Consider the following 60,948-nt stretch of genomic DNA (forward strand, 5'->3'; position numbering starts at 1 on the left):
ATGACTATTCAGATAATTTTAAGATCCATTATACTCCAGAGCTGCATTCATAATCCTGTAGTTTTAAGTTGGAAATTTGGCTACAATAAATCACATTACTGCCCCCTACTGGTACTAAAGTATTCAGTGTCCAGGTATTGGGTTACTCCCTGTACAAGTCTGAATGCTGCACTTGTGTGACTGGAGTATTCTATAATAGACAAATCCGGATGACCTTCTGGGTGTAAGAGGGTCCTGTATCCCTTTAACTAGAGCATCAGTCCAGAGGATACAATAGTCTTCCTCCTCCAGAAGAGTAAGGGCCCCAGCAGTCAAAACTATTTAAAAGGGTTAATTTAGACCAGACCACAAGTCTTCAGTCACTCAGTGCGACATGCGAGAATTCATGTGGGATTTCCATACTTCCGGCCACATTCCAACTAGACCTCGCTCAATACACTTGCATTGTGAGGCCGCACAGGCTAGTTGGCACAGGACTGCATATATGCAAATCACATGCGCAGTTTAGATACAGGTAACGGGGGGGGGGGGGGGGGGAACCTTAGTCATCTTCTAGAAGAAAGCCCATTTATGAAACAATGGCAGGTCCTGTAAAAGACCCTGCTTCTTGTACCTAGTGAGTAGCCATCACCGTCCTTGTTCTTCTGGGGCTTGAAGAAGGTCAGCAGGTTCTCGTAGTAGCTGGGAAGCCGCACGCTGGTCATGGGGACCCCGATCTCACGGAAATATTCCTCAATTTCACCTTTCCCATCAAAGTGCAGCACCTCCAGCTTTCCCTCCGTCAGTTTCTTCACATTCTCCAGGCCGCTGAAGACCACGATCTCCAGGGCGAGACGCTTGGAGATATCTGCAATAAGTTTACCCTGGAGAAAAAGATAATATACATAACAGCCCTTACATGAACCAGGAGGCTCAGGATGATCACCACATCATTCTATCCATCCATGGGGTCGTTACCTGTGTGACCTCTTTCTCTTTGCTGAAATGCTCCCAGAAGTTGGTGACCAGGAACGCCCCATACGCTCCGCTCAGTGCGGCCTCCAGGCTCTTCTCATCGTCCAGATCCGCGGACACGACCTCCGCTCCGGCCTCCTTTAGCTTCGCAGCTGCCGGTTTGCTGGGGTCTCGAGTCACTGCCCTGACCTCAAAGCTGCCATCATCCAGGAGAGCGGCAGCGACCGACCCACCCTGAGCTCCTGGAGAGAGAAAGGACAAGACATGGCGGACATCAGCACCGCAGCCAAACTCCCCACCCAGGAGTCCGGGAAAGCTGAGCGACAACCCGCAAATATTCCCCAGCAGCCCCGATCTAGTGGAGACAACACAGACCACCAAAACACCACCAGAGGGCGCTCCAAGGGATAATGGTTCTAACAGAGACTTTATTATTTGTGACTCATGAATTATTTTGCTTATTAAGTAAGGCCCTGTGCACACTGAGCTTTTGGGTGCAGATTTGGTGCAGTTTTTGTTCATAACCTTCATGCAGTCTTTCCCCAGAAAAATCTGAGAAATCTGAAGTGCTGTGCGCACATTGCTTCTTTTTTCCTTACAGATTTTGCTGCAGATTTTCTGTAGCAGAAACAAGTGTGTGACTTTTCTGCAGATCCCTGCGTTTTACCATTGATAGTTTAAAAAAGTAAAATTAAAAAAAATGCAGGGACAAATGCACCAAAACCGAAATTACATGCATTTTTATTTCTGCGTTATTTCAGCCAGAGGTGAGTTTCTGCTTAAACAAATCCGCAGTGTGCACAGGGCCTGAAGACTTTTAGCCAATTCATGACTTACACATTTTCAAAATGTTATTTGTGCCATAATACTGCAGGATCAGAGCGGAGAGAAGAAAGGTTTTGGCTAGAAGATTTACAATGTCTCTTTTTGGAGGGAGTGGAGGACTGACACTCACACTATATGCAAAACAGCTTTGAGGATTTTTTTTTTTGGGGGGGGGGGGTTTAACCATTCAAGTGCTGCACAGGAATTAACACAACATGGAGTGGGATAGAATGAACACCAACCATCAAGATGTTACTAACATCTAAGACCACCATAGCTGGCAGACCACAAAGAAAGCTCATCACAACCAGCGGGGTTAAAGAGTGCGCTGCCTTTTATAACCATCCAGATGCTACAGTCATTAATCCTGCAACATCTAAGGGGGTTAATCAGCTACAACCCATGCTGCTATGGCTGATCAGCTGTAGTCCACGCCTGCTTTACCAGTCAGGGGTTATATATGGGGAAGGGGGGGTCACTAAATTATACAACTAACGTGGTTTCTAACTTAAATTGCCTTGACAATCAAAATATCATGACCTGTCAACAGGTTTTTGCTATGTTGTTATCTGAAGACATACTGCAAGGGTTAAAACTGTCCAGGGATGCCTGTATTGTCAAGGGCCAATTTATTTAAGCAGTAAGACCCTTATTGCAGGACTGCAAAAAGCAAATCCAGCATGCCCCCTGCCCTGACACCTCACTGTCAATGCACTCTATGGAGAACCTGGTGTGGGCAGCTCTGCTACATCTAAAAAGTCAGAACAGTTGCACCCAGTAATCTCAGTGATACCTCATTGGATTCAGGGTCTCTGCCTACATCATGCTCTTTTGAGATAAGGCTAGTTTCACACTTGCGCTATTTTGACGCAAACGGAATCCGTCACTAATGTAGTACAGTTCATTTATTTACAGTGGAAGCGCATTACTATGGCTATCCCTTTAAGTGGTTAAACAGCAGGGGTCCTCCCGTATGTTATATAAGCCACAAGTTGCAGACTCCCTGCCCCATTTAGAGGATCAGGGGTAATTTCTGCAGATATTTCCATTATGAAATTCCACCAGGATACACACATTGCCTCCAGCATTAAACCTGTGGGACGGCTGCCATATAATGACAAACCCAGACCTGGCCCCACAGCGGAGCAGAGAAACTGGGGAAAGCATCCGGAAAAGAATGCAACTGCTTGTAGTTTACACATAAAAGGACTAGATATAGATGGGGGTTGTAGTGCAGCAGAGCCTTACTGCATGTATATAGGGGATATATGAGGGAGTATACAGCAGGTGCACCTCTACAGTCAGATGAGGGGGACAGGCACAGAATCCCCCCCACATCCAGACACCCCCAAACTTCAGCCCTTCCCCTCCCTGCACTCACCTGTGGCTCCAAACACTACAATCACTTTCCTGTCAGCCATGGCCACTGCTGTAGACTGGAGGGTTCCTGCAGGTATACAGCCCGGCCCAGTGTAGAGAGGGTTATATACTGACGCCCCGGACCCTCCCCGCCCCTGGGCTGCGGCCAAGTGTCATTATGACTCAGCACTACTCACAATAGGCAACCAGGAGGCCGGGGACCCTCAGAAAGTCAGCCCCTTATCCCAAGACCCTATAACGCCCCCGCCATGTCCGCCGGGCAGTCAGCAGACAGGCATGAAGTCTCTGCGGCTTCTGTCATAACTCAGATTATCAGCCAAAAAGGAAATTCCATCACCCAACTGTTCATCCTGAGCCTCCTGATTCATGAATAGAAGAGACGGGCAGCAGGGAGCAGTCCACTATGTAATGAATAAAGATTTGCAACTGGAATATTTCATTCATTGAGATCTAGGATGTGGTGATTTACTATTCCCTTTATTTTTTTTGAGCAGTGTATATACGGTATATATATATATATATATATATATATATATATATATATATATATATCTATATATATATCTCTCTATATATATATAGATATATATAGATGCAAACATGAATAGCTAGATAGATGCAAACATGGATTAGCAATGAAGAGTCTTTCAGTCACTGACAGCAAGCAGACGTGTTGAGACGATGAGATTGAAAAACAAAGCAGTGACAATTGCAGAGCATTTTATTTTATACATTTAAAGGGGAACTCCAGCTCCTTTTTCTAGGACTCTCTCCAGTGGATGCTGATTGGCTGCCATAATCATTCAACCAATAAGCGCTCGTCTTGCAGGCGGCCATTGTGAATGTGGCTCGGGATCCGGCTTTAGTTTTTCCTACATCACATGATTATGTAACGACAACATCTGGATATGAAGGGCATGCTGGGAGATTTCAGCTCTGAAGTCTGCAGAATTATGAATGCAGCTCTGAAGTATAAGCCCTGCAGAACATTACCCATTTCCTTTTTGAAGCCCTTTGTTCGCGATATACGGCAGATCATGTGTTTTGTTTTGGGTTTTTTTTCCCCTCATTCATTTTTTGGAAGTCTTTGGACCTGACATATCAAGTTTAGAGCAGTTTTCAAGAGGAGTTTATGAGAAGTTTTCTGTCGGACGACATCGTCTGGTGTAAAGATGACACTTTCTAGAAAGCAAAACACTGAACCAGCTGCGAATGTTGGGAGATCTGGGATTTCTGATCTGAAGCCTGCAGAATTATGATTTAAGCTCTGAAGTATAAACTAACTGCCCAGTCACACTTTCTCCGTCCATATATGACTTGCATCATATATGACTACTCACATCGCTGGAGGAATGCTCTGCAGTGTCGGTGTAGTACCTAAGCAGAACATGTCTGCTATGAGGACGGACAGGAAAAACCGGCTTCATTGTGTGAAATGTTGTTTGGAGAACTCTGCCGACCCGAAGAAGAGGGTGAAGGGTGAAGGGTGTCTGTCCAAATCCTGGGGCGATCGACAGGATCTCAGAGCACAGCTGAAAACCCTGGTAGAGCAGAGAGCCATCTTTGCCCACCACTTACTCTGCAATCCGCAGCCCACCTTATGCCTGGGGACTCGCAAGGCGACAGTATGACATCACGATGACATCACTTCATAGTGTCACCTGTGGTCAAAAGCTGGAGGACCCAAAAGACTCCCTGTAGGGGGAGCTCTCTGTACAGAGATACATGATAAGATCCTGTCTGCAGCCACCACTAGGGGGAGCTCCCTGTATACAGAGATACATGATAAGATCCTGTCTGTAGCCACCACTAGGGGGAGCTCCCTGTATACAGAGATACATGATAAGATCCTGTCTGCAGCCACCACTAGGGGGAGCTCCCTGTATACAGATACATGATAAGATCCTGTCTGTAGCCACCACTAGGGGGAGCTCCCTGTATACAGAGATACATGATAAGATCCTGTCTGCAGCCACCACTAGGGGGAGCTCCCTGTATACAGAGATACATGATAAGATTCTGTCTGCAGCCACCACTAGGGGGAGCTCCCTGTATACAGAGATACATGATAAGATCCTGTCTGCAGCCACCACTAGGGGGAGCTCCCTGTATACAGAGATACATGATAAGAACCTGTCTGCAGCCACCACTAGGGGGAGCTCCCTGTATACAGAGATACATGATAACATCCTGTCTGAAGCCACCACTAGGGGGAGCTCCCTGTATACAGAGATACATGATAAGATCCTGTCTGCAGCCACCACTAGGGGGAGCACACTCTCATTAATAGCACAGAATGATAGAGCTCCCTCTAGTGGTAGGTGTATGTAGCTGGTATGTTACATTTTAAATCTATACCCATGCAGGGAATTTGGAGCTGTGTTGCAGAAAAGTGGAGATCAAACATATTATCTATTTTAACATAGAATTACTGACCTTATACCAAATAAAGTGGGGATAACCTTCAAATTCTACCTTGTTTTAGGTTAGTTTTCTTTAATAAATGATTTTGAGCTGCTCCCTAATATTGTAGCTCAGGCTTCAGTTCTCTATTCCAGCGGTGCACAGCTCCTCCTATACTGACTTGTATAGTGTCACCTGTCAGCCACTAGGTGGCGCTGTGCTTTTTAGATAAGTAGGTGTTGATGTTAAGGTTTACAGATTGCCACCTAGCGGGAAAAGCAAGCTACTGCAATCTTTTCTTTTTTCCATTTATTTTACTCACTAATATAGCCACATCATATTTCACAGCACTTTACTGACATCATCATCACTGTCCCCATTGGGGTACAAAGTGTTAATTTCCCCCGATTATGTCGTAGTGTAAGAGGAGACTGGAGAAAACCCACGAAAACCCTGTGACAACTGAAAAAGTCCTTGTAGATCCACGGGGATGCAAAACTATGTGTGAGTGGCTTTGGGTCTCATTCAGTGTGTGTGGATGGGGGGGTATTATAATGTGTGTGGATGGGGGGGAGCATCATAATGTGTGTGGATATCATAATGTGTGTGGATGGGGGGGCCATCATAATGTGTGGGGGGGCTGTGAGGGCATCGTACTGTGTGCAGGAGCCTGTGAGGGTGTGACACCCCTGGACTATCGGGTCGTCACAGAGTACTGCACAAGCTGCCCTTCCGAGCAGTTTTCCACCTCCCTCATGGATCTGGGTCCCTATCTAAATGGTGTTGCCTCCAACAGCAAATCAAATCCTAGATACACCCTGCACCACACCCACCGGACACCCCAGTGGACGGCTTGAGTGGAATAGAGTCGCCCACTTGGGGGGTCAGGAGGGGCAAGTGAGGAGTGTAGTCAGTCAGTCTGTGAGTAGAGAGAGAGTTGGAAAGTAGCCCTCAAGCTGTGAGGAGCTCAGAGGAAGTCGGGAGTGGTAACTCCTGAAGTAACTGCCTAGGTTGCATATGGTGGTCTGGGCCTAGAGGAGTCTGACCCCTGGTCGCAGGGGATTGTGGCCTGGACCTGTCGATGAGGATAGCCGGCAGCCTAGCACTGTCACCGATCCGGGACCAAAGGCACGACTGGGTACACGGACCCTAGGTCGGGGAGTAGCTTCAGGCAACCCGATAATTCACCTGAGAAGAACGGAGCCTTCATGATCTGTTCCCACCCGCTCCAGAATCGGGGCATTAGCGCAACGAGAGGGATAGAACTTTCCAAAACGGTCCAGAAAATCCCAAGCGTGAACCCTGAGAGCAAGCTCCCACATTTAGCCATAGTAGGGAGCGGGGCCCGGCTAGTTCCATGCTACTGGGACCACCAAATTGAAGTCAAACTAAGTGCCAGGAGGCAGGTCACGGATCACTAGGTAGTACCATTGGGGACGGGACCCGGACAAGCTCCCCTGAGCGGCAGAGGTATTCAGAGACTTGGTTTACCCGGTTGTCAGCGTCTGCTTATGAACTGAATGAGTAAGAGTGTGTCCCCTGCACCCCACGGCACCCCCTCACCGTGTCCAGAGGCATCCCGCTACCAATGGAGGGCTACGACACCTTGCTGCCTCACTTCATCACCCCGGGTACTCCCCAAATTACCGTACACCACAGGTAGCGTCACAAACTACATATTAACTCCCCTGTAAATATCCCCTTTTATTTGAGTGGCCGCACGACCCCCGGGTCCGGAGACCCTCAAGCCACAGTGAACCAGGATCCGAGCAGCTCGGCTGCTTCCACGGGGGCGGCACAAGGGCACCATACCGTGTGCGGGAGCCTGTGAGGGCATCATACCGTGTGCGGGAGCCTGTGAGGGCATCATACCGTGTGCGGGAGCCTGTGAGGGCATCATACCGTGTGCGGGAGCCTAAGGGGGGGAGGGCATCACACTGTGTACGGGAGACTGAGGGGGGGCATCACACTGTATGCGGGAGGCTGTGGCAACATTTTACTCTGTCTGCAGCGTTACAGGGGGCATTATACTGTCTATTGGTTTGATAGCATCATACTGTGTGTGGGGGAGGGGGTACGGAAGCAATCATGTGTACCGCCCTGAGAGGGGCCCGGCCGCTTACTCCGCTTGCTCGGGCCGAGCCGCTCGAGGTCCGGGCTCAGGTTGTCGGTGGCATGAGCGCCTCCGGACCGGGGGCCACGTCGCTCTGTTAGAAGGGAGAGGTAGCGGGGTGGGACGAGGCGCGCAGCCGGGGAGGGCTGCGCTGTCGTCTAACGGGTCGTGACGCCACCCACAGGTCACGGTGACGGGATGCACCACCGCTGCGGCTGGAGTGAAGGCGGCCTGGTCCTGGATTGGTGTTGTGGCCGCAGCCTAGGCGTTAGCCCCTCCGTGGGTAGGGGCGGTGTGTCCCGGGGCCCCGATGCGGTCGGGGACTGGAGCGCTGATGTTGTTGTCGGGGTGCAGGGTGCTGTGCCGCGGTGTAGTGTCGTGCCCGGATGGCACTGGTGTACTCACGATTGATTCACACTCAGTCACTGGTAAACCAAAGTTCGGTAGTGGTCGGTTCCCGTGGCCGGCTGCTGATGTCCCCTGTGGGGTTGATGGTGGCCCCTTTTCCCTTGCACCTCTGGTTGTTGTTTTTCGGCTCCCCTGCCTGGACAGTGGTAGCCCGCTCCCCGGCGTTGAGCTGCCGGAGGAGTCCTCTGTTGCCCGCAGGCGCTGGCCCGTCGGGTGTTTGGCCCTTGGCGGTGGTGCTCACCCGGTCTCGGTGGGCTTTTGCCTTCTTTTGAGACTTTGGGTGTGGATGAACCCATGAGGTCCAGCCAGCAATCAGTCAATTTGCCTATACTCAGTTGCTTCTAAGCTAGGACGGGTTCTGAGTACCCGGTTTCTGGTGCTCCGGTACACGGTTGACTCCCCGGTTCAGGACCGGCGGGCTCCAACCCAGGCCCGGTCCGTACGGTTCTGCCGGTTGCTGTACCGGTACTCCTGCAGACGGCCACCACCGTCTGCCTGCCTGACGTTTACAAGGGGCACAGGCTCCTACCCGGGTCCCTGACAGCTGCTCCACTACCACTCACTGTCAACTCAAAACTTGTCTGTTTGAACTTCCTGCCCCAGGACAGTAGTCTCCTCGGTGGGCGTGTCTTTCTGCCTGACTCCGCCCACCTGGTGTGCTCTACTCGCCCTGAGGGAGGCATCAGGTCTCCCTTTCAGGTGACATGTGTGTGACCTCACAGGGGTGGGGGTGTGTGTGTATATGGCTGATGTAATTACCTGTGACCCCTGGGGTCCAGGGCGTCACACATACAGTTGAGGGGCGCTCATAGAGGATCCGCAGACTTAAATTTATTTTTTTTTATTAAACAGTTCAGTGTTTCATAGTAATAATCCAGAGAACCACCAAAGGTAGAGAAACAGAAGAAGTCTATAGCAGCGAATCAGGTTACAGCTTTCTTTTTCCACAGGCCATCTAAGAGATGATACCTGGATTCTGATTGGTTGCTATGGTCACAATACTTTTCTTGTCTCCGTGCACACGTTTTTATAAAGCAGCCGCCATGTTTTTCAATATTTCATAGTCTTTTCTCCACCACACGTCTTAAATGACTTCACAAGTCCTTAAACGCCTCCTTGTTCTCCTCCATCCATGACTCAAAGCTCTTGGCCTTGGGGTTGAGCTTTAAGGTGGTCTCCACGTCCCTGTCGGGCCTCATCATGTAAAAGCGGAACATGTTGGCGAGTTCTGCCGCTCCGGGGACGTCGAGCTTGCCAAACGCTTCAGGGGTGATCTGTGGGTAAAATGCACAGTTCAAGGACATTACATCATAGGCTTCAATATTATCTATTGTTCTCTGGTATCAGCCATGTTAAGCAGCAGAGATCTGGCTACAGCCCAAATAGCCAATGAAGTCAGCAGAATTGTAACCGTAGCTCTGGTTGTGAGGCGGTGTATGCCATCCTGTGTATAGCGAGTAACAGGCACAAGATGGCTGACTTGGAAATTAGTGCCCAATCTGCACTGTGGCGGCCATTATGGGGGGAGGGAGGTGTCATTTGAGGGCAGAGTTTAAACGTAAAAGTCTCCAGAGAGGCCTCTGATCTCACCTTGGCGTCTTTGATGTCCTTGCCGGTGACTCTGGACATTATGGCCGCATACTGCTCCACCGTCAGCTTCTCTCTGCTCAGTCCAATATCCTTGCCCACGTATTCTGATGGAGACTTCAGGATGGTGACCACCACGCCGCCAAAATCTTTGACAGACATCTTATCCAGGGGCACATCACCCATCGGGAGAGCTGGAAAGAGGGGGGAAGGTTCCCATAAAATATCTCTTCAAATGTCAGATTGGTGGGGTTCTGTCTGTTGGGACCCCCATTTGATCCAGTGCTGACCCTGCTGCTGCCTCGACTATGTTGACAGCACTGCAGCCAATCACTGACTTCAGCGGTTCCTACTACAGTTAGGTCCAGAAATATTTGGACAGTGACACAAGTTTTGTTATTTTAACTGTTTATAAAAACATGTTCAGAGATACAATTATATATATATATATAATATGGGCTGAAAGTGCACACTCCCAGCTGCAATATGAGAGTTTTCACATCCAAATCGGAGAAAGGGTTTAGGAATCATAGCTCTGTAATGCATAGCCTCCTCTTTTTCAAGGGACCAAAAGTAATTGGACAAGGGACTCTAAGGGCTGCAATTAACTCTGAAGGCGTCTCCCTCGTTAACCTGTAATCAATGAAGTAGTTAAAAGGTCTGGGGTTGATTACAGGTGTGTGGTTTTGCATTTGGAAGCTGTTGCTGTGACCAGACAACATGCGGTCTAAGGAGCTCTCAATTGAGGTGAAGCAGAACATCATGAGGCTGAAAAAAAAAAGAAAAAATCCATCAGAGAGATAGCAGACATGCTTGGAGTAGCAAAATCAACAGTCGGGTACATTCTGAGAAAAAAGGAATTGACTGGTGAGCTTGGGAACTCAAAAAGGCCTGGGCGTCCACGGATGACAACAGTGGTGGATGATCGCCGCATACTTTCTTTGGTGAAGAAGAACCTGTTCACAACATCAACTGAAGTCCAGAACACTCTCAGTGAAGTAGGTGCATCTGTCTCTAAGTCAACAGTAAAGAGAAGACTCCATGAAAGTAAATACAAAGGGTTCACATCTAGATGCAAACCATTCATCAATTCCAAAAATAGACAGGCCAGAGTTACATTTGCTGAAAAACACCTCATGAAGCCAGCTCAGTTCTGGAAAAGTATTCTATGGACAGATGAGACAAAGATCAACCTGTACCAGAATGATGGGAAGAAAAAAGTTTGCAGAAGAAAGGGAACGGCACATGATCCAAGGCACACCACATCCTCTGTAAAACATGGTGGAGGCAACGTGATGGCATGGGCATGCATGGCTTTCAATGGCACTGGGTCACTTGTGTTTATTGATGACATAACAGCAGACAAGAGTAGCCGGATGAATTCTGAAGTGTACCGGGATATACTTTCAGCCCAGATTCAGCCAAATGCCGCAAAGTTGATCGGACGGCGCTTCATAGTACAGATGGACAATGACCCCAAGCATACAGCGAAAGCTACCCAGGAGTTCATGAGTGCTAAAAAGTGGAACATTCTGCAATGGCCAAGTCAATCACCAGATCTTAACCCAATTGAGCATGCATTTCACTTGCTCAAATCCAGACTTAAGACGGAAAGACCCACAAACAAGCAAGACCTGAAGGCTGCGGCTGTAAAGGCCTGGCAAAGCATTAAGAAGGAGGAAACCCAGCGTTTGGTGATGTCCATGGGTTCCAGACTTAAGGCAGTGATTGCCTCCAAAGGATTCGCAACAAAATATTGAAAATAAAAATATTTTGTTTGGGTTTGGTTTATTTGTCCAATTACTTTTGACCTCCTAAAATGTGGAGTGTTTGTAAAGAAATGTGACAATTCCTACAATTTCTATCAGATATTTTTGTTCAAACCTTCAAATTAAACATTACAATCTGCACTTGAATTCTGTTGTAGAGGTTTCATTTCAGATCCAATGTGGTGGCATGCAGAGCCCAACTCGCCAAAATTGTGTCACTGTCCAAATATTTCTGGACCTAACTGTATCTACATTCGGTAAGTTCAACGATTGGCTGCAGTGCCGACGATGTGACACTGGACCCGGAGGACGGAGAGGAAAGGGGGCTTTACACGCTACGATATCGTTAATATTTGGTCGCAGGGGTCAAGTTGTTAGTGATGCACATCCGGCGTCATTAACAATATCGCAGCGTGTAATACTTACCAGCGACCTTAAAAATGGTGAAAATCGTTCACCATGGAGAGGTCGTCCCAAATTCAAAAATCGGTAAGGGTTGTTTATCCAGGTGGTTCATCGCTCATGCGGCAGCACACATCGCTATGTGCGACACCGCATGAGCGAGGAACGTCTCCTTACCTGCCGCCGGCCGCAATGAGGAAGGAAGGAGGTGGGCGGGATGTTACGTCCTGCTCATCTCCGCCCCTCTGCTTTGATTGGCCGGCCGCTGTGTGACGTTGCGGTGACGTCGCTGTGATGCCGAACGTCCCTCCCCCTTGAAGGAGGGATTGTTCGGCAGTCACAGCGACGCTGCCGACCAGGTAAGTATGTGTGATGCTGCGTAGCGCTAATGTTCGCTACAGCAGCGATCACAAACAATCGCATGCGCGACGGGGGCGGGTACTTACACGCTCGCTATCGCTAGAAATTGCTAGCGATATCGCTAACGTGTAAAGCCCCCTGAAGACTCAGTTTGACATTTTACATATCAGAGTTTATAGTAAAAATGGCTCAAAAAGGGGAATGGGGGGACCCCTCTAAATCCATTCTGTATAATTAGTGCCCTATGAAGCAGCCATTTTGGGTGTCACCTAGATAAAGCTTTGAAGACAACCCGTGCCATATTTATGACAAGTGACAGAACGTTTCTTGTACCTAATGAGTAGCCATCACCGTTCTTGTTCTTCTGGGGTTTGAAGAAGGTCAGCAGATTCTCGTAGTAGCTGGGAAGCCGCACGCTGGTCATGGGGACCCCGATCTCACGGAAATATTCCTCAACTTCTCCTTTCCCATCAAAATTCTGCACCTCCAGCTTTCCCTTCGTCAGTTTCTTGACGTTCTCCAGGCCACCAAAGACCACGATCTCCAGGGCGAGACGCTTGGAGATATCTGCAATCAGTTTACCCTGGAGAAATTGAAAAACTGATTAAAGTCTATTATCAGAATCCAGAGAAGTGCTCCTTACAATCGACACATGAACCAGGAGGCTAAGGATGAACACATCATTACATCTATCCATGGGGTGGTTACCTGTGTGACCTCTTTCTCTTTGCTGAAATGCTCCAAGAAGTTGGTGACCAGGAACGCCCCATACGCTCCGCTCAGTGCGGCCTCCAGGCTCTTCTCATCGTCCAGATCCGCGGACACGACCTCCGCTCCGGCCTCCTTTAGCTTCACAGCTGTCGGTTTGCTGGTGTCTCGGGTCACTGCCCTGACCGTAAAGGTGCCATCTTCCAGGAGAGCGGCAGCGACCGACCCACCTTGAGCTCCTGGAGAGAGAGGACAAGACATGGCGGATAGTGGCAGAACTGGCCCCAAAGCAGAAGCCCCAACGGGCTCCCCTCACCCCTATTATTTCAAGCTCTTAATACCAATAGTATTTTCATGTACACCAAAATCACTTTTGGGGCCCCCCTAGTTTGCAGGGCCCGGGGTCAACTGCAGCCTTTGCACCTTCCGTAGTTGTGCCTGTGATGGCAGAGTACACATGTATAGCGGCCTACGGGGCAGGTAGTTGACCCGAAACGGCCTGGCAACGAGTAGGTTGAGTCAGGCGATGTCAAGGGTGACCTTGCCCGGTTCCATTGCCCCGAGGCATACAGTAAATGGTGGAGGAGGGAAGCGGGGTATTTGGGAAAGTTTGTCGTGATGCCCCCTGTGGTATGCAGCCAGGGAGTAGTCACCGCTGCAGGGTTCCTCGTCGGGGCAGGTGTCGTTCCCCACAGGTGGAGTGGGCCTCGGGTGGATGGTGAGGGTTGGTAAAGGCCATTGGCGCCTCAGCGCTGGGCGGCGATACCGGTAAGGACGAGCCAACACAGTCTCTGCAAGTTCAAGGTGTAGTTTACTCACAAGTTCACCTGCCAACCCGGTCACACTGGTCACCGCCGTTATGGGCTCCGGTGAATCCCAGGCAGGTAAGAGGCCAACAACGGTGTTTTGAGAGAGAAGGAGAGAGCATGAGAGAGAGAGTCCTAATTCTAGGGTGTCCCCCTCCGCAGTTAGGTTCCCTGGCTGAGTTCCTGCTCCAAGCCCCGGGCCTAGTAAAGGCCAAGTTTTCCAGAGATGTCTTGTCAGATCTATGGTCCCGATCGGTCTGTTTTTGATGTATGTTGCGCCTATTTCTACCCCCAGGTGGAACCCGCTCCCAAGGTGGCTGGCTTCAGTGACCGGGGAAGTCCCATGATCGTGATGGCTACTCCCCAGCCTACCCTGAGCCATCCCATCCTGTGTGAAGGCTCCTAAACTGTGTGTAGTGTGTGAATGTGGAACACTAGTGATTAACACCCCCCCCCCCCCCCTTACCTGAGATAGATACCGCACCTTAATTGAGGTGCAGTACCCTGTGGCGACCAGAGCCTCGGGGGCGCCACACATGTGCCACCCAGAATTTTGGGAAAGCAGAGTGACAACCCTGTAAATAGTCAACAACAATCCTCATTTTTCTGGTACAACTGTAGCACCCACAGGGCAAGAGTTAAATTACTCGACGCTGGGCCTGGTGATGTCGGGTCTGGGGATGTCACGGGTGGCCCTTTCGCCCGGTTTTGTGGCCCCATGGTGTACAAAAAAGAAGGTGGGGGGGGCAAGGATGATGATGATTATGAAGGTTGTTTTTGTGATGCCACCTGCGGTATGTGGGCAGGGAATTAGCCACTGCTGTGGTCGCTGTCCTCCGGGGCGGATGGTAGTAGCAGCTAAGGTGTTTCTGCTCCCCACAGGTGGAGCGGGCCCCGAGGAGGATAATGAGGGGAGTAGTAATGGCGGGCACCGAAGCGCAGGGTGGCAGCAAGGACAAGTGGACACAGTCTCTGTGGGTTCAAGTTTCTCTTCACATACAGTACACGTTTTACCCGGAAAATGCCAGTCACCGCAGTGATGGGCCCAGTCGATCTTCCGCTCCTGCTGGAGACTAACTCTCGTGTTGCTCCTAAATCCCCCTGGTGACTGTCCCTTCCCCGGTTCCCTGTTGCTTGTGGGTGTCAACCCCCATGTTTAGTGACTGCCTTAAGACCCAACCCTAGCTGGTCCCCAGTAGAGAAGCCAACCTGGTTGTGTGTATGAGATGGTGTGTGTGGTGGAACCGGTAACAACCTCCTCTGGATCCAGGATAAGTACTGCACCTTAAGTGAGGTGCAGTACCCTGTGGTGACTGAGGCCTCAGGGGCACCACACAGCCCCGCTTTCCAAAATGCGCACCCTGGGGGCTGTTACTTGTTGTTTAAGCCCTATTTTTTCTGGATTAAAAATGGTTTAAATAGCTACTTTTGTTATTTGCATGACAGTTTTTCTTTCCCATAGCTGGTAGACCCTAAAAAGACCAATAGAGTTAAATAGGGCGCTCCCTTCTGCTGTTAACCATCTAGATGCTGCTGTCATTATTGACTGCAGCATCTCGAGGGGTTACGCAGCCACAGTTGATGGTAATCGTATCGTTACAGTAGGTTATCTGTAGTATACAGGGCGCCATTCTCTTATTCCTCAGGTTCTTAACAAGGCATCATAAAAGGGTTAACAGCAGGTTTTTATTGTGCTTTTCCCCAGGTTATATAGCACAGGTACGAGTCGTGGATTCCCTGCCGCCCACACAGTACACAAGGTAAATTTCCGGATCAGATGATATTTCCGCTATGAAATTACACAACAAGGAAAGTCGCTGTAATGAGATGAACATTGCCCCCGGCACCTGCCATAGTGGCGGTGGAGCGGAGCCAGGTGACTCCTGATCCGCGTGCAGAGACCGCGAAGAATACGGGGGAACGTTTCGGGACAGAAAATAATAAGGTTTTGTGACAAAGCTGAGCAGAAAAAGAAAAAATATGCAACAAAACCACTGCAAATCTGCAATGTGTGCACAAGCCCCAAACTTCAGAACTCCCCCCCCCCCATACCCTAACCCCCCCTGCACTCACCTGTGGCTCCAAAGACTACGAAGACTTTCTTTCCAGCCATGGCTGCTGGGAGTGAAGTGATTCCTGCAGGTATACAGCCCACAGCAGCGCAGAGAGGATTATATACAAGAGCCCCGGACCCCTCCCCTGTGTCTCAGCGCTGCACACAAGGCTCATGTGAGGGGTGATGTCACAGGAAGCATCATGGCTGCCTCCCTCCAGTGTGACCTGACACCAGTGTGCAGCATTGTGCTAGGGCTGATGGGATGGGGTTAATGGAGAGATTACACACTGGGGGGGGGGCTGCATAATGGAGCCATGATCTTTATACATAGGACTAAAGTGTGAGTAATCTGAGGAGAGGCTTTGGGGGCACAGATAAGTGGATGTTCCTCCAAGGAGGCTGCATGATGGGGGGCTGAACAGAGAAGGGGGTGATGTTACGTGTGTGGGGCTGTGTGGTGGTGGTTGTGCAGGAAAGGAGGTGATGTTACGTGTGTGGGGCTGCGTACTGGGGGGCTGTTAAGGAAAGGGGGTGATGTTACGTGTGTGGGGCTGTGTGGTGGGGGCTGTGCAGGAAAGGGGGTGATGTTACGTGTGTGGGGCTGTGTGGTGGGGGCTGTGCAGGAAAGGGGGTGATGTTACGTGTGTGGGGCTGCGTACTGGGGGGCTGTTAAGGAAAGGGGGTGATGTTACGTGTGTGGGGCTGTGTGGTGGTGGTTGTGCAGGAAAGGGGGTGATGTAACGTGTGTGGGGCTGCGTACTGGGGGGCTGTTAAGGAAAGGGGGTGATGTTACGTGTGTGGGGCTGTGTGGTGGGGGCTGTGCAGGAAAGGGGCTGATGTTACGTGTGTGGGGCTGTGTGGTGGGGGCTGTGCAGGAAAGGAGGTGATGTTACGTGTGTGGGGCTGCGTACTGGGGGGCTGTTAAGGAAAGGGGGTGATGTTACGTGTGTGGGGCTGTGTGGTGGTGGTTGTGCAGGAAAGGGGGTGATGTAACGTGTGTGGGGCTGCGTACTGGGGGGCTGTTAAGGAAAGGGGGTGATGTTACGTGTGTGGGGCTGCGTGGTGGGGGCTGTGCAGGAAAGGGGGTGATGTTACGTGTGTGGGGCTGCGTACTGGGGGGCTGTTAAGGAAAGGGGGTGATGTTAGGTGTGTGGGGCTGCGTACTGGAGGGCTGTTAAGGAAAGGGGGTGATGTTACGTGTGTGGGGCTGCGTGGTGGGGGCTGTGCAGGAAAGGGGGTAATGTTACGTGTGTGGGGCTGCGTACTGGGGGGCTGTTAAGGAAAGGGGGTGATGTTAGGTGTGATAATGTGTGGTAATATATCAGGAAAAACAGTCATATTCCAAGAATGTGAATAAAAATTATCTTTATTGAACAATCATTAAAAGTCCAAAATCTAAATATAAAGGTAACGACAACATAGAAAGGGGAAGATAAAGTGCAGGGAAAAGGGCAAGTATGTACCACGGGATACAAAGGTAAGTCAGGGAGCACAGATCAATAAATTAGTAACATTGCACTATGCCACATATATCAGGAGGAAGCCATGTCAATAAATGACCAAACCATGTATATAATCCTACATAGCCACATATCCTAACAGAGGTCAAAATATAATGTGGTATCCAGTGTGCAATACATGAGTAAATGTGTGAGGTAATATAATACCAACCACTAGAGGGCAAATTAAATGCAGTAGCGTAGAGGTAAATCTCGCTCACACATGATAAAGATACCAGCTGGTAGATGCTGTCCAGGGGCCCCGACGCGCGTTTCGCGCGTCGGGGCCCTTGGACAGCATGTGAAGGAAAGGGGGTGATGTTATGTGTGTGGGGTTGCGTACTGCTGTGAAGGAAAGGGGGGATGTTATGTGTGTGGGGTTGCGTACTGGAGGCTGCGAAGGAAAGGGGGTCATGTTATGTGTGTTGGGCTGCACACTGGGAGCCTGTACAGGAAAAGGGGTGATGTTACATGTGTGGGGATGTGTGTTGGGTGGCTGTGCAGGAAAGGGGGTGATGTTTTGTGAGTAGGGCTGCGTGCTGGGGGGCTGCATAGGGAAGGGGTGATGTTACGTGAAGCTCCACACACCGCAAAAATCGGATTCCTGGCAAAACTGAACAGTCAAGTGCTGTGTGTAATTTTGTATGTTACAAAGAAAGGATCATAAAAATTATTAATCAGAAAAAATATTTTTTATGTATTTGTATAGAACCAAGAAATTTCTACAAAAAATTGTTTTTTTTATGATTTATAACATTTGCATTTTTGCTATTGCTTTTTTGTAATATAAAAAAATTACACATAGTCCAACTGTATACAGGAGCTTCCTGCAGCCGCTGAATGTTTTTACTTAGTTAATATTGGGAGCTCTCTCTATACAGAGATACATGATAAGATCCTGTCTGCAGCCACCACTAGGGGGAGCTCCCTGTATACAGAGATACATGATAAGATCCTGTCTGCAGCCACCACTAGGGGGAGCTCCCTGTATACAGATATACATGATAAGATCCTGTCTGCAGCCACCACTAGGGGGAGCTCCCTGTATACAGAGATACATGATAAGATCCTGTCTGCAGCCACCACTAGGGGGAGCTCCCTGTATACAGAGATACATGATAAGATCCTGTCTGCAGCCACCACTAGGGGGAGCTCCCTGTATACAGAGATACATGATAAGATCCTGTCTGCAGCCACCACTAGGGGAGCTCCCTGTATACAGAGATACATGATAAGATCCTGTCTGCAGTCACCACTAGGGGGAGCTCCCTGTATACAGAGATACATGATAAGATCCTGTCTGCAGTCACCACTAGGAGGAGCTCCCTGTATACAGAGATACATGATAAGATCCTGTCTGCAGTCACCACTAGGGGGAGCTCCCTGTATACAGAGATACATGATAAGATTCTGTCTGCAGTCACCACTAGGAGGAGCTCCCTGTATATAGAGATACATGATAAGATCCTGTCTGCAGCCACCACTAGGGGGAGCTCCCTGTATACAGAGATACATGATAAGATCCTGTCTGCAGCCACCACTAGGAGGAGCTCCCTGTATACAGAGATACATGATAAGATCCTGTCTGCAGCCACCACTAGGGGGAGCTCCCTGTATACAGAGATACATGATAAGATCCTGTCTGCAGCCACCACTAGGAGGAGCTCCCTGTATACAGAGATACATGATAAGATCCTGTCTGCAGCCACCACTAGGGGGAGCTCCCTGTATACAGAGATACATGATAAGATCCTGTCTGCAGTCACAACTAGAGGGAGCTCCCTGTATACAGAGATACATGATAAGATCCTGTCTGCAGCCACCACTAGGGGGAGCTCCCTGTATACAGAGATACATGATAAGATCCTGTCTGCAGCCACCACTAGGGGTAGCTCCCTGTATACAGAGATACATGATAAGATCCTGTCTGCAGCCACCACTAGGGGGAGCTCCCTGTATACAGAGATACATGATAAGATCCTGTCTGCAGCCACCACTAGGGGGAGCTCCCTGTATACAGAGATACATGATAAGATCCTGTCTGCAGTCACCACTAGGGGGAGCTCCCTGTATACAGAGATACATGATAAGATCCTGTCTGCAGCCACCACTAGGGGGAGCTCCCTGTATACAGAGATACATGATAAGATCCTGTCTGCAGCCACCACTAGTGGGAGCTCCCTGTATACAGAGATACATGATAAGATCCTGTCTGCAGCCACCACTAGGGGGAGCTCCCTGTATACAGAGATACATGATAAGATCCTGTCTGCAGCCACCACTAGGGGGAGCTCCCTGTATACAGAGATACATGATAAGATTCTGTCTGCAGTCACCACTAGGGGGAGCTCCCTGTATACAGAGATACATGATAAGATTCTGTCTGCAGTCACCACTAGGGGGAGCTCCCTGTATACAGAGATACATGATAAGATCCTGTCTGCAGTCACCACTAGGAGGAGCTCCCTGTATACAGAGATACATGATAAGATCCTGTCTGCAGCCACCACTAGGGGGAGCTCCCTGTATACAGAGATACATGATAAGATCCTGTCTGCAGCCACCACTAGGAGGAGCTCCCTGTATACAGAGATACATGATAAGATCCTGTCTGCAGCCACCACTAGGGGGAGCTCCCTGTATACAGAGATACATGATAAGATCCTGTCTGCAGTCACAACTAGAGGAGCTCCCTGTATACAGAGATACATGATAAGATCCTGTCTGCAGCCACCACTAGGGGGAGCTCCCTGTATACAGAGATACATGATAAGATCCTGTCTGCAGCCACCACTAGGGGGAGCTCCCTGTATACAGAGATACATGATAAGATCCTGTCTGCAGCCACCACTAGGGGAGCTCCCTCTATACAGAGATACATGATAAGATCCTGTCTGCAGCCACCACTAGGGGAGCTCCCTGTATACAGAGATGCATGATAAGATCCTGTCTGCAGCCACCACTAGGGGGAGCTCCTGTATACAGAGATACATGATAAGATCCTGTCTGCAGCCACCACTAGGGGGAGCTCCCTGTATACAGAGATACATGATAAGATCCTGTCTGCAGTCACCACTAGGGGGAGCTCCCTGTATACAGAGATACATGATAAGATCCTGTCTGCAGCCACCACTAGGGGAGCTCCCTGTATACAGAGATACATGATAAGATCCTGTCTGCAGCCACCACTAGTGGGAGCTCCCTGTATACAGAGATACATGATAAGATCCTGTCTGCAGCCACCACTAGGGGGAGCTCCCTGTATACAGAGATACATGATAAGATCCTGTCTGCAGCCACCACTAGGGGGAGCTCCCTGTATACAGAGATACATGATAAGATTCTGTCTGCAGTCACCACTAGGGGGAGCTCCCTGTATACAGAGATACATGATAAGATTCTGTCTGCAGTAACCACTAGGGGGAGCTCCCTGTATACAGAGATACATGATAAGATCCTGTCTGCAGTCACCACTAGGAGGAGCTCCCTGTATACAGAGATACATGATAAGATCCTGTCTGCAGCCACCACTAGGGGGAGCTCCCTGTATACAGAGATACATGATAAGATCCTGTCTGCAGCCACCACTAGGAGGAGCTCCCTGTATACAGAGATACATGATAAGATCCTGTCTGCAGCCACCACTAGGGGGAGCTCCCTGTATACAGAGATACATGATAAGATCCTGTCTGCAGCCACCACTAGGAGGAGCTCCCTGTATACAGAGATACATGATAAGATCCTGTCTGCAGCCACCACTAGGGGGAGCTCCCTGTATACAGAGATACATGATAAGATCCTGTTTGCAGTCACAACTAGAGGGAGCTCCCTGTATACAGAGATACATGATAAGATCCTGTCTGCAGCCACCACTAGGGGGAGCTCCCTGTATACAGAGATACATGATAAGATCCTGTCTGCAGCCACCACTAGGGGGAGCTCCCTGTATACAGAGATACATGAAAAGATCCTGTCTGCAGCCACCACTAGGGGAGCTCCCTGTATACAGAGATACATGATAAGATCCTGTCTGCAGCCACCACTAGGGGGAGCTCCCTCTATACAGAGATACATGATAAGATCCTGTCTGCAGCCACCACTAGGGGGAGCTCCCTGTATACAGAGATACATGATAAGATCCTGTCTGCAGCCACCACTAGGGGGAGCTCCCTGTATACAGAGATACATGATAAGATCCTGTCTGCAGCCACCACTAGGGGGAGCTCCCTGTATACAGAGATACATGATAAGATCCTGTCTGCAGCCACCACTAGGGGGAGCTCCCTGTATACAGAGATACATGATAAGATCCTGTCTGCAGCCACCACTAGGGGGAGCTCCCTGTATACAGAGATACATGATAAGATCCTGTCTGCAGCCACCACTAGGGGGAGCTCCCTGTATACAGAGATACATGATAAGATCCTGTCTGCAGCCACCACTAGGGGGAGCTCCCTGTATACAGAGATACATGATAAGATCCTGTCTGCAGCCACCACTAGGGGGAGCTCCCTGTATACAGAGATACATGATAAGATCCTGTCTGCAGCCACCACTAGGGGGAGCTCTCTGTATACAGAGATACAGGATAAGATCCTGTCTGCAGCCACCACCAGGGGGAGCTCCCTGTATACAGAGATACATGATAAGATCCTGTCTGCAGCCACCACTAGGGGGAGCTCCCTGTATACAGAGATACATGATAAGATCCTGTCTGCAGCCACCACTAGGGGGAGCTCCCTGTATACAGAGATACATGATAAGATCCTGTCTGCAGCCACCACTAGTGGGAGCTCCCTGTATACAGAGATACATGATAAGATCCTGTCTGCAGCCACCACTAGGGGAGCTCCCTGTATACAGAGATACATGATAAGATCCTGTCTGCAGCCACCACTAGGGGGAGCTCCCTGTATACAGAGATACATGATAAGATCCTGTCTGCAGCCACCACTAGGGGGAGCTCCCTGTATACAGAGATACATGATAAGATTCTGTCTGCAGTCACCACTAGGGGGAGCTCCCTGTATACAGAGATACATGATAAGATCCTGTCTGCAGTCACCACTAGGAGGAGCTCCCTGTATACAGAGATACATGATAAGATCCTGTCTGCAGCCACCACTAGGGGGAGCTCCCTGTATACAGAGATACATGATAAGATCCTGTCTGCAGCCACCACTAGGAGGAGCTCCCTGTATACAGAGATACATGATAAGATCCTGTCTGCAGCCACCACTAGGGGGAGCTCCCTGTATACAGAGATACATGATAAGATCCTGTCTGCAGCCACCACTAGGAGGAGCTCCCTGTATACAGAGATACATGATAAGATCCTGTCTGCAGCCACCACTAGGGGGAGCTCCCTGTATACAGAGATACATGATAAGATCCTGTCTGCAGCCACCACTAGGAGGAGCTCCCTGTATACAGAGATACATGATAAGATCCTGTCTGCAGCCACCACTAGGGGGAGCTCCCTGTATACAGAGATACATGATAAGATCCTGTCTGCAGCCACCACCAGGGGGAGCTCCCTGTATACAGAGAGACATGATAAGATCCTGTCTGCAGCCACCACTAGGGGGAGCTCCCTGTATACAGAGATACATGATAAGATCCTGTCTGCAGCCACCACTAGGGGGAGCTCCCTGTATACAGAGATACATGATAAGATCCTGTCTGCAGCCACCACTAGGGGGAACTCCCTGTATACAGAGATACATGATAAGATCCTGTCTGCAGCCACCACTAGGGGGAGCTCCCTGTATACAGAGATACATGATAAGATCCTGTCTGCAGCCACCACTAGGGGGAGCTCCCTGTATACAGAGATACATGATAAGATCCTGTCTGCAGCCACCACTAGGGGGAGCTCCCTGTATACAGAGATACATAAGGTCCTGTCTGCAGTCACCACTAGGGGGAGCTCCCTGTATACAGAGATACATGATAAGATCCTGTCTGCAGCCACCACTAGGGGGAGCTCCCTGTACACAGAGATACATGATAAGATCCTGTCTGCAGTCACCACTAGGGGGAGCTCCCTGTATACAGAGATACATAAGATCCTGTCTGCAGTCACCACTAGGGGGAGCTCCCTGTATACAGAGATACATGATAAGATCCTGTCTGCAGCCACCACTAGGGGGAACTCCCTGTATACAGAGATACATGATAAGATCCTGTCTGCAGCCACCACTAGGGGGAGCTCCCTGTATACAGAGATACATGATAAGATCCTGTCTGCAGCCACCACTAGGGGGAGCTCCCTGTATACAGAGATACATGATAAGATCCTGTCTGCAGTCACCACTAGGGGGAGCTCCCTGTATACAGCGATACATGATAAGATCCTGTCTGCAGCCACCACTAGGGGGAGCTCCCTGTATACAGAGATACATAATAAGATCCTGTCTGCAGCCACCACTAGGGGGAGATCCCTGTATACAGAGATACATGATAAGATCCTGTCTGCAGTCACCACTAGGGGGAGCTCCCTGTATACAGAGATACATGATAAGATCCTGTATGCAGCCACCACTAGGGGGAGCTCCCTGTATACAGAGATACATGATAAGATCCTGTCTGCAGCCACCTCTAGGGGGAGCTCCCTGTATACAGAGATACATGATAAGATCCTGTCTGCAGCCACCACTAGGGGGAGCTCCCTGTATACAGAGATACATGATAAGATCCTGTCTGCAGCCACCACTAGGGGGAGCTCCCTGTATACAGAGATACATGATAAGATCCTGTCTGCAGCCACCACTAGGGGGAGCTCCCTGTATACAGAGATACATGATAAGATCCTGTCTGCAGCCACCACTAGGGGGAGCTCCCTGTATACAGAGATACATGATAAGATCCTGTCTGCAGCCACCACTAGGGGGAGCTCCCTGTATACAGAGATACATGATAAGATCCTGTCTGCAGCCACCACTAGGGGGAGCTCCCTGTATACAGAGATACATGATAAGATCCTGTCTGCAGCCACCACTAGGGGGAGCTCCCTGTATACAGAGATACATGATAAGATCCTGTCTGCAGCCACCACTAGGGGGAGCTCCCTGTATACAGAGATACATGATAAGATCCTGTTTGCAGCCACCACTAGGGGGAGCTCCCTGTATACAGAGATACATGATAAGATCCTGTCTGCAGCCACCACTAGGGGGAGCTCCCTGTATACAGAGATACATGATAAGATCCTGTCTGCAGCCACCACTAGGGGGAGCTCTCTGTATACAGAGATACAGGATAAGATCCTGTCTGCAGCCACCACCAGGGGGAGCTCCCTGTATACAGAGATACATGATAAGATCCTGTCTGCAGCCACCACTAGGGGGAGCTCCCTGTATACAGAGATACATGATAAGATCCTGTCTGCAGCCACCACTAGGGGGAGCTCCCTGTATACAGAGATACATGATAAGATCCTGTCTGCAGCCACCACTAGTGGGAGCTCCCTGTATACAGAGATAGATGATAAGATCCTGTCTGCAGCCACCACTAGGGGGAGCTCCCTGTATACAGAGATACATGATAAGATCCTGTCTGCAGCCACCACTAGGGGGAGCTCCCTGTATACAGAGATACATGATAAGATTCTGTCTGCAGTCACCACTAGGGGGAGCTCCCTGTATACAGAGATACATGATAAGATCCTGTCTGCAGTCACCACTAGGAGGAGCTCCCTGTATACAGAGATACATGATAAGATCCTGTCTGCAGCCACCACTAGGGGGAGCTCCCTGTATACAGAGATACATGATAAGATCCTCTCTGCAGCCACCACTAGGAGGAGCTCCCTGTATACAGAGATACATGATAAGATCCTGTCTGCAGCCACCACTAGGGGGAGCTCCCTGTATACAGAGATACATGATAAGATCCTGTCTGCAGCCACCACTAGGGGGAGCTCCCTGTATACAGAGATACATGATAAGATCCTGTCTGCAGCCACCACCAGGGGGAGCTCCCTGTATACAGAGATACATGATAAGATCCTGTCTGCAGCCACCACCAGGGGGAGCTCCCTGTATACAGAGATACATGATAAGATCCTGTCTGCAGCCACCACTAGGGGGAGCTCCCTGTATACAGAGATACATGATAAGATCCTGTCTGCAGCCACCACTAGGGGGAACTCCCTGTATACAGAGATACATGATAAGATCCTGTCTGCAGCCACCACTAGGGGGAGCTCCCTGTATACAGAGATACATGATAAGATCCTGTCTGCAGCCACCACTAGGGGGAGCTCCCTGTATACAGAGATACATGATAAGATCCTGTCTGCAGCCACCACTAGGGGGAGCTCCCTGTATACAGAGATACATAAGGTCCTGTCTGCAGTCACCACTAGGGGGAGCTCCCTGTATACAGAGATACATGATAAGATCCTGTCTGCAGCCACCACCAGGGGGAGCTCCCTGTATACAGAGATACATGATAAGATCCTGTCTGCAGTCACCACTAGGGGGAGCTCCCTGTATACAGAGATACATAAGATCCTGTCTGCAGTCACCACTAGGGGGAGCTCCCTGTATACAGAGATACATGATAAGATCCTGTCTGCAGCCACCACTAGGGGGAACTCCCTGTATACAGAGATACATGATAAGATCCTGTCTGCAGCCACCACTAGGGGGAGCTCCCTGTATACAGAGATACATGATAAGATCCTGTCTGCAGCCACCACTAGGGGGAGCTCCCTGTATACAGAGATACATGATAAGATCCTGTCTGCAGCCACCACTAGGGGGAGCTCCCTGTATACAGATACATGATAAGATCCTGTCTGCAGCCACCACTAGGGGGAGCTCCCTGTATACAGAGATACATAAGGTCCTGTCTGCAGTCACCACTAGGGGGAGCTCCCTGTATACAGAGATACATGATAGGATCCTGTCTGCAGCCACCACTAGAGGAAGCTCCCTGTATACAGAGATACATAAGGTCCTGTCTGCAGTCACCACTAGGGGGAGCTCCCTGTATACAGAGATACATGATAGGATCCTGTCTGCAGCCACCACTAGGGGGAGCTCCCTGTATACAGAGATACATAAGGTCCTGTCTGCAGTCACCACTAGGGGGAGCTCCCTGTATACAGAGATACATGATAAGATCCTGTATGCAGCCACCACTAGGGGGAGCTCCCTGTATACAGAGATACATGATAAGATCCTGTCTGCAGCCACCTCTAGGGGGAGCTCCCTGTATACAGAGATACATGATAAGATCCTGTCTGCAGCCACCACTAGGGGGAGCTCCCTGTATACAGAGATACATGATAAGATCCTGTCTGCAGCCACCACTAGGGGGAGCTCCCTGTATACAGAGATACATGATAAGATCCTGTCTGCAGCCACCACTAGGGGGAGCTCCCTGTATACAGAGATACATGATAAGATCCTGTCTGCAGCCACCACTAGGGGGAGCTCCCTGTATACAGAGATACATGATAAGATCCTGTCTGCAGCCACCACTAGGAGGAGCTCCCTGTATACAGAGATACATGATAAGATCCTGTCTGCAGCCACCACTAGGGGGAGCTCCCTGTATACAGAGATACATGATAAGATCCTGTCTGCAGCCACCACTAGGGGGAGCTCCCTGTATACAGAGATACATGATAAGATCCTGTCTGCAGCCACCACTAGGGGGAGCTCCCTGTATACAGAGATACATGATAAGATCCTGTCTGCAGCCACCACTAGGGGGAGCTCCCTGTATACAGAGATACATGATAAGATCCTGTCTGCAGCCACCACTAGGGGGAGCTCCCTGTATACAGAGATACATGATAAGATCCTGTCTGCAGCCACCACTAGGGGGAGCTCCCTGTATACAGAGATACATAAGGTCCTGTCTGCAGTCACCACTAGGGGGAGCTCCCTGTATACAGAGATACATGATAAGATCCTGTCTGCAGTCACCACTAGGGGGAGCTCCCTGTATACAGAGATACATAAGATCCTGTCTGCAGCCACCACTAGGGGGAACTCCCTGTATACAGAGATACATGATAAGATCCTGTCTGCAGCCACCACTAGGGGGAGCTCCCTGTATACAGAGATACATGATAAGATCCTGTCTGCAGCCACCACTAGGGGGAGCTCCCTGTATACAGAGATACATGATAAGATCCTGTCTGCAGCCACCACTAGGGGGAGCTCCCTGTATACAGAGATACATGATAAGATCCTGTCTGCAGCCACCACTAGGGGGAGCTCCCTGTATACAGAGATACATAAGGTCCTGTCTGCAGTCATCACTAGCGGGAGCTCCCTGTATACAGAGATACATGATAAGATCCTGTCTGCAGCCACCACTAGGGGCAGCTCCCTGTATACAGAGATACATAAGGTCCTGTCTGCAGTCACCACTAGGGGGAGCTCCCTGTATACAGAGATACATGATAGGATCCTGTCTGCAGCCACCACTAGGGGAAGCTCCCTGTATACAGAGATACATAAGGTCCTGTCTGCAGTCACCACTAGGGGGAGCTCCCTGTATACAGAGATACATGATAAGATCCTGTCTGCAGCCACCACTAGGAGGAGCTCCCTGTATACAGAGATACATGATAAGATCCTGTCTGCAGCCACCACTAGGGGGAGCTCCCTGTATACAGAGATACATGATAAGATCCTGTCTGCAGTCACCACTAGGGGGAGCTCCCTGTATACAGAGATACATGATAAGATCCTGTCTGCAGCCACCACTAGGGGGAGCTCCCTGTATACAGAGATACATGATAAGATCCTGTCTGCAGCCACCACTAGGGGGAGCTCCCTGTATACAGAGATACATGATAAGATCCTGTCTGCAGCCACCACTAGGGGGAGCTCCCTGTATACAGAGATACATAAGGTCCTGTCTGCAGTCACCACTAGGGGGAGCTCCCTGTATACAGAGATACATGATAAGATCCTGTCTGCAGTCACCACTAGGGGGAGCTCCCTGTATACAGAGATACATAAGATCCTGTCTGCAGCCACCACTAGGGGGAACTCCCTGTATACAGAGATACATGATAAGATCCTGTCTGCAGCCACCACTAGGGGGAGCTCCCTGTATACAGAGATACATGATAAGATCCTGTCTGCAGCCACCACTAGGGGGACCTCCCTGTATACAGAGATACATGATAAGATCCTGTCTGCAGCCACCACTAGGGGGAGCTCCCTGTATACAGAGATACATGATAAGATCCTGTCTGCAGCCACCACTAGGGGCAGCTCCCTGTATACAGAGATACATAAGGTCCTGTCTGCAGTCACCACTAGGGGGAGCTCCCTGTATACAGAGATACATAAGGTCCTGTCTGCAGTCACCACTAGGGGGAGCTCCCTGTATACAGAGATACATAAGGTCCTGTCTGCAGTCACCACTAGGGGGAGCTCCCTGTATACAGAGATACATGATAAGATCCTGTCTGCAGCCACCACTAGGAGGAGCTCCCTGTATACAGAGATACATGATAAGATCCTGTCTGCAGCCACCACTAGGGAGAGCTCCCTGTATACAGAGATACATGATAAGATCCTGTCTGCAGCCACCACTAGGGGGAGCTCCCTGTATACAGAGATACATGATAAGATCCTGTCTGCAGCCACCTCTAGGGGGAGCTCCCTGTATACAGAGATACATGATAAGATCCTGTCTGCAGCCACCACTAGGGGGAGCTCCCTGTATACAGAGATACATGATAAGATCCTGTCTGCAGCCACCACTAGGGGGAGCTCCCTGTATACAGAGATACATGATAAGATCCTGTCTGCAGCCACCACTAGGGGGAGCTCCCTGTATACAGAGATACATGATAAGATCCTGTCTGCAGCCACCACTAGGGGGAGCTCCCTGTATACAGAGATACATGATAAGATCCTGTCTGCAGCCACCACTAGGGGAAGCTCCCTGTATACAGAGATACATGATAAGATCCTGTCTGCAGCCACCACTAGGGGGAGGTTCCTGTATAGAGAGATACATGATAAGATCCTGTCTGCAGTCACCACTAGGGGGAGCTCCCTGTGTACAGAGATACATGATAAGATCCTGTCTGCAGCCACCACTAGGGGGAGCTCCCTGTATACAGAGATACATGATAAGATCCTGTCTGCAGCCACCACTAGGGGGAGCTCCCTGTATACAGAGATACATGATAATATACTGTCTGCAGCCACCACTAGGGGGAGCTCCCTGTTTACAGAGATACATGATAAGATCCTGTCTGCAGCCACCACTAGGGGGAGCTCCCTGTATACAGAGATGCATTGGGAGCTTCCAGACAGTCAGAAGTTACAGACACAAGTATATGACAGGGGCAGAGGGCTTAGATTTAAAGTGTCACTCCAGTGCTGAAAAAAAACACGCTAGAGCGGTGCTTTAAATTGTACCTTGTTTTTTGTTAGTTTTCTTTAAGAAATTATTTTGAGCCTAATATTGTAGCTCAGGGTTCAGTTCTGGTCCAGCAGTGCACAGCTCCCCCCTATACTGACTTGTACGGTGTCACCTGTCAGCCACTAGGTGGCGCTGTGCACTTGCTTTTTTTCAGATAAGTAGGTGCTGATACTGCTGTTTATACATTGCCACCTAGTGGGAAAAACAAGAAACTGCAATCTGTACAGCTGCAATTTATTTTTTATTTTTTCATTTATTTTGCTCACTAATATAGCACCATTGTATTCTACAGCACTTTACAGATATCATCACTGTCCCCATTGGGGCACAAAGTGTAAATTCCCCTTCAATATGTTGTTGGAGTGTGGGAGGAAACGAGGAAACCTACGCAAACAGGAATGGAAGTTTGTCTCGTGACGCCATCTGTGGCACGCGGCCAGGGATTAGCCACCGCTGCGGGTGATGTCCTCCGGGGCTGAGGGTGTCGCAGCAAGGATGGTTCTGCTCCCCACAGGTGGAGCGGGCCCCAGGGAAGATGATGAGGGGTGTGATGGCCGTTGGCACCGGAGCGGGGGCTCTGGTAATGATAGACTGAGGCAGCGGTTGCGGTTCAAGGTCTTTTTACTCACAGTTCAAGTTCTGCCCTCAGGGTAACGGTCACTGCCGTCATGTGCCCCATCCGATCCCGGGAAAGTCTGAGGTAACCACCAGTGTTGCGAACTGAGAGACTCTCCTTTCTTGTGCTTTTAAAGATGGATCCCCATGGCCTGAAGCCACTTGAGAACCCCAGATCTTGTAAGCTAACTTCCCGTCCCATGTGCAGGTGACTCGGATCCGTTGTGGGGTCTGATGGTAATCCCGGCCCTGGGTCTTATGGGCCACTGTGCTCCGGAAACTTGTGATGGCCAGAAGGACGTACAATCCCCCTGTCCTGCAGATTCTGGTGGTCCAACTTAGAGTATGTTCCACCCTAGGGCTCTGCACCCTGCACTGCGCCGGTTCTAATGGAGCAATGAAGCTCTCTCCTCAGCAACCGGGTTACTCCTCTGACTCTCTCCAGTTCACCCGGTAAACTCCTGCTTCTTCCAGTCGGGTTGGTCCTAATAGTGGAAGCTCTGAAGCACTCTGCCTTGCGACCGTGTTCTTCTGTGTCCCAGACTATTCTGAGGTGAAAACTGTGTGTTCTCTCACTCCCCCTGTGCTGTCCCCACCTTCCTGATGACTCACTGGTGGCTGGGAAAAAAATATTGTTATGGTGACCACCTTTAGCCCAGTTCCAGTGTCTGACTGCTACGCTGTGTGTGTTGTGTAAGTGAAAGTGGTTAACCTCTTCCTTACCCGGGATGAGTATTGCACCTCAAATCAGATGCAATACCCTGTGGCGACTGAGCCCCAGGGGTGCCACACTTGCAAAGTTTTCAACTGTCCCGAAATTGGGAAGCTGCCCCAGAAGGTTGGGATCTGTCCTATCTTCAGCTGTATTTGTGTTCTCAAGACACAGATAAAGTGGAATATAAGGTGGAACAGACCCTCAGTCCACTGTTCAGTCCATGTGAATTATGTGTTTATGTGTGTGTAAACTGTGAGGGCATCATACTGTATGGGGGGCTGTTATGGCATCATACAGTGGTGAGGAGCTGTGGAGACATAAAACATAGTGTGGGGGACTCTGGGGATGAAATACTGTGTGGAGTTGGAGGCCTTTAGGGTATCATAAGATGTGTAATGGCAGGCTATAGGGCATTAAAATATGTGTGAGGGAGGCTGTGAGAGCATCATACTGTGTGAGGGAGGTTGTGGACCATAATACAGAGTGTGTGAGGCTTTTGGGGAATCATACTGTGTGGTGGACGCTGTAGGGGCATCATACTGTGTGTGGGAGAGGCTGTAGGGGCATCATACTGTGTGGGAGCATCATACTGTATTGAGGAGGTTCTGGGGGCACCATAATGTGTGGGGGAGTTGTAGGGGCATCATACTGTATGGGGGAGCCTGGGAGGGGGGCATCATATGGTGTGGGGGAAGCTGTGGGGACTTCATGCTGTGGGGCCATCAGACTGTGTGGGGAGGCTGTGGGAGCATCATGTGGTGTGAGGGGAGGTTGAGGGGCACCATACTCTGTGTGGGGGCATCATACTGTGGAGGGAGATTGAGTGGCACCATGATGTGTGGGGTCGCTGTGGTGGAATCATACTGTGTGGGGGAGCCTGGGAGGGGGGCATCATATGGTGTGGGGGAGGCTGTGGGGACTTCATGCTGTGGGGCCATCAGACTGTGTGGGGAGACGGTGGGAGCATCATGTGGTGTGAGGGGAGGTTGAGGGGCACCATACTCTGTGTGGGGGCATCATACTGTGGAGGGGCTATGAGCATCATACTGTGACAGAGGCTGTACCATACTGTGTGTGAGGGGAAGTGGAAGTGGGGGCTCTGAGAACAATCAAACTGTGGGGGGCACTGTAGGGGATCCACATGCTTCAGTTTATGGTTTTTCATGGTAATAATCTAGAGACCCACCTGATTCAACAGAAGTAGAGTAACAGATGTGGTCTATAGCAGCCAATCAGGTTACAGCTTTCACTTTCCACACGCCGTCTCAGAAATGAGAGCTGAATTCTGATTGGTTGCTAAGGTCACAATACACACATTGTTATAAAGCAGCCGCCATGTTTTTCAGTATTTCAGCCTTTTCTCCACCACATGTTATAAATGACTTCACAAGTCCTTAAACGCCTCCTTGTTCTCCTCCATCCATGACTGGAAGCTCTGGGCCTTGGGGTTGAGCTTCTTGGTGACCTCCACGTCCTGGTCGGGCTTCATGAATAGGAAGCGGAACATATTGGCCACCTCTGCGGCTCCGGGGAAGCCGAGCTTCTCGTAGGCTTCAAGGGTGATCTGCAGGTAAAATAAAAAATGGATTATATAGGACACCGTACCAAGGGCCTCAGTGTGGCTCAAAACAATCTATTGCTCTCTAGTATCAGCCATTTTAGACAGATGTGTTTGTATTGCAGCCTGAGAGCTAACTGGAAGTCAGCAGAATTGTAAACGCAGCTCTGGCTGTGAGCGTGCATACTCCACCCCATGACCAGTGAGTGTCGGATGCTTGGTGGTTGTCTTGGTATCCAACACACACTCTACACTGTGGCGGCCATTATGGGGGTGTGTCTTATATTTCAGGGCGGGGCTTAAATCTAGTTTTGTTACAGTGAGATAAGCGTGATCCATCCCCGGAGAGGCCTCTGATCTCACCTTGGCGTCTTTGATGTCCTTGCCGGTGACTCTGGACATTATGGCCGCATACTGCTCCACCGTCAGCTTCTCCGTGCTGAGACCGATGTTCTTTCCTATGTATTCTGATGGAGACTTCAGGATGGTGACCACCACGCCGCCCAAGTCCTTTACGGACATCCCATCCATGAGCACGTCACCCATCGGGATGGCTGGAAAGAGAGAAAGTCGTGGAACTGGAGCCGCCTCATTGTCTGCAGTCCAGGATGTGAGACTGGATGCAACTGTAACAAATCCTCAGCTGTGGGACGTTACATTTGTACTGAGTTTCAGCTCTACATGTAAACAAGAATTTTTTTTCCGGCTCCCCATAGAATCCTATAGAGGAAAAAGGCCTAAAACTCCACAATTCATCAGCGTCTTTTGATGCACGGTGGCTGGAGTATTCATGAAATCATATTCTCCTGATTTTTCAGTGCAGCCTGAGGCTTTTAGCTTTTGCTGCTGCCTATGTGAAGCCCCACAGGTGTTGTGTGCATTACCTTCAGGGACTCCACGTTGATGGAACAGTCTGGTCACAGGTAGGGAACCTTCTCTTTAGGATTTTCGTGACGCCACTCTCGGTATTGCGGTCAGGTTGACCGCCACTGCAGATTAAGGGGTGCCTGGGGTTGTTGGTAGGTGCAGTTAGATGGTGTGGCCCCCCGAGAGTAGGGCTGGCCCCAGGGCCCGTTTTGGCTGGGTGGAACCACAAGGCGCATAATGACTCAAACACAGTCCAGGCAGTCTTTCAGGGTTTTTACTCACAGTTGATGGCAGGGTGAGTAACCCGGGCGTAGCTGGGATGAACCAGGCTGCAACCAGGTATCCTTCCGGCTGGCTGATGAGGGTGACTACCAACTCGCCTTCCTAGCCCTGTGTGTTTTGGGGTGACCCCTACTTGAAGCCCTGCTGGGGTTGCCCAGGGAAGTTGCTGATGCCTCTCTCCCCTTCTTTTGGCCCGTTTGCTTGTAGCCTGGACCAGGTCACTCCAGCTGCTTGCCTCCTGTGAACTATGGGCCCTCTCTTTGCCACGTGGCTGCGGACTCTGTGGTGGTATGGTGTGTGTCTGAAGTGTCCCCACCGGCAGGTTTGGCAGGGAAAACTGAATAAATCACTGCACTGGGACCTGTTACCCTTTCGGGCCTGGTACCTTCCTGGCAGTCCCCTTACTCTGCCACTCCTTTGCTCTCTCTAGCCTTGGGTGGATTTCGGGTGGCACTACCAGGTGACCGATCTTCCCCGTTGGTAGTCACTGCGCGTACGTTGTCTGACTAGTGGCAGCCTCAGGTCTGCTCTCCCTGAGCTCCAGTTCGGACTCAGCTCACTCCTCCCTACTCTGTCTGCCTACGCCACCTAGCAACCAGGCTCTCCACCACACCCCTTGAGTGGACATGGAGGCTACGCCCCCTCCTGGATTCCCCAGGGGTCCACCCAAAGGTAGATGTGTGAAACCTGATTACTATGCGCCTGTGTAGTCACACCTCGGTCAGCCTTCTGGATTACCTGTATTGCACTGCCCCCAGCATGGGTGCAGTACTCAGTGGTGCCTGACCAGGTCAGGGGCGCCACACCTACAATGATGCAGGTTGTGAATTTGAATCCCAGTGAGATGAAAAGTCAAGAAAAGAGAAGAATTAAATGAGAAATGTCGTCCCAAAACTCAGAGTCTGGGGAAGAAGAGCTACAGAGAAGTGAAGATGGCAGGACAGAAGACAGATAACAGGGTGATCCCTGGGGGCAGCTCTTTCAAATCGGGACAGTCCCACTGTATCCAGGAGAATTATCGTCATCAGCGCTGCAACCAATCGCTGATCCCAGATGTACACTGCTCGAGCCGCTGAGCTCAGTGATTGGCTGCAGCGGTATTAGTTTGATGTCACCGCTACAGCCAAGCAGAGACTGAGGCAGCGGTGGAAAGAAAGCGTTTCTCACACCTAATTGCTAGTTAGCTAAGGTGCAGACACTCTTTCTGATGGACTGCACTCCCTTTTGTCAGGCTGCTGTATCTGTGTGTCCGAATTTTACTGAAAGCAGGAACCTTATATGCGTTTTGTCAGTTTGGCATGGACCCAGCAGCAGTACTGGACCTGGGGAGCGTGAGTAATACTCAGTTTATTATTTTCCATATCACTAAGCGTGTGGGCAATAAAAAAAACAATAATCTAAAAGACTCCTTTAAGTCTATTAAGCAGGAATGTCAGCCATATTGGTTGTCACCCAATGTACCTTTACAAGAAAACTTTGCCATAAATATCCATTTTTTTTCTACCTGGTGTAAATGCCGCCGTTCTCCTGAATCTGCCAATGTCTTTCTTTTGTTCCTGCTCCTCTCCGTTCTTGAGTTATGGTTGCTTCTTCCCTTTATACAAATCTTGATATATTTTGTCAAGTAGGCGTGGTCATCAGCTCAACAGAGGGTGTGTTCTTAATGATCACACCCACTTGGCTAACAAAACTAGATTTATATTCAGGAAACTTTGGCCGATATCTCAGGAACGGAGAGGAGCTGGAACAAACGAAAAACGGCGCCGGATTCAGGAGAACAGCGGCATTTATACCACATAAAAATGAAAACACATATGGCAGGTCCTGTAAAAGGCCCTATACCTAGTGAGTAGCCATCACCGTTCTTGTTCTTCTGGGGCCTGAAGAAGGTTAGCAGGTTCTCGTAGTAGCTGGGAAGCCGCACGCTGGTCATGGGGACCCCGATCTCACGGAAATATTCCTCAATTTCACCTTTCCCATCAAAGTGCAGCACCTCCAGCTTTCCCTCCGTCAGTTTCTTCACATTCTCCAGGCCACTGAAGACCACGATCTCCAGGGCGAGACGCTTGGAGATATCTGCGACCAGTTTACCCTGGAGAGAAAAAAAATTGTGTTATCAGGATCCAGAGCAGAGCTCAGCATATGTAGCGACCCACGGGGCAGGTGGTTAAGCTACTCGTTGCCGGGCCGTTCACGGTCTGGTCAGATGTTGTCACGGGCGTCCTAGACCGGCTTCGTTGCCCCGAGGAGTACAGTAAATGGTGGGGAAGAGATGATGGGGGTGGTAGTAAAATGAATGTCTGTCGTGATGCCACCTGTGGTTTGCGACCAGGGAATCGGCCGCCGATGCTGTCGCTGTCCCCCGGGCAGATGGCATTAGCAGCCTGGGATGGTATCACTCTCCACAGGTGGAGCGGGCCCCAGGAAGGATGATGAGAGGAGTAGTAATGGCGGGCGCCGAGGCGCGGGGCAGAAGTAAACAAGAGACAGAGTCTATAGCTGCGGTTTCAGGTTGTTCACTCACTCTTTGTGCTGTGCCGCTCACCTGGGTAATACCGGTGACTTGCTGTGATGGGCTCCGTCGAACCCAAATCTTTTCAGAGGTCAGCCTGGTGTGGTGTTTGGTGGGTTCCCTCCTTTTAGCGCCTGTCATTAGATCCCCGTGGCTTGAAGCTACATGGGGACCCCGGTTTTCACGAGTAGTACTCTTGTCCCTACCTACAGGTGCCACGGTTCCGCTATGGGGTCTGGTGCTGTCCAAGGCCCTGGATCCTGTCTGGCATTGTGCTTTCGGGGGGGCTGTGTGGCCAGGGAAGCTTGAAACCTCCCCGTCCAGGCAGATTCTGAAAAACCAACGTGGAGTATGATCTTCCCTAGGGTCCTGCCGCCCTGTGTGGTGTCGATTCCGAGGGGAGCAGATGCCGTCTCCTTCCCACCGGAGTACCGATGAAACACGTCTGCTTCCTTTCTCTCCTGCTGGAGAACTCCCTAACTGTTGTGTTGGCTCCTGACTGCCCCTGCTGGCAGCACCTCCCCCTATCCAGGTCCTAAGCTAGTGGGACTGGGGACCCTGTGTGAGGGCATCCTAGGCGACCCCTTTGTTACCCAACCGTAGCCTAGTCCCCAGTGGGGACAGGGGCAACCTGTATGTGGTGAAACCGGGACTGACCTACTCAGGATCCGGGTTTAGCATTACACCCAAAATCGGGTGCAAAACATTGTGGCGACTGAGGCCTCAGGGGCGCCACACATACAGCAGTCCTTACATGAACCAGGAGGCTCAGGATGAACACCACATCATTCTATCCATCCATGGGGTCGTTACCTGTGTGACCTCTTTCTCTTTGCTGAAATGCTCCCAGAAGTTGGTGACCAGGAACGCCCCATACGCTCCGCTCAGTGCGGCCTCCAGGCTCTTCTCATCGTCCAGATCCGCGGACACGACCTCCGCTCCGGCCTCCTTTAGCTTCGCAGCTGCTGGTTTGCTGGGGTCTCGAGTCAGTGCCCTGACCTCAAAGGTGCCATCATCCAGGAGAGCGGCAGCGACCGACCCACCCTGAGCTCCTGGAGAGAGAAAGGACAAGACATGGCGGACATCAGCACCACAGCCAAACTCCCCACCCAGGAGTCCGGGAAAGCCGAGTGACCACCTGCAAATATTCCCAGCAGCCCCGATCTAGCGAGGACAACACTGACCACCAAGATAGACACCAGAGGGCGCTCTTTGGTGTGGTCAGGGGCAGATCTCCTCCTACTTCTCCTTCTCCCTCCTTTTATCCATAGAATCTTTTATAAAAACTATCACTTCCGATCTCAGTATATAAAGTCTGTACTCACTGCAGACAGATTTTACCCAGGAACTGAGAATTTATCAGAATGAAAGATCAGTCCAGGAGGAGAAACAAGCAAATTTCCCTGATATACGATAAAGTTGCTTATATTCATGTCTACTGTTATGAAATAAAAATAAAAACATCGGTAACGCTTTAATAAGTAATATTACCTGTATGTTGATTACGGTTAAAATTTAGCGACAATTTTTCATAATTTTTAATGAAATGTAGAAAACTTGAGACCTCTTCAGATTTAAAGTGAGTTTAAAGGGGTTGTCCACTACTTGTACATTGATGGCGTAGTCTTAGAATAGGTCATCAATGTCTCAACGGCTGGGGTCCAATACCCCACACCTCTGTCGATCAACTGTTCTTGGTGCCGGAGTTGGCCCGTTAACTGACAGCGGTTGTGGCCAGGGGCTGCACATCTGCCTCCCATTGAAATAACTAACATTCAGTCTATGTAAAGTGCAAGAAAAAGGTAAAAGTGTGTGTGAACGTGCTGAGCGAGTATATAGCAAAGCTGAGTGAGTGTGTGACAGAGCTGAGTGTACGACAGAGCTGAGTGTGCGCAAGAACTGAGTAAATCTGTGTGTGTGTGTGTGTGTAGCTGAGCTGTGTGTATGTGTTTTTGTAGCTGATCTGTGTTTATGTGTGTATTAGTAGCTGATCTGTGTGTATGTGTGTGTGTAGCTGATCTGTGTGTATATGTAGCTGAGCTTTGTGTATGTGTGTATATGTAGCTGAGCTGTGTGTATGTGTGTAGCTGATCTGTGTGTATGTGTGTATATGTAGCTGATCTGTGTGTGTGTATGTGTGTATATGTAGCTGATCTGTGTGTATATTTAGCTGATCTGTGTGTATGTGTGTATAGCTGATATGTGTGTATATGTAGCTGATCTCTATGTGTGTAGCTTGTCTGTATGTATATGTAGCTGATCTGTGTGTATGTGTGTGTAGCTGATCTGTGTGTATGTGTGTATATGTAGCTGATCTGTGTGTATGTGTGTGTATTTAGCTGAGCTGTGTGTGTGTTTATATGGGGCGGCACGGTGGCTCAGTGGTTAGCACTGCACCCTTGCAGCGCTGGGGTCCTGGGTTCAAATCCCACCAAGGACACCATCTGCAAGGAGTTTGTATGTTCTCCCCGTGTTTGCGTGGGTTTCCTCCGGGTTCTCCGGTTTCCTCCCACACTCCAAAGACATACAGATAGGGACTCTAGATTGTGAGCCCCAATGGGGACAGTGTTGCAAATGTATGTAAAGCGCTGTGGAATTAATAGCGCTATATAAATGAATAAAATTATTATTATTATTATATGTAGCTGATCTGTGTGTATATGTAGCTGAGCTGTGTTTATGTAGCTGAGCTGTGTGTGTGTGTGTGTGTAGCTGAACTGTCTGTGCACATAAACGGTATCATTGGGTCTGTGGGGCATCATACAGTGTGGTGGGGACTGCAGGGGCATTCTACTATACAGTGGCATGTAAAGTTTGGACACCCCTGGTCAAAATCACTATTATTGTGAACAGCAAGTTGAAGAAAATATTTCTAAAAGGCATAACATTACAGATGACGCATTTCCTTTGTATTTTAGGCAAAATAAATATTTTCATCTTTTACATTTTAAAATTAACAAAAAAGTAAAATGGGTTGATGCAAAACTTTGGACACCCTGCATGGTTGGTACCTAGTAGCACCCCCTTTGGTATCACAGCTTGTAAACACTTTTTGTAGCAGCCAAGAGTCTTTCAATTCTTGTTTGAGGGATTTTCCTCCATTCTTCCTTGGAGACGTCTTCCAGTTCTGTGAGATTCCTGGCTCGTCTTCCAGTTCTGTGAGATTCCTGGCTCGTCTTCCAGTTCTGTGAGATTCCTGGCTCGTCTTCCAGTTCTGTGAGATTCCTGGCTCGTCTTCCAGTTCTGTGAGATTCCTGGCTCGTCTTCCAGTTCTGTGAGATTCCTGGCTCGTCTTCCAGTTCTGTGAGATTCCTGGCTTGTCTTCCAGTTCTGTGAGATTCCTGGCTCGTCTTCCAGTTCTGTGAGATTCCTGGCTCGTCTTCCAGTTCTGTGAGATTCCTGGCTCGTCTTCCAGTTCTGTGAGATTCCTGGCTCAGCTTCTGTGCTCTGCTCTTTTGTGGGTTAGCTAAGGATATTGTCAATGATGTTCAGATCAGGAGACTGTGAGGGCCATTGTAAAACCTTCAGCTTGCGCCTTTTGAGGTCATCTATTGTGGATTTTGATGTGTTCTTAGGATCATTATCCATTTTTTGAAGCCACGCTCTTTCCTCCTCTTTCCTCCTTCAGTTTCTTTACGGGTAATGTTATGTTTCAATCAAGAATTTATTGAAATTTCATTGAATCCAATCTTCCCGTGACATATTCCCCGTTCCATTGGCCATAACACAACCCCAAAGCATCATTGATCCACCCCCATGCTTAATGGTTGGCGAGATGTTCTTTTCCTGAAATTCTGTGCCCTTTTCTCTCCACACATACCTTTGATCATTGTGGCCAGAGTTCTATTTTAACCTCATTGGTCCACAGGCGTTGTGTCCAAAATGCATCCAGCTTGTTTAGATGTTCTGTTGCAGACTTCTGACTCCGAATTTTATGACGAGGATGCAGGAGGTTTTCTTCTGATGCCTTTTGTGCAGTGTCTCTGAACAGTAGAACAATGTACCACAACTCCAGAGTCTGCTACATCTTCCTGAAGGTCTTTTGCAGTCAGGCAGGGGCTCTGATTTTCCTCTCTAGCAATCCTACAAGCAGCTCTCACAGAAATGTTGCTTGGTCTTCCAGGTCTTATCTTGACCTCCACTGCTGCTGGTAATTGCCATTTCTTAATTACATTTCAAACTGAAGAAAGGGCAACCTGAAAACGCTTTGTTATCTATAGCCTTCCCCTACTTTGTGAACCTCCACCATTTTTATTTTCAGAGTGCTAGGCAGCTGCTTAGAAGAACCCATGGTGACTGTTTTTTGGCACAAGGTTAGGAGGAGGCTGGGTTTTATAAAGCTGTAAAATTTGCATGACCTGAAGAAGCCATAACCTAACAGGCTAAGTAAGTCCTGAAACCTTGGTCAAAGTTATCTGAGCACACAAGTCTCCCTAGGGTGTGCAAACTTTTGCATCAGCCCATTTTCCTTTTAGCAATTTTTCAAATCTAAAAAATTAAAATAACTTTAATCATTCTTCTGACTCCGTAATATGTGGACCTCTTTCTTCTTTTGGGAATAATGGCAGCGCGGAGTCTGGGAACGTTGGGGGGTGGGGGGGGGGGAGGTAGGGGCCAGAACATAATAAAGCTGGATGTAAATGTTCACTTCTGAGAACTTCTTGCCACAAGGTAAGTGACAGACAGTGGTGGCTATAGGACTATTTTGGCCGGGTGGGTGACCTATAAGGGGGTACATGATTAACGCTGCAGGTGTAAAGATTTTACCATTCCGATCAATGGGACAATCACAGAAATTGCACATAAAGTCCTCATTTCTATCGGTACCTGCAGGGAAAAAACGTTTCCCCCAAACTTCAGCCCTTTCCCCCTCCCTGCACTCACCTGTGGCTCCAAAAACGACAATGACTTTTTTGTCAGCCATGGCCACTGCTGTAGACTGGAGGGTTCCTGCAGGTATACAGCCCGGACCAGTGTACAGCGGATTATATACTGAAGCCCCGGACCCTCCCTGCACAGTGCCATTGTCACTCAGCACTGTTCACAAGAGGGAACCGGATCATCAAGATGCCAAAGTCAGCCCCTTATCCCAAGACCCTATAACGCCCCCCGCCATGTCTGAAGGTCCATTCAAATACTGGGATTGTTTTCTGGTTTGTTCATCCTGGGCCTCCTGATTCACGGAGAGAATCAAAGAACCGCAGTGAGGAATGACACTGTAAGAGACGGGCAGGACAGAGTGGGGCAGGGCGATTTAGATGAGCTATTATTGCGTTGTTACTCTTTACAAAACTTATTCAAATCCCTTATTTTGTAAAGATTTCCTTTTATGTAAAATCCCAGAGTCTTGAGTAATGGCTGAAAATACGACTCCAAGAAGAGAGATCCTCCTCGTCTCCTCCTCACCTGTATCTGGCTGTAAGAGGACTGTCTGCAGCCACATTATACGGCCCATACAGGTCTTACATTATATGTGACTGTTCACATTGCTGGGCAGCGCTCTGTGATGTCAGTGTCATCCTCAGCAGAACAGGAAAATCCAGCTTCATTGTGTAAAATGTTGTCTGGTGGCCTCTGCTGGCCAGAAGAGGGTGAAGGGTGTCTCCAGATATCAGGGCGAGCAAGTTCTCAGGAAACAGTTGAAAAACTGTTATGATCCGGAACCATGGAAGATCACAATAGATCATTGGCAGAAAGGTGACAAGAGCATTGGCAACTAATCTGGCCGCCATCCCCTTACTAACCATCAACACTAGAAGTAGTCGAGGGGTGAACTAACATCCCATGCACCGCGAACCCAGCCAGAGAACTAACTATCCTAAAGGAAGGAAAGATGAATAACTCTCTGCCTCAGAAATAGACAAGAATAGCTAGCCCCCCACATTCAAAGACTGCGGTGATATAGGAAAATACAATACACAGATGGATGATAGGATTAGCAAAGGTGAGGCCCCACTGACTAAATAGGACAGGATAGGGGCTGATGGTGGCCAGAGAAAAACCCTACAAAAATCCAAATACCTGAGAGTACAAAAAGGTCCTCAGAGCGCACGATCTGAACTCCGTCCTATACCAGGCGCTCTTGTCAAACCAATGAACAGAAAACAGGAACAATTACAAATTCAAGAAGCAACAAACACATGGACTTATAGGAGCAATACTCCAAACATAGCTGCAGGGAGCTTCCCAGCTAAGCAACATAGAGGGAAGATTCCCGCCTGCAAATAAACTGACAAAAACCACAATAATTGACAAACTCAGATAATAACAAAAGAACAAAAGAGCTTAAGAAAGAACCAAGTACTTATCTGAGGTAGATGTGGTCTGGAGCAAGATGAAAAGGCTGCTAAACTACGGAACAAATGATAACCGGCCCAGACAGCTGTAACGGGGTGCCAGGGGTGCCTCCGGCCTTGTAGTCGTGGCCCCTTCTGTCAGGCTTACCCCTGGCTCCGCCGTCACTATCGGGACGGGAGATGTCTTGGTGGGGCAGAGTGTGGTGGTGCAGATGTCGTCCGGCGCACAAATACTCTTCAGGCATGGTTCAATGCAAATAACAAACATGTTTTATTCTTCACAATTCTCCACACTTGGCAGTAACAAAACACAGTGCTGTGGCGCTTCCTTTAGCTGAGGGAAAGCCTGCCCTAGCGTCCCCTCAAGTGGGTGACTTGCCTGACTACTCCTCTTCGCCCGGCTCCCACTTCTGGCTACCCACAGCCCAGACCCACACCGGGACTGCTTCGCACTATGAGGTTCCGCCCGCTCCTTTTCTCTCCGGCTTTCCTGTTCTTCCAGCTCCCTTCTTTCTTTCTTTCTTTCTGCCCACTCAGCTCCACACTCTGCCCCTGGCTGTTTCTTCTCTCCCGTCCCGGACACAACTGCCTTCAGCACACACTTCCTTTCCCCCCTAAGCTGCCGGCTCCTCCTCCCTCCTCTACAGTTTCTATGGGGACAGCATTAACCACTTCAGAGAAAACCTGTGCTTCCTTGTAAGGGGTCTGCCCACCCCTTACATACCTCCCCTCTTTAAGCCTAAGCCTCCCGGCAAGGCACAAATCTAAAATCACATTTTAAAACTAAACAAAGTCATTTTAATGAAACTGCGAACATGTTCACCTGAGGGCACCCGCAAGGGCACACCAGTCCAGCGCCCGGAGTTCCTCCTGGAAGCTCCCGGTCTTAGTCGTGCCCGGAGGCCGTCGGCAGGCACTCCCGGTCTTAGTGGAGTTTCTGCCCGGAGGCTTTTGCAGCACTCCCGGTCTTAGATGTTAGCTGGCAGGAATACAACTCGGCAAAAATCTTCTTAACGACGCGGAGGGAGCCCCTGGCTCAGTCCAGCATCAGGCTTTCTTCCGGGCTCAGCAACTTGAACGGTTACAAACAACACACCTTCTTCCGGCTCAAAACAACGCCGGTGTTGAACAAAAACAGGCCCGCCATCTTCCGGTCTTGAAAAGTCACTCCGGATGATATGCACGTTGCCATTTGGCTCGTTGGGCCTGCACGTACTCCGACAGGGACTGTCCGGGCAACCGGCGCAGCCTCCGGAAGGGCTCGTAGTTGGCGGGTTGCTCCAACGTCTCGGGTGGGAGAGTTCAGCTAGCACCGGTCTTTGCTGCGACCGCCGCCGGTATTGGCATTCCTCCCACTCGATTTCCTGTTGCCACTGTGCGGCCTCTTGTGTAGTGGGCCGCTCCGGTCCTCCTGGCACAGCCGGTAGGTTAAGGGTGGGTCCTTCTGCAGCCGCAGTCTGCTTCGGGCGTCCTCTGCCCAGGCTAGTCGCTACTAGTGCGGCTACCGCAGCTTGCTGTCTTCCTGGAGTCTCCATCTTGCTCGGAGTCAGCGTTTCTGGTAATGGCGTCGGGGTCAGTGGAGATGCTGGAGGAAGTGGAGGCGGGCTTACTTTTCCCGCTCTTGGGTATACTCCACCCCCAGTCTCACACATCAGGTCGACCCCTACGCGGCGGTTCTTCTTTTTCTCTGGAACACCGCCCACTTCACATATCTTCCTTCGTGCCCTGGGACCGGCACCTCCCCTCTTTGGGCGGAGTACTCCGAACTTCTTTTTCGGCACCGGCCAGCCCCAGGCTCTTCTTTTGGCGCCAATTCTGCGCGCACTTTCTGTGTCTTCACAGACAACGGCCATCTTGCCGCGATCTTGTGCCCGGTCTAACGCCTTAGGCACTTCTTCCTCTTCTCACCATGGGATCGGGACTCTTTTCCAATAATCTGGATACAGTGTCCTCGGCATCACTTGATCTCCTTCTTCTTGGAGCGGGACCCCTTGCATATGATCCGGATCCTGCCGACTACGCCAATTGTAACGGGGTGCCAGGGGTGCCTCCGGCCTTGTAGTCGTGGCCCCTTCTGTCAGGCTTACCCCTGGCTCCGCCGTCACTATCGGGACGGGAGATGTCTTGGTGGGGCAGAGTGTGGTGGTGCAGATGTCGTCCGGCGCACAAATACTCTTCAGGCATGGTTCAATGCAAATAACAAACATGTTTTATTCTTCACAATTCTCCACACGTGGCAGTAATAAAACACAGTGCTGTGGCGCTTCCTTTAGCTGAGGGAAAGCCTGCCCTAGCGTCCCCTCAAGTGGGTGACTTGCCTGACTACTCCTCTTCGCCCGGCTCCAACTTCTGGCTACCCACAGCCCGGACCCACACCGGGACTGCTTCGCACTATGAGGTTCCGCCCGCTCCTTTTCTCTCCGGCTTCCCTGTTCTTCCAGCTCCCTTCTTTCTTTCTTTCTTTCTGCCCACTCAGCTCCACACTCTGCCCCTGGCTGTTTCTTCTCTCCCGTCCCGGACACAACTGCCTTCAGCACACACTTCCTTTCCCCCTAAGCTGCCGGCTACTCCTCCCTCCTGTACAGTTTCTATGGGGACAGCATTAACCACTTCAGAGAAAACCTGTGCTTCCTTGTAAGGGGTCTGCCCACCCCTTACACAGCCATGAAGCAAAAGCTTAAATAGGCAGAGAGTGAGCAATGGAAACGCCCATTGCTCCAGCACACGTGGTCTCTGTCAAACCATTCCGAGCCACAAGAGGGAGCCTCACAGCCGCAAAAGCATAACTGACATTCACAAAAAAAAAAAACTAGTGGGACACACAGACATGGCTCCATGCCACCATATGCCTGCTACAGGTTGGGAACTCGCAAGGCAGCAATATGACATCCCCCCACCTTCGGTCAGAAGCTGGAGGACCCATAACAGACTGTAGAAGAGAGGTTAGGCGACTCTCAGACTCTATCTGCAGCCACCACTAGGGGGAGCTCCCTGTATACAGAGATACATGATAAGATTCTGTCTGCAGCCACCACTAGGGGGAGCTCCCTGTATACAGAGATACATGATAAGATCCTGTCTGCAGCCACCACTAGGGGGAACTCCCTGTATACAGAGATACATGATAAGATCCTGTCTGCAGCCACCACTAGGGGGAACTCCCTGTATACAGAGAAACATGATAAGATCCTGTCTGCAGCCACCACTAGGGGGAGCTCCCTGTATACAGAGATACATGATAAGATTCTGTCTGCAGCCACCACTAGGGGGAGCTCCCTGTATACAGAGATACATGATAAGATCCTGTCTGCAGCCACCACTAGGGGGAACTCCCTGTATACAGAGAAACATGATAAGATCCTGTCTGCAGCCACCACTAGGGGGAGCTCCCTGTATACAGAGATACATGATAAGATTCTGTCTGCAGCCACCACTAGGGGGAGCTCCCTGTATACAGAGATACATGATAAGATCCTGTCTGCAGCCACCACTAGGGGGAACTCCCTGTATACAGAGAAACATGATAAGATCCTGTCTGCAGCCACCACTAGGGGGAGCTCCCTGTATACAGAGATACATGATAAGATCCTGTCTGCAGCCACCACTAGGGGGAGCTCCCTGTATACAGAGATACATGATAATATCCTGTCTGCAGCCACCACTAGGGGGAGCTCCCTGTATACAGAGATACATGATAAGATCCTGTCTGCAGCCACCACTAGGGGGAGCTCCCTGTATACAGAGATACATGATAAGATCCTGTCTGCAGCCACCACTAGGGGAAGCTCCCTGTATACAGAGATACATGATAAGATCCTGTCTGCAGCCACCACTAGGGGGAGCTCCCTGTATACAGAGATACATAAGATCCTGTCTGCAGCCACCACTAGGGGGAGCTCCCTGTATACAGAGATACATGATAAGATCCTGTCTGCAGCCACCACTAGGGGAAGCTCCCTGTATACAGAGATACATGATAATATCCTGTCTGCAGCCACCACTAGGGGGAGCTCCCTGTATACAGAGATACATAAGATCCTGTCTGCAGCCACCACAAGGGGGAGCTCCCTGTATACAGAGATACATGATAAGATCCTGTCAGCAGCCACCACTAGGGGGAGCTCCCTGTATACAGAGATACATAAGATCCTGTCTGCAGCCACCACTAGGGGGAGCTCCCTGTATACAGATATTATATCCTTTAAAGCACAACTCCAGCATTTTATTTATTGAGCACCTGGGGTGGTGTTTACTTCTGTCTTACATTCACTTCTGGCGGTTTTATCTTTCTCCAGAATTGTTCTGGTCGGTCTCCAGGGCTTTGTGACCTGCCGGCAGCCCCAGTGTTTCATGTAGACGCTGGAGGTCACAACTCATCCAGCTCTATGGGAGCCTCATTCTAGCCTCAAACTGGTCCCATTCTAATCTCATAGGGATGTGTGACGCCCTGGGCAAGCCAGGGGTCACAGGTCATCACACCACCACACCCTACACCCCAGTTAGGCACATCTAAGCTAACCCAAAAATTCTTGTTGCCTTCCTCCAGGGGCTGGTGTCCACACCAGGGGGTGGGCCAGGCGGTTGGCTCCGCCCACCGAGGAGTTCACAGCCCTGGAGGCGGGAAGAACCAGGCAGATAGAGTTTGGAGGAGGAAGTGAGAGGAGTGGAGTGTTAGAGTTTAGCCCAGGCAGGGGCTTGAGAGAGGAGTAAGCAGTTGAGTAAACAGTGAAGTGGAGAAAAGAAGTAAAAGTGAGAGTAGAAAAGCCTGAAGGTAGTCCGGCTGTGTGCCCGGACAGTGACAGCAAGGTCAGCAGACGGCGGTGATTGTCTGGAGGGGTGACTGCTCGGAGGTTTCTGGAAGGACTGCGGACGGGTGGTGGCCCGGCGGTCTGGAGCAGTATACGAAGAACAGTCAGCACCAGGGCAGGGGCCTCTCGGACCCCGGCAAGGCTAGGAGTCGCCATAATTTGCCAAATCCGTCAGTGAAGGGGACGTCTGTCTCCAAACAACCAAGTCCCGATTGAAGGCAACAGTCCAACCGTGGTAGAGAGACACCGCCACGGCACCAGTTTCTCAGGGCCAGCGCCTGCGGGCAAAGTAGGGCTCCTCCAGCCCATATCCAAGCCGGGGAGCGGGTTACTGGTGGGAACCCATCGCAACCATCATCAACATAGGTGCAGGACAGAGGGACCGTCACCTACTGGGGAAAGCAAGTGCAGCCGTCCGTGGGAACCGTCTTTCCAGCCGTGTGTTTTACCGAGAACTGTGTCATCGTCTCAGGCTGAGTGAGTACCACAGTGCCGCAAGGCACAGCGCTGCCCCCGCGTCCCTGCGCCCACCAAGCCCTGCATCACCCACTTCATCACTGGGCCCCGGGATCACCAACCCCTACCCACGGAGGGGCAACACAACAACTGGCTGCTCCATACCAACCTTCCCGGGATCCTCATACAGAGCAGCGGTGGTGCCAACAAATCACCACAACCGTGGGTGGCGTCACGGACAATAAACAATCCCAAATCCCAATCCCCTTTCACTCACGGGCGAGGAGCGCCGCTAGAGTCCCCGGGATCCGGCCCATCGCTCGAGCCACCGAGCAGCAGCAGGCCGCAGCAGCCGGACCCGAGCAGTGGGAGAGCGCGGCGTCCCCTCCTCCGCCTGCGACAGATGCATTGGCAGCGTCCGGCCAGTCAGAAGTTACAGGCACGAGATGGTGCTGCAGGACCAAAGTGGCATTGTAAAAGGGTGAAGTATATGACGGGGGCAGAGGGCTTAGATTTAAAGCGCCACTTCAGTACTGACAAAAAACCCCATGCTTCACCTTGTTTCATGTTAATTTTATTTAATAAATTATTTTGAGCCCAATATTGTAGCTCAGGCTTCCGTTCTATTCCAGCAGTGCGGCTGTGCCAAGCTGTGTGCGGCTGTGCCAAGGTGTGGGGACAGTGCCAGCACGGGGTATATATGGAGAGCACGGGGTATATATGGAGAGCGCGGGGTATATATGGAGAGCACAGGGCATGGAGAGCACGGGGCATGGTGGAGAGCACGGGGTATATAATCAGAGCACGGGGTATATAATCAGAGCACAGGGCATGGAGAGCACGGGGCATGGTGGAGAGCACGGGGTATATAATCAGAGCACGGGGTATATATGGAGAGCGCGGGGTATATATGGAGAGCACAGGGCATGGAGAGCACGGGGCATGGTGGAGAGCACGGGGCATGGTGGAGAGCACGGGGTATATAATCAGAGCACGGGGTATATAATCAGAGCACGGGGCAAACATGGGAGCACGGGGCAAACATGGGAGCACGGGGCAAACATGGGAGCACGGGGCAAACATGGGAGCACGGGGCAAACATGGAGAGCACGGGGCAAACATGGAGAGCACGGGGCAAACATGGAGAGCACGGGGCAAACATGGCTGCAAGGATGGGGAAACGTGCAAAGATGGAGAGAAACGTGCAAAGATGGGGGAAACATGGCTGCAAGGATGGGGGAAACATGCAAGGATGGGGTACATTTAGCAGGAAGGGGAACATGCCAGGAAGGGGTACATTTACCAGTATGGGGGGAAACATGAAAGGATGGGGGAAAACATGCCAGGATGAGGAAAAATGCCAGGATGGGGAACATTTAGCAGGAAGGGTGACATTTATCAGGATGGGGTACATTTACCAGTATAAGGGAACATGCCTGGATGAGGTACATTTACCAGGATGGGGTCATTTGACAGCATGGGGGAACATGCCAGGCTGGGATACATTTACAATGATGGGATACATTTACAATGATGGGGTACATTTACCAGGAATGGGGCCATGATGTGGACAAATATACCAGAATGTAGGAAATATATATCAGGATGGGGGACATAACTACACAATGAAGGGGGAGGGGAGCAACTTGTACGTCTTTATGGGATTTCAAGATGTTCAGACTTTGAAATATAGATGTGGATTACAGGGTGACATCTGATTGCATTCCAGGCTAAAATCTCTGTCTAATCTGCTGCAATTTTTTCCAGAAAGATCAATCCAACTGCTGTGTCTGGAAAGGGCAGGGGCTCCGCTTCCATGTGTGGTAAGCACGAGCGTGATGCCCCCTGCTGAGGAGAAGACGGCAAAGGTAAGATTACAATCAATTTACATAATAGGATTGGTTGGCACTTCGGAAAAAAAAAATGGATTTAGGGCTACAGTTTGGGCACTCGGCCTGTAAAAGGTTCGCCATGACTGCTCTATACTGACCTGTCAGTCACTAGGTGGCGCTGCACATTTAGCTCTTTTTAGATAACCAACTGCTGATATTACTATTTACAGACTGCCACCTAGTGGTAAAAACAAGCAACTGCAATATTTACAGCTTTAAAATTTTAATTTTTTTTTCATTTATTTTACTCCCTAATATAGCACCCTCATATCCACAGCACATTACAGACATCATTACTGTCCCCATTGGGACACATAGTGTAAATTCCCTATCAGTATATGGTTGGAGTGTGGCAGGACAGTGGAGGAAACCCACGCAAACCCCAGGACAACTTAGAAAGTCCTTGTAGATGTCGTCCTTTGAACCCCGAACCACAACGCTACAAATCGACCACTGAGTCATCGTGCTGCCTACTAATGACATTATCTGTGGCCAATAAATGTGGATTCCCTTCCCATCCCCCGCTTCATTACCAGTCCATGTTCCCCAGGAATCCAACAGGGGCATAAATGTAGGAGATTGTAGTCACACCAGGGCCCTGAATATCAGGAATACAACATGGCACATAGTAGTCGGGGTCCTACTTATAGATTTTGTCCCCAGAGCTCCAGTTATTTCTGTCTTCCCTAACAATTGGCCCCATTGATAGTGATGATCTGTCCCTATGATAAGTCATCAGATCGGTAGGGGTCTGACACTCGGGACCACCACTGACCTAATGTTTTCTGCTCTGACGACAGCTGAATGAAAACATCACAGCTTTGTTCCATCATTGCTTGCAAACTTCACAACTGTCCCAAATTTGGGAAGCTGCCCCTGAAGGGTGGGGGGGGGGCCCGTCTACAGCTGTATTTGTGTTCTCAGGACACAGATAAAGTGGGATATAATGTGAAGAGGAAACCATCAGACCCTGAGTCCACTGTTCAGTACATGTGGTGAGTGTGTATACACACTGAGGGCATCATACTATATGGGGGCTGTTGTGGGATCATACAGTGGGGGGGCTGTAAGGGCATAATACTGTGTGTGGCTGGCTGTAGAGGCATTAAAAGATTGTGTGGGGGACTATAGGGATGAAATACTGTGTGGCGTTGTCGTTGGGCCTCATTCTGCGGCCTTTGGGGTATCATAAGATGTGTAAGGGCATTATACTGTGTGAGGGAGGTTGAGGGGCACCATAATGTGTGGGGGAGTCTGTGGGGGCATTATACTATGTGGGCATTATACTGTGTGAGGGAGGTTGAGGGGCACCATAATGTGTGGGGGCATTATACTATGTGGGCATTATACTGTGTGAGGGAGGTTGAGGGGCACCATAATGTGTGGGGGAGTCTGTGGGGGCATTATACTATGCGGGCATCATACTGTGTGAGGAGACTGTTGGGGCATCATACAGTGTGGGGGAGGTTGAGGGGCACCATAATGTGTGGGGGAGATGTGGGGTCATCTTACTGAGTGTGGGAGGCTTTTGGGGCTTCATAATATGTGGGAAGGTTGTGGAAGCATCATACTGTGTGGGGGAGGCTGTGGGGGACATCATACTATGGAAGGACCATGGGTATCATACTGTGTAGGGAGATTGTGGGGACATCATACTGTGGAGGGACTATGGGCATCATACTGTGTGAGGGGCTGTGGGGGACATAATACTTTGTGGGGTAGTTGTTTGGGCATCAAACTGTGTGAGTGGGGGGCTGTGGGAGAAATCATACAGTGGAGGGGGGCACTATAGGGGATCCTCAAGCTTCATTTGATGTGTTTTAATAGACAGATTTCACAGTAATAAACCAGAGAACCACCAGATTTAACAGAAGTAAAGTAGCAGCCAATCAGGTTACAACTTTCACTTTCCACAGACCGTCTCAGAAATGAGAGCTGGATTCTGATTGGTTGCTATGGTCACAATGCTTTTCTTGTCTCCGTGCACATATTTTTATAAAGCAGCCGCCATGTTTTTCAGTCTTTTCTCCGCCACATGTTATAAATGACTTCACAAGTCCTTAAACGCCTCCTTGTTCTCCTCCATCCATGACTGGAAGCTCTGGGCCTTGGGGTTGAACTTCTTGGTGGGCTCCATGTACTGGTCGGGCTTCATGATTAGGAAGCGGAACATGTTGGCCATTGCTGCGGATTCGGGAGAGCCGAGCTTCTCGTAGGCTTCAGGGGTGATCTGCAGGTTAAATAAAGAAATGCACTTTAATAGGACACCACACCACAGGCCTTAGTGTGGCTGAAAATAATCTATTGCTCTCTGGTATCAGCCATTTTAGACAGAAGAGATTGTATTGCGGCCTGAGAGCTAACTAGAATTCAGCAGAATTGTAAACGCAGCTCTGATAAGCGTGATCCACCCCCGGAGAGGCCTCTGATCTTACCTTGGCGTCTTTGATGTCCTTGCCGGTGACTCTGGACATTATGGCCGCATACTGCTCCACCGTCAGCTTCTCCGTGCTGAGACCGATGTTCTTTCCTACGTATTCTGATGGAGACTTCAGGATGGTGACCACCACGCCGCCCAAGTCTCTGACGGACATCCCATCCAGGAGCACATCACCCATCGGGATGGCTGGAAAGAGAGAAAGTCGTGAAACTGGAGCCTAATGATCGTATGTGATGTAAGTCCAGGATGTGAGAATTGATGCAACTGTAACAAAACCTCAGCTGTGGGATGCTGCGTCTGTGCCAAGTTTCAGCTCTACATGTAAACAAGAATTTTTTTCAGGCTCCCCATAAAATCATAAAGGGGGGAGAAGGACTAAAACTACACGATTCATCAGCGTCTTTTGACGCACAGTGGATGGAGTACTCTTGAAATCATATTCTCCCTGATTTTTTTCAGTGGAGCCTGAGGCTTTTAGCTTTTGCTGCTGCCTACAATGATGCAGGTTGTGAGTTTGAATCCCAGTGATATGAAATGTCAAGAAAAGAGAAGAATTAAATGGGAAATGTCGTTCATAAATTCAGGTTCTGGGGAAGAAGAGCTACAGAGAAGTGAAGATGGCAGGACAGAAGACATAACAGAGTGAGCCCAGGGGGCAGCTCTTTCAAATCGGGACAGTCCCATTGTATCCAGGACAATTGTCGTCATCAACGCTGCAACCAATCGCTGACCCCAGACATACACTGCACGAGCCGCTGAGCTCAGTGATTGCCTGTAGCAGGTGAATATCGCTACAGCCAAACATAGACTGAGGCAGCGATGGAAAGAAAGCGTTTCTCACACCTAATTGCTAGTTAGCCAAGATGCAGACACTCTTTCTGCTGGGCTGCACTCCCTTTTATCAGGCTGCTGCATCTGTGTGTCCAAACTTTACTGAAAGCAGGAACCTTATATGCGTTTTGTCAGTTTGGCATGGACCCAGCAGCGGTACTGGACCTGGGGAGCGTGAGTAATACTCAGTTTATTATTTTCCATATCACTAAACCTGTGGGCAATAAAAAAAACAAAAATCTAAAAGACTCCTTTAAGTCTATTAAGTAGAAATATCAGCCATGTTGGTTGTCACCCAATGTACCTTTACAAGAAAACTTTGCCATAAATATCCATTTTTTTCTACCTGGTGTAAATGCCGCCGTTCTCCTGAATCTGGCAATGTCTTTCTTTTGTTCCTGCTCCTCTCTGTTCTTGAGTTATGGTCGCTTCTTCTCTGTATACAAATCTTGATATAGTTTGACATGTAGGCGTGGTCATCAGCTCAGAGGGTGTGTTCTTGATGATCACACCCACTTGGCTAACAAGACTAGATTTATATTCAGGGAACTTTGGCCCATATCTCAGGAATGGAGAGGAGTTGGAACAAACAAAAAACCGGTGCCGGATTCAGGAGAACAGCGGCAATTACACCAGATCAAAAAAAACAAAAAAAAACAAATATGGCAGATCATGTAAAAGACAGAACGTTTCTTGTACCTAGTGAGTAGCCATCCCCGTCCTTGTTCTTCTGGGGCTTGTAGAAGGTCAGCAGATTCTCGTAGTAACTGGGAAGCCGCACGCTGGTCATGGGGACCCCGATCTCACGGAAATATTCCTCAATTTCACCTTTCCCATCAAAGTGCAGCACCTCCAGCTTTCCCTCCGTCAGTTTCTTCACGTTCGCCAGGCCACTGAAGACCACAATCTCCAGGGCGAGACGCTTGGAGATATCTGCAATCAGTTTACCCTGGAGGAAAAAAAAAAGATTGCGTTATCAGGATCCAGAGCAGAGCTCAGCATACAGCAGTCCTTACATGAACCAGGAGGCTCAGGATGAGCACCACATCATTCTATCTCTCCATGGGGTCGTTACCTGTCTGACCTCCTTCTCTTTGCTGAAATGCTCCCAAACGTTGGTGACCAGGAACGCCCCATACGCTCCGCTCAGTGCGGCCTCCAGGCTCTTCTCATCGTCCAGATCCGCGGACACGACCTCCGCTCCGGCCTCCTTTAGCTTCGCAGCTGCCGGTTTGCTGGTGTCTCGAGTCACTGCCCTGACCTCAAAGGTGCCATCATCCAGGAGAGCGGCAGCGACCGACCCACCCTGAGCTCCTGGAGAGAGAAAGGACAAGACATGGCGGACATCAGCACCGCAGCCAAACTCACCACCCAGGAGTCCAAGATATTCACCAGCCGTCCCAATCTAGCGGGGACAACACTGATCACCAAGATGGACACCAGAGGGCACTTCAGGAATGAAAATGGTTCTCGGAGTGACTTTATTTTCACCTTATTCATTAATTATTTTTGAAAACAGCCCGGGTGGACCGGTGGTTTTCTCAGGAGGGGCAGGACTCCTAGCCAGAGATTATGGCAACTCTGCATCTGGAATTACCAGACTCCAAAGGAGATGAGAGGTGCTGCTGAGGAGATTTGTGACGCCCCTGGGCTATCGGGTCGTCACAGGGTATTGCACAATCTGCCCTCCCGTGCAGTATCCACCTACTTCTTGGTTTTGGGTCCCTAACCAAATGGTGTTGTCTACATCAGCTAATCAAACCCTAGATACACTCTACACCACACCCACCAAACACACCAGTGGATGGCTTGAGTGGAATAGAGTCGCCCACCTGGGGGGTTGGAGAAGGGAGGTCAGGAGTGTCAGTGGTAGAGAGTCGGGTCTGAGAAGTGAGTGACAGAATGGTCAGGAGCTGGGCTCCTGGGAAACAATCTAGGTAGCAGACGGTGGTCTGGGCCTAGAGGAGCTGGACCCCCGGTCACAGGGGATCGTGGCAAGGGGCATGGATCTGTCGAGGAGGACAGCTGGTGGCCTTGCACCATTACCGGGCCGGGACCAAGGCACGACAGGGTACATGGACCCAAAGTCGAGGAGTAGCTTCAGGCAACCCGATAATTTACGGTGTCTTCAAGAACCGTTCCCACCTGCTCCAAAAATCGGGGCATTAGCGCCATGAGGGGGATAGGACTTTTCCAATTCAAAATGGTCTAGGAAATCCCAAGCGTGAACACTCAGAGCAAGCTCCCAAACTTAGCCATAGTAGGGAGCGGGACCCGGCAAGTTCCACACTACCGGGACCAACAGAGAAGTAAATTAGTGCCAAGAGGCAGGTCACGGATCACCAGGCAGCACCATTGGGGCTGGGACCCGAACTAACCTCCCCTCAGCGGCAGCAGTGTCCAGAGACTTGTTTGACCAGTTATCGGTGTCAGCTTAATGGACTGAGTGAATACCACAGTGACCCCCTTGCATCCAACGGCACTCCCCCACCAAAACCGAGCCCTGGGGTATTCCCCCTACCCGTGGAGGGGTCTAACGCCTGGCTGCCCCATTCCATCATCCCCGGGTACTCCCAACTGAAGCGGTGGTACTCCTAATTACCACATACCACGGGTGGCGTCACAAACTCTATAAAATCCCTTGTAAATACCGCCCTTCATCTGAGTGGCCGCACGACCCCCGGAGACCCTCGAGCCACTGAACCCGGATCAGAGCAGCCCGGCTGCTGGCACGGGGGCGGCCCAGACTATTGTAGAAGGAAGGGTCAATTATTGATTTATGAAATAAAAATTAAAAAAAAAAAAAATCAGTTACACTATAATAAAATATTACCTGTATGTTTATGGTTAAAGTTTTGCAATAATTTTTTACAATTTGTCACTGAAATTTAGAAAACATTTTTTATTAGAGACCTCTTCAAGTGAGTTTAAAGGGGTTGTCCACTACTTTTACATTGATGGCCTATCCTTAGGAGACGTCATCAATGTCTGATCGGTCGGGGTCCGACACCCCGCCCCCCTGCCGATCGGCTGTTATCTGTGCCAGAGCTGTCCCGTCAACTGATAACAGCCGCGGCTGGTCCTGCACATCTGCCTTCCAATCAAATACTACACCAGTCTATATAAAGTGCAGGACAAAAGGAGTCTACAGCAGCAGTGCTATTGTCGCGGGCTACGCTCGGGTACGGGGCTGCTGCTGCTCGGTGGCTCGAGCGGTGGGCCGGACCTGGGGACTCTAGCAGCGCTCCTCGCCCCCAAGTGAGAAGGGGTGTTGAGTGGTTATGGGGAGATAGTTCGTGACGCCACCCACGGGTCGTGGTGATAGTGGACACCACCACTGCTCGTGACGGGGATTCCCGGGAACGATGGCGGGGAGCAGCCCCGTTGGTGTTGGTCCCCCCTCCATGGGTAGGGGTTGGTGATCCCAGTAGTGGTACGGGGAGGCAGTAGGGTCGGGATGCAGGGTTGCAGGGCAGCGCGGCGCGGCATGGCACTGTTGTACTCACTCAGGCACAGATTCACAGAGTCTCTGGTAAACCAAACGGCTGGATGGACGGGTCCCGCAGCCGGCTGCAATGTCTTTGCTCTCCCCGGACAGGTGATGGTGGCTGTCTTTTCCTGCACCTGTGTATGCATGTGTTGACTCCGATGGTTTCCCACTGGTAGTCCGCTCCCCGGCGTGTATGTACCGAAGGAGCCCGTTTTGCCCGCAGGCGCTGGCTCTTCGATCTCTAGCCTATGGCGGTGGCTTTTTATCCTCACTGTGTGGACGGTTGCCTTCTGTCGTGTCTTGGGTGTGAGGGAACCCCTCAGGTCCCGGTCACTATCCGATTTGACCGTTGTCGGCGGCTCTTAGCCTGGTCGGGGTCTGATGGCCCTGCCTTTGTGCTTGGTACAGATCTGCTCCCTGGCTCTGTACCGGCGGGCCACCGCCCCTCCCTGCTCATACGGTTCTGCTGACTTGCACCACCTCCTGCAGACGGCCACCACCGTCTGCCGACCTTGCTGACAGTGCCTGGGCTCCGACCCAGACACTCACAGTTTCTCTCCTTCACTACTTGAACTCCAAAACTCAACTTACTGCTTTTTCCCCGCCTCCAGGCCTGTGAACTCCTCAGTGGGTGGGGCCAACAGCCTGGCTCCGCCCTACCTGGTGTGGACATCAGACCCTGGAGGGTGGCAACAAGGATTGTTTGACTGTTGTTGCCTAACTAGGGGAGAGGGTGTGTGTGATGTGTGTGACTACCTGGCTAGTCCAGGGCACCACACTATGTTTGCGTAAGAACTGCATGAATGTGTGTGTGTTGCTGAGGTGCGTGTGTGTTGCTGAGGTGCGTGTGTGTTGCTGAGGTGCGTGTGTGTTGCTGAGGTGCGTGCGTGTTGCTGAGGTGCGTGCGTGTTGCTGAGGCGCGTGCGTGTTGCTGAGGCGCGTGCGTGTTGCTGAGGCGCGTGCGTGTTGCTGAGGCGCACGCGTGTTGCTGAGGCGCACGCGTGTTGCTGAGGCGCACGCGTGTTGCTGAGGCGCACGCGTGTTGCTGAGGCGCACGCGTGTTGCTGAGGCGCACGCGTGTTGCTGAGGCGCATGCGTGTGTGTGTGTAGCTGAGGGGTGTGTGTGTGTAGCTGAGATGTGTGTAGCTAAAGGTGTGTGTAGCTGAGGGGGGGGTGTGTAATATACACACACACACTATGGTTGGGTCTGTGGAGCATCATACAGTGTGGTGGGGACTGCAGGGGCATTCGTCTATATAGGGGCATGTAAAAGTTTGAGCACCCCGGTCAAAATGACTGAGGCTATGTCCACACGTTGCTTTTTACCTGTTGTTTTTGCCATTTGGGTTTTGCCCTGCAAAGCTGAGTTTTTGACCAAAGTTCTGCCACAAAAAGGCTGCAGTTTGAACTGCATAGTGCGGACAAGAAACCCAAATTCCCATAGACTTTGCTTGAAAAGCAGAACACAACCATTTTGCTATTAAACGCTGCAGTTGAAAAAGCAGCAAAAAAAGCAACATGCGGACATAGCCTTATTGTGAACAGTTAAGCAAGTTGAAGAAATGATCTCTAAAAGGTATAAGGGTAAAGATGACGCATTTCCAGTGTATTTTAAGCAAAAAAATAATTTTCATCTTTTACATTTTAAAAATTAACAAAAAAGGAAAATGGGCCAATGCAAACGTTTGGGCGCCCTGCATGGTTAGTATCTAGTAGCACCCCCTTTGGCAAGGATCACAGCTTGTAAACGCTTTTTGTAGCAACAAAGAGTCTTTCAATTCTTGTTTGAGGGATTTTCCTTCCTTCTTCCTTGGAGACGTCTCCAGTTCTGTGAATGTCCTAATTTCTATCGCTACCTGCAGGGAAAGTCTCCCCAAACTTCAGCCCTTCCCCTCCCTGCACTCACCTGTGGCTCCAAACACTACAATCACTTTCTTGTCAGCCATGGCCACTGCTGTAGACTGGAGGGTTCCTGCAGGTATACAGCCCGGCCCAGTGTAGAGAGGGTTATATACTGAAGCCCCGGACCCTCCCCGCCCCTGGGCTGCGGCCAAGTGTTATTATGACTCAGCTGCTCACAATAGACAACCAGGAGGGCGGGGACCCTCAGAAAGTCAGCCCCTAGGCTACTTTCACACATCAGTTTTTTTCCATCAGGCACAATCCGGAAAAAAACAGATAAAACGGATCCGGTGCCAGATCCGTTTTATCCCCATTGATTTGTATTAGCGCCAGATTGTCCATGATGGCATTGTGTTGCATCCAGCTTTTGCCGGATCCGGCGGCCGGATGGAACGTCTCTTGTAAAGTTTTTTTGTCTCTGACAAAAAACCGCATCCGGCGTGATTTACAATGGAAGCCTATGTACGCCGGATCCGGCGCGATACAGCATGATTTACAATGGAAGCCTATGTACGCCGGATCCGGTGCGATACAGCATGATTTACAATGGAAGCCTATGTACGCCGGATCCGGCGTGATACAGCGTGATTTACAATAGAAGCCTATGTACGCCGGATCCGACATGATACAGCGTGATTTACAATGGAAGCCTATGTACGCCGGATCCGGCGCGATACAGCATAATTTACAATGGAAGCCTATGTACGCCGGATCCGGTGCGATACAGCATGATTTACAATGGAAGCCTATGTACGCCGGATCCGGCGTGATACAGCGTGATTTACAATAGAAGCCTATGTACGCCGGATCCGACATGATACAGCGTGATTTACAATAGAAGCCTATGTACACTGGATGTGGCACGATACAACATGATTTACAATGGAAGCCTATGTACGCCGGATCCGGCATGATACAGCGTGATTTACAATAGAAGCCTATGTACACTGGATGTGGCATGATACAGCGTGATTTACAATGGAAGCCTATGAACGCTGGATGTGGCGCGATACAGCGTGATTTACAATGGAAGCCTATGTACGCTGGATGTGGCGCGATACAGCGTGATTTACAATGGAAGCCTATGTACGCTGGATCCGGCGCGATACAGCGTGATTTACAATGGAAGCCTATGTACGCTGGATCCGGCGCGATACAGCGTGATTTACAATGGAAGCCTATGTACGCCAGATCCGGCGCGATACAGCGTGATTTACAATGGAAGCCTATGTACACCGGATCCGGCGCGATACAGCATGATTTACAATGGAAGCCTATGAACGCTGGATCCGGCGTGATACAGCGTGATTTACAATAGAAGCCTATGTACGCCGGATCCGGCGCGATACAGCATGATTTACAATGGAAGCCTATGTACGCCGGATCCGGTGCGATACAGCATGATTTACAATGGAAGCCTATGTACGCCGGATCCGGCGTGATACAGCGTGATTTACAATAGAAGCCTATGTACACCGGATCCGACATGATACAGCGTGATTTACAATGGAAGCCTATGAACGCTGGATCCGGTGCGATACAGCATGATTTACAATGGAAGCCTATGTACACTGGATCCGACATGATACAGCGTGATTTACAATGGAAGCCTATGTACACCGGATCCGACATGATACAGCGTGATTTACAATGGAAGCCTATGTACGCTGGATCCGGTGCGATACAGCATGATTTACAATGGAAGCCTATGTACACTGGATCCGGCGTGATACAGCATGATTTACAATGGAAGCCTATGTACGCCGGATCCGGTGCGATACAGCATGATTTACAATGGAAGCCTATGTACGCCGGATCCGGCGTGATACAGCGTGATTTACAATAGAAGCCTATGTACGCCGGATCCGACATGATACAGCGTGATTTACAATGGAAGCCTATGTACGCCGGATCCGGCGCGATACAGCATGATTTACAATGGAAGCCTATGTACGCCGGATCCGGTGCGATACAGCATGATTTACAATGGAAGCCTATGTACGCCGGATCCGGCGTGATACAGCGTGATTTACAATAGAAGCCTATGTACGCCGGATCCGACATGATACAGCGTGATTTACAATGGAAGCCTATGTACGCCGGATCCGGCGCGATACAGCATGATTTACAATGGAAGCCTATGTACGCCGGATCCGGTGCGATACAGCATGATTTACAATGGAAGCCTATGTACGCCGGATCCGACATGATACAGCGTGATTTACAATAGAAGCCTATGTACACTGGATGTGGCACGATACAACATGATTTACAATGGAAGCCTATGTACGCCGGATCCGGTGCGATACAGCATGATTTACAATAGAAGCCTATGTACACTGGATGTGGCACGATACAACATGATTTACAATGGAAGCCTATGTACGCCGGATCCGGCATGATACAGCGTGATTTACAATGGAAGCCTATGAACGCCGGATGTGGCGCGATACAGCGTGATTTACAATGGAAGCCTATGTACGCCGGATCCGGCGCGATACAGCGTGATTTACAATGGAAGCCTATGTACGCTGGATCCGGCGCGATACAGCGTGATTTACAATGGAAGCCTATGTACGCTGGATCCGGCGCGATACAGCGTG

The 60,948-nt window shown here is 50.1% G+C and overlaps 4 protein-coding genes across 6 annotated transcripts in view; all 4 read right to left on the reverse strand.

The window, feature by feature from the left end:
- LOC142245611 (nmrA-like family domain-containing protein 1) overlaps window positions 1–3,273 on the reverse strand; it is a 4,741-nt gene extending 1,468 nt beyond the window's left edge. Inside the window, exons 1-3 of the mRNA XM_075318465.1 lie at window positions 3,161–3,273; window positions 958–1,196; window positions 614–863 (exon numbers count right to left, since the gene is read on the reverse strand). Coding sequence (XP_075174580.1) covers window positions 614–863; window positions 958–1,196; window positions 3,161–3,200 — 529 coding nt within the window. The 5' untranslated portion in view covers window positions 3,201–3,273. The remainder of the gene's footprint in view (window positions 1–613; window positions 864–957; window positions 1,197–3,160) is intronic.
- A 5,635-nt stretch (window positions 3,274–8,908) lies between these two features.
- On the reverse strand, window positions 8,909–15,966 carry LOC142245610 (nmrA-like family domain-containing protein 1). Its single transcript, XM_075318464.1, has 5 exons — window positions 15,789–15,966; window positions 12,910–13,148; window positions 12,535–12,784; window positions 9,674–9,864; window positions 8,909–9,357 (listed from the first exon to the last, which is right to left on the reverse strand). The coding sequence occupies exons 1-5, from the start codon at window positions 15,826–15,828 to the stop codon at window positions 9,178–9,180; spliced, it is 900 nt and encodes a 299-aa protein (XP_075174579.1). The 5' UTR covers window positions 15,829–15,966; the 3' UTR covers window positions 8,909–9,177.
- A 16,410-nt stretch (window positions 15,967–32,376) lies between these two features.
- On the reverse strand, window positions 32,377–41,154 carry LOC142246462 (nmrA-like family domain-containing protein 1). 2 transcript variants are annotated; one of them, XM_075319520.1, is made up of 5 exons: window positions 41,115–41,154; window positions 37,044–37,282; window positions 35,561–35,810; window positions 32,933–33,123; window positions 32,377–32,575 (listed from the first exon to the last, which is right to left on the reverse strand). In XM_075319520.1, the coding sequence occupies exons 1-5, from the start codon at window positions 41,152–41,154 to the stop codon at window positions 32,396–32,398; spliced, it is 900 nt and encodes a 299-aa protein (XP_075175635.1). In that variant the 3' UTR covers window positions 32,377–32,395. The 2 variants fall into 2 exon arrangements, with proteins under 2 accessions (XP_075175635.1, XP_075175634.1); XM_075319519.1 differs by having other exon boundaries at window positions 35,561–35,828; window positions 37,029–37,282.
- An 8,742-nt stretch (window positions 41,155–49,896) lies between these two features.
- Window positions 49,897–58,482, reverse strand: LOC142246464 (nmrA-like family domain-containing protein 1). Of its 2 annotated transcripts, none has more exons than XM_075319522.1 (5): window positions 58,350–58,482; window positions 54,038–54,267; window positions 53,653–53,902; window positions 52,118–52,308; window positions 49,897–51,912 (listed from the first exon to the last, which is right to left on the reverse strand). In XM_075319522.1, the coding sequence occupies exons 1-5, from the start codon at window positions 58,387–58,389 to the stop codon at window positions 51,733–51,735; spliced, it is 891 nt and encodes a 296-aa protein (XP_075175637.1). In that variant the 5' UTR covers window positions 58,390–58,482; the 3' UTR covers window positions 49,897–51,732. The 2 variants fall into 2 exon arrangements, with proteins under 2 accessions (XP_075175637.1, XP_075175636.1); XM_075319521.1 differs by having other exon boundaries at window positions 54,029–54,267; window positions 58,350–58,481.
- Window positions 58,483–60,948: the final 2,466 nt, after the last annotated feature.

Source organism: Anomaloglossus baeobatrachus, chromosome 7, assembly GCF_048569485.1.
Source record: "Anomaloglossus baeobatrachus isolate aAnoBae1 chromosome 7, aAnoBae1.hap1, whole genome shotgun sequence".
NCBI classification, from domain to species: domain Eukaryota; kingdom Metazoa; phylum Chordata; class Amphibia; order Anura; family Aromobatidae; genus Anomaloglossus; species Anomaloglossus baeobatrachus.

Excerpts from the sequence above, each read along its gene's own strand:
- LOC142245610 (XM_075318464.1), bottom strand. The coding sequence starts at position 15,828 with ATGGCTGGAAAGAAAGTCTTCGTAGTCTTTGGAGCCACAG. Across the intron at positions 12,785-12,909 it reads AAGAGAAAGAGGTCACACAG|GGTAAACTGATTGCAGATAT; the intron begins GTAACCACCCCA and ends CAATTTCTCCAG. Across the intron at positions 9,358-9,673 it reads AGGACATCAAAGACGCCAAG|ATCACCCCTGAAGCGTTTGG; the intron begins GTGAGATCAGAG and ends TTTTACCCACAG.
- LOC142246462 (XM_075319519.1), bottom strand. The coding sequence starts at position 41,154 with ATGGCTGACAAAAAAGTCATTGTCGTTTTTGGAGCCACAG. Across the intron at positions 33,124-35,560 it reads CGGTGATGGCTACTCACTAG|CCATCCCGATGGGTGACGTG; the intron begins GTATAGGGCCTT and ends CTCTCTTTCCAG. Across the intron at positions 32,576-32,932 it reads AGGACATCAAAGACGCCAAG|ATCACCCTTGAAGCCTACGA; the intron begins GTGAGATCAGAG and ends TTTTACCTGCAG.
- LOC142246464 (XM_075319521.1), bottom strand. The coding sequence starts at position 58,389 with ATGGCTGACAAGAAAGTGATTGTAGTGTTTGGAGCCACAG. Across the intron at positions 54,268-58,349 it reads TGTAGTGTTTGGAGCCACAG|GAGCTCAGGGTGGGTCGGTC; the intron begins GTGAGTGCAGGG and ends TTCTCTCTCCAG. Across the intron at positions 53,903-54,028 it reads AAGAGAAGGAGGTCAGACAG|GGTAAACTGATTGCAGATAT; the intron begins GTAACGACCCCA and ends TTTTTCCTCCAG.